This window comes from Phyllobates terribilis, unplaced genomic scaffold (genome assembly GCF_046119375.1).
Source record: "Phyllobates terribilis strain yellow unplaced genomic scaffold, ASM4611937v1 Scaffold_1__5_contigs__length_1240528914, whole genome shotgun sequence".
Lineage (NCBI taxonomy): Eukaryota > Metazoa > Chordata > Amphibia > Anura > Dendrobatidae > Phyllobates > Phyllobates terribilis.
The window spans coordinates 601,074,996-601,146,283 of record NW_027362761.1 but is presented as its reverse complement, the minus strand read 5'-3'; positions in this window follow the sequence as shown (position 1 = coordinate 601,146,283).

The following is a 71,288-nucleotide window of genomic DNA, read 5'->3' as shown; positions in this document are numbered from 1 at the left end:
GGAGGGGTTAATAAGAGGATGCTGGTAATGTCCGGCAGGGGAGGGGTTAATAAGAGGATGCTGGTAATGTACAGCAGAGCAGGGGTTAATAAGAGGATGCTGGTAATGTCCGGCAGGGGAGGGGTTAATAAGAGGATGCTGGTAATGTACAGCATAGCAGGGGTTAATAAGAGGATGCTGGTAATGTACAGCAGTGGAGGGGTTAATAAGAGGATGCTGGTAATGTACAGCAGGAGAGGGGTTAAAGATGAGGATGCTGGGTAATGTACATCAGAGGAGGGGTTAATAAGAGGATGCTGGTAATGTACAGCAGGAGAGGGGTTAAAGATGAGGATGCTGGGTAATGTACAGCAGAGGAGGGGTTAATAAGAGGATGCTGGTCATGTACAGCAGAGGAGGGGTTAATAAGAGGATGCTGGTAATGTACAGCAGGGGAGGGGTTAATAAGAGGATGCTGGTAATGTACAGCAGAGGAGGGGTTAATAAGAGGATGCTGGTAATGTCCGGCAGGGGAGGGGTTAATAAGAGGATGCTGGTAATGTACAGCAGAGCAGGGGTTAATAAGAGGATGCTGGTAATGTGCAGCAGAGGAGGGGTTAATAAGTGGATGCTGGTAATGTACGGCAGGGGAGGGGTTAATAAGAGGATGCTGGTAATGTACAGCAGAGGAGGGGTTAATAAGAGAATGCTGGTAATGTACAGCAGGGGAGGGGTTAATAAGGGGATGCTGGGTAATGTACAGCAGGGGAGGGGTTAATAAGAGGATGCTGGTAATGTACAGCAGGGGGGGTTAATAAGAGGATGCTGGTAATGTACAGCTGGGGAGGGGTTAATAAGAGGATGCTGGTAATGTACAGCAGAGGAGGAGTTAATAAGAGGATGCTGGGTAATGTACAGCAGGAGAGGGGTTAATAGGAGGATGCTGGTAATGTACAGCAGAGGAGGGGTTAATAAGAGGATGCTGGGTAATGTACAGCAGAGGAGGGGTTAATAAGAGGATGCTGGTAATGTACAGCAGGGGAGGGGTTAATAAGGGGATGCTGGTAATGTACAGCAGAGGAGGGGTTAATAAGAGGATGCTGGGTATTGTACAGCAGGAGAGGGGTTAATAGGAGGATGCTGGGTAATGTACAGCAGGGGAGGGGTTAAGAGGATGATGGGTAATGTACAGCAGAGGAGTGGTTAATAAGAGGATGCTGGGTAATGTACAGCAGGAGAGGGGTTAATAGGAGGATGCTGGTAATGTACAGCAGTATAGGGGTTAATAGGAGGATGCTGGTAATCTCCGGCAGAGGAGGGGTTAACAAGAGGATGCTGGGTAATGTACAGCAGGAGAGGGGTTAATAGGAGGATGCTGGTAATGTACAGGAGGGGAGGGGTTAATAAGAGGATGCTGGTAATGTCTGGCAGAGCAGGGGTTAATAAGAGGATGCTGGTAATGTACAGCAGAGGAGGGGTTAATAAGAGGATGCTGGTAATGTCCGGCAGAGCAGGAGTTAATAAGAGGATGCTGGTAATGTGCAGCAGGGGAGGGGTCAATAAGAGGATGCTGGTAATGTGCAGCAGGGGAGGGGTTAATAAGAGGATGCTGGTAATGTGCAGCAGGGGAGGGGTTAATAAGAGGATGCTGGTAATGTCCGGCAGAGCAGGAGTTAATAAGAGGATGCTGGTAATGTGCAGCAGGGGAGGGATTAATAAGAGGATGCTGGTAATGTACAGCAGGGGAGGGGTTAATAAGGATGCTGGTAATGTACAGCAGGAGAGGGGTTAAAGATGAGGATGCTGGGTAATGTACAGCAGAGGAGGGGTTAATAAGAGGATGCTGGTAATGTACAGCAGAGCAGGGGTTAATAAGAGGATGCTGGGTAATGTACAGCAGAGGAGGGGTTAATAAGAGGATGCTGGGTAATGTACAGCAGAGGAGGGGTTAATGAGAGGATGCTGGGTAATGTACAGCAGAGGAGGGGTTAATGAGAGGATGCTGGTAATGTACAGCAGGGGAGGGGTTAATAAGGGGATGCTGGTAATGTACAGCAGAGGAGGGGTTAATAAGAGGATGCTGGGTAATGTACAGCAGGAGAGGGGTTAATAGGAGGATGCTGGGTAATGTACAGCAGCGGAGGGGTTAAGAGGATGATGGGTAATGTACAGCAGAGGAGTGGTTAATAAGAGGATGCTGGGTAATGTACAGCAGCAGAGGGGTTAATAGGAGGATGCTGGTAATGTACAGCAGTATAGGGGTTAATAGGAGGATGCTGGTAATCTCCGGCAGAGGAGGGGTTAACAAGAGGATGCTGGGTAATGTACAGCAGGAGAGGGGTTAATAGGAGGATGCTGGTAATGTACAGGAGGGGAGGGGTTAATAAGAGGATGCTGGTAATGTCTGGCAGAGCAGGGGTTAATAAGAGGATGCTGGTAATGTACAGCAGAGGAGGGGTTAATAAGAGGATGCTGGTAATGTCCGGCAGAGCAGGAGTTAATAAGAGGATGCTGGTAATGTACAGCAGGGGAGGGGTCAATAAGAGGATGCTGGTATTGTGCAGCAGGGGAGGGGTTAATAAGAGGATGCTGGTAATGTCCGGCAGAGCAGGAGTTAATAAGAGGATGCTGGTAATGTGCAGCAGGGGAGGGATTAATAAGAGGATGCTGGTAATGTACAGCAGGGGAGGGGTTAATAAGGATGCTGGTAATGTACAGCAGGAGAGGGGTTAAAGATGAGGATGCTGGGTAATGTACAGCAGAGGAGGGGTTAATAAGTGGATGCTGGTAATGTGCAGCAGGGGAGGGGTTAATAAGAGGATGCTGGTAATGTCCGGCAGAGCAGGGGTTAATAAGAGGATGCTGGTAATGTACAGCAGGGGAGGGGTTAATACGAGGATGCTGGTAATGTACAGCAGGAGAGGGGTTAAAGCTGAGGATGCTGGGTAATGTACAGCAGAGGAGGGGTTAATAAGAGGATGCTGGTCATGTGCAGCAGAGGAGGGGTTAATAAGAGGATGCTGGTAATGTACAGCAGGGGAGGGGTTAATAAGAGGATGCTGGTAATGTATAGCAGAGGAGGGGTTAATAAGAGGATGCTGGTAATGTCCGGCAGGGGAGGGGTTAATAAGAGGATGCTGGTAATGTACAGCAGAGCAGGGGTTAATAAGAGGATGCTGGTAATGTGCAGCAGAGGAGGGGTTAATAAGTGGATGCTGGTAATGTACGGCAGGGGAGGGGTTAATAAGAGGATGCTGAGTAATGTACAGCAGAGGAGGGGTTAATAAGAGGATGCTGGGTAATGTACAGCAGAGGAGGGGTTAATAAGAGGATGCTGGTAATGTACAGCAGGGGAGGGGTTAATAAGGGGATGCTGGGTAATGTACAGCAGGGGAGGGGTTAATAAGAGGATGCTGGTAATGTACAGCAGGGGGGGTTAATAAGAGGATGCTGATAATGTACAGCAGAGGAGGAGTTAATAAGAGGATGCTGGGTAATGTACAGCAGGAGAGGGGTTAATAGGAGGATGCTGGGTAATGTACAGCAGGGGAGGGGTTAAGAGGATGCTGGGTAATGTACAGCAGAGGAGGGGTTAATAAGAGGATGCTGGTAATGTGTAGCAGGGGAGGGGTTAATAAGAGGATGCTGGTAATGTTCGGCAGAGCAGGGGTTAATAGGAGGATGCTGGTAATGTACAGCAGGGGAGGGGTTAATAAGAGGATGCTGGTAATGTACAGCAGGAGAGGGGTTAAAGATGAGGATGCTGGGTAATGTACAGCAGAGGAGGGGTTAATAAGAGGATGCTGGTCATGTACAGCAGAGGAGGGGTTAATAAGAGGATGCTGGTAATGTACAGCAGGGGAGGGGTTAATAAGAGTATGCTGGTAATGTACAGCAGAGGAGGGGTTAATAAGAAGATGCTGGTAATGTCCGGCAGGGGAGGGGTTAATAAGAGGATGCTGGTAATGTACAGCAGAGCAGGGGTTAATAAGAGGATGCTGGTAATGTCCGGCAGGGGAGGGGTTAATAAGAGGATGCTGGTAATGTACAGCATAGCAGGGGTTAATAAGAGGATGCTGGTAATGTACAGCAGTGGAGGGGTTAATAAGAGGATGCTGGTAATGTACAGCAGGAGAGGGGTTAAAGATGAGGATGCTGGGTAATGTACATCAGAGGAGGGGTTAATAAGAGGATGCTGGTAATGTACAGCAGGAGAGGGGTTAAAGATGAGGATGCTGGGTAATGTACAGCAGAGGAGGGGTTAATAAGAGGATGCTGGTCATGTACAGCAGAGGAGGGGTTAATAAGAGGATGCTGGTAATGTACAGCAGGGGAGGGGTTAATAAGAGGATGCTGGTAATGTACAGCAGAGGAGGGGTTAATAAGAGGATGCTGGTAATGTCCGGCAGGGGAGGGGTTAATAAGAGGATGCTGGTAATGTACAGCAGAGCAGGGGTTAATAAGAGGATGCTGGTAATGTGCAGCAGAGGAGGGGTTAATAAGTGGATGCTGGTAATGTACGGCAGGGGAGGGGTTAATAAGAGGATGCTGGTAATGTACAGCAGAGGAGGGGTTAATAAGAGGATGCTGGTAATGTACAGCAGGGGAGGGGTTAATAAGGGGATGCTGGGTAATGTACAGCAGGGGAGGGGTTAATAAGAGGATGCTGGTAATGTACAGCAGGGGGGGTTAATAAGAGGATGCTGGTAATGTACAGCTGGGGAGGGGTTAATAAGAGGATGCTGGTAATGTACAGCAGAGGAGGAGTTAATAAGAGGATGCTGGGTAATGTACAGCAGGAGAGGGGTTAATAGGAGGATGCTGGTAATGTACAGCAGAGGAGGGGTTAATAAGAGGATGCTGGGTAATGTACAGCAGAGGAGGGGTTAATAAGAGGATGCTGGTAATGTACAGCAGGGGAGGGGTTAATAAGGGGATGCTGGTAATGTACAGCAGAGGAGGGGTTAATAAGAGGATGCTGGGTATTGTACAGCAGGAGAGGGGTTAATAGGAGGATGCTGGGTAATGTACAGCAGGGGAGGGGTTAAGAGGATGATGGGTAATGTACAGCAGAGGAGTGGTTAATAAGAGGATGCTGGGTAATGTACAGCAGGAGAGGGGTTAATAGGAGGATGCTGGTAATGTACAGCAGTATAGGGGTTAATAGGAGGATGCTGGTAATCTCCGGCAGAGGAGGGGTTAAAAAGAGGATGCTGGGTAATGTACAGCAGGAGAGGGGTTAATAGGAGGATGCTGGTAATGTACAGGAGGGGAGGGGTTAATAAGAGGATGCTGGTAATGTCCGGCAGAGCAGGGGTTAATAAGAGGATGCTGGTAATGTACAGCAGAGGAGGGGTTAATAAGAGGATGCTGGTAATGTCCGGCAGAGCAGGAGTTAATAAGAGGATGCTGGTAATGTACAGCAGGGGAGGGGTCAATAAGAGGATGCTGGTAATGTGCAGCAGGGGAGGGGTTAATAAGAGGATGATGGTAATGTCCGGCAGAGCAGGAGTTAATAAGAGGATGCTGGTAATGTGCAGCAGGGGAGGGGTTAATAAGAGGATGCTGGTAATGTACAGCAGGGGAGGGGTTAATAAGAGGATGCTGGTAATGTACAGCAGGAGAGGGGTTAAAGATGAGGATGCTGGGTAATGTACAGCAGAGGAGGGGTTAATAAGAGGTTGCTGGTAATGTGCAGCAGGGGAGGGGTTAATAAGAGGATGCTGGCAATGTCCGGCAGAGCAGGGGTTAATAAGAGGATGCTGGCAATGTCCGGCAGAGCAGGGGTTAATAGGAGGATGCTGGGTAATGTACAGCAGGGGAGGGGTTAAGAGGATGCTGGGTAATGTACAGCAGAGGAGGGGTTAATAAGAGGATGCTGGTAATGTGTAGCAGGGGAGGGGTTAATAAGAGGATGCTGGTAATGTTCGGCAGAGCAGGGGTTAATAGGAGGATGCTGGTAATGTACAGCAGGGGAGGGGTTAATAAGAGGATGCTGGTAATGTACAGCAGGAGAGGGGTTAAAGATGAGGATGCTGGGTAATGTACAGCAGAGGAGGGGTTAATAAGAGGATGCTGGTCATGTACAGCAGAGGAGGGGTTAATAAGAGGATGCTGGTAATGTACAGCAGGGGAGGGGTTAATAAGAGTATGCTGGTAATGTACAGCAGAGGAGGGGTTAATAAGAGGATGCTGGTAATGTCCGGCAGGGGAGGGGTTAATAAGAGGATGCTGGTAATGTACAGCAGAGCAGGGGTTAATAAGAGGATGCTGGTAATGTCCGGCAGGGGAGGGGTTAATAAGAGGATGCTGGTAATGTACAGCATAGCAGGGGTTAATAAGAGGATGCTGGTAATGTACAGCAGTGGAGGGGTTAATAAGAGGATGCTGGTAATGTACAGCAGGAGAGGGGTTAAAGATGAGGATGCTGGGTAATGTACATCAGAGGAGGGGTTAATAAGAGGATGCTGGTAATGTACAGCAGGAGAGGGGTTAAAGATGAGGATGCTGGGTAATGTACAGCAGAGGAGGGGTTAATAAGAGGATGCTGGTCATGTACAGCAGAGGAGGGGTTAATAAGAGGATGCTGGTAATGTACAGCAGGGGAGGGGTTAATAAGAGGATGCTGGTAATGTACAGCAGAGGAGGGGTTAATAAGAGGATGCTGGTAATGTCCGGCAGGGGAGGGGTTAATAAGAGGATGCTGGTAATGTACAGCAGAGCAGGGGTTAATAAGAGGATGCTGGTAATGTCCGGCAGGGGAGGGGTTAATAAGAGGATGCTGGTAATGTACAGCATAGCAGGGGTTAATAAGAGGATGCTGGTAATGTACAGCAGGGGAGGGGTTAATAAGAGGATGCTGGTAATGTACAGCAGGAGAGGGGTTAAAGATGAGGATGCTGGGTAATGTACAGCAGAGGAGGGGTTAATAAGTGGATGCTGGTAATGTGCAGCAGGGGAGGGGTTAATAAGAGGATGCTGGTAATGTCCGGCAGAGCAGGGGTTAATAAGAGGATGCTGGTAATGTACAGCAGGGGAGGGGTTAATACGAGGATGCTGGTAATGTACAGCAGGAGAGGGGTTAAAGCTGAGGATGCTGGGTAATGTACAGCAGAGGAGGGGTTAATAAGAGGATGCTGGTCATGTGCAGCAGAGGAGGGGTTAATAAGAGGATGCTGGTAATGTACAGCAGGGGAGGGGTTAATAAGAGGATGCTGGTAATGTATAGCAGAGGAGGGGTTAATAAGAGGATGCTGGTAATGTCCGGCAGGGGAGGGGTTAATAAGAGGATGCTGGTAATGTACAGCAGAGCAGGGGTTAATAAGAGGATGCTGGTAATGTGCAGCAGAGGAGGGGTTAATAAGTGGATGCTGGTAATGTACGGCAGGGGAGGGGTTAATAAGAGGATGCTGAGTAATGTACAGCAGAGGAGGGGTTAATAAGAGGATGCTGGGTAATGTACAGCAGAGGAGGGGTTAATAAGAGGATGCTGGTAATGTACAGCAGGGGAGGGGTTAATAAGGGGATGCTGGGTAATGTACAGCAGGGGAGGGGTTAATAAGAGGATGCTGGTAATGTACAGCAGGGGGGGTTAATAAGAGGATGCTGATAATGTACAGCAGAGGAGGAGTTAATAAGAGGATGCTGGGTAATGTACAGCAGGAGAGGGGTTAATAGGAGGATGCTGGGTAATGTACAGCAGGGGAGGGGTTAAGAGGATGCTGGGTAATGTACAGCAGAGGAGGGGTTAATAAGAGGATGCTGGTAATGTGTAGCAGGGGAGGGGTTAATAAGAGGATGCTGGTAATGTTCGGCAGAGCAGGGGTTAATAGGAGGATGCTGGTAATGTACAGCAGGGGAGGGGTTAATAAGAGGATGCTGGTAATGTACAGCAGGAGAGGGGTTAAAGATGAGGATGCTGGGTAATGTACAGCAGAGGAGGGGTTAATAAGAGGATGCTGGTCATGTACAGCAGAGGAGGGGTTAATAAGAGGATGCTGGTAATGTACAGCAGGGGAGGGGTTAATAAGAGTATGCTGGTAATGTACAGCAGAGGAGGGGTTAATAAGAAGATGCTGGTAATGTCCGGCAGGGGAGGGGTTAATAAGAGGATGCTGGTAATGTACAGCAGAGCAGGGGTTAATAAGAGGATGCTGGTAATGTCCGGCAAGGGAGGGGTTAATAAGAGGATGCTGGTAATGTACAGCATAGCAGGGGTTAATAAGAGGATGCTGGTAATGTACAGCAGTGGAGGGGTTAATAAGAGGATGCTGGTAATGTACAGCAGGAGAGGGGTTAAAGATGAGGATGCTGGGTAATGTACATCAGAGGAGGGGTTAATAAGAGGATGCTGGTAATGTACAGCAGGAGAGGGGTTAAAGATGAGGATGCTGGGTAATGTACAGCAGAGGAGGGGTTAATAAGAGGATGCTGGTCATGTACAGCAGAGGAGGGGTTAATAAGAGGATGCTGGTAATGTACAGCAGGGGAGGGGTTAATAAGAGGATGCTGGTAATGTACAGCAGAGGAGGGGTTAATAAGAGGATGCTGGTAATGTCCGGCAGGGGAGGGGTTAATAAGAGGATGCTGGTAATGTACAGCAGAGCAGGGGTTAATAAGAGGATGCTGGTAATGTGCAGCAGAGGAGGGGTTAATAAGTGGATGCTGGTAATGTACGGCAGGGGAGGGGTTAATAAGAGGATGCTGGTAATGTACAGCAGAGGAGGGGTTAATAAGAGGATGCTGGTAATGTACAGCAGGGGAGGGGTTAATAAGGGGATGCTGGGTAATGTACAGCAGGGGAGGGGTTAATAAGAGGATGCTGGTAATGTACAGCAGGGGGGGTTAATAAGAGGATGCTGGTAATGTACAGCTGGGGAGGGGTTAATAAGAGGATGCTGGTAATGTACAGCAGAGGAGGAGTTAATAAGAGGATGCTGGGTAATGTACAGCAGGAGAGGGGTTAATAGGAGGATGCTGGTAATGTACAGCAGAGGAGGGGTTAATAAGAGGATGCTGGGTAATGTACAGCAGAGGAGGGGTTAATAAGTGGATGCTGGTAATGTGCAGCAGGGGAGGGGTTAATAAGAGGATGGTGGTAATGTACAGCAGGGGAGGGGTTAATAAGAGGATGCTGGTAATGTACAGCAGAGGAGGGGTTAATAAGAGGATGCTGGTAATGTCCGGCAGGGGAGGGGTTAATAAGAGGATGCTGGTAATGTACAGCAGAGCAGGGGTTAATAAGAGGATGCTGGTAATGTGCAGCAGAGGAGGGGTTAATAAGTGGATGCTGGTAATGTACGGCAGGGGAGGGGTTAATAAGAGGATGCTGAGTAATGTACAGCAGAGGAGGGGTTAATAAGAGGATGCTGGGTAATGTACAGCAGAGGAGGGGTTAATAAGAGGATGCTGGTAATGTACAGCAGGGGAGGGGTTAATAAGGGGATGCTGGGAAATGTACAGCAGGGGAGGGGTTAATAAGAGGATGCTGGTAATGTACAGCAGGGGGGGTTAATAAGAGGATGCTGATAATGTACAGCAGAGGAGGAGTTAATAAGAGGATGCTGGGTAATGTACAGCAGGAGAGGGGTTAATAGGAGGATGCTGGGTAATGTACAGCAGGGGAGGGGTTAAGAGGATGCTGGGTAATGTACAGCAGAGGAGGGGTTAATAAGAGGATGCTGGTAATGTGTAGCAGGGGAGGGGTTAATAAGAGGATGCTGGTAATGTTCGGCAGAGCAGGGGTTAATAGGAGGATGCTGGTAATGTACAGCAGGGGAGGGGTTAATAAGAGGATGCTGGTAATGTACAGCAGGAGAGGGGTTAAAGATGAGGATGCTGGGTAATGTACAGCAGAGGAGGGGTTAATAAGAGGATGCTGGTCATGTACAGCAGAGGAGGGGTTAATAAGAGGATGCTGGTAATGTACAGCAGGGGAGGGGTTAATAAGAGGATGCTGGTAATGTACAGCAGAGGAGGGGTTAATAAGAGGATGCTGGTAATGTCCGGCAGGGGAGGGGTTAATAAGAGGATGCTGGTAATGTACAGCAGAGCAGGGGTTAATAAGAGGATGCTGGTAATGTCCGGCAGGGGAGGGGTTAATAAGAGGATGCTGGTAATGTACAGCATAGCAGGGGTTAATAAGAGGATGCTGGTAATGTACAGCAGGGGAGGGGTTAATAAGAGGATGCTGGTAATGTACAGCAGGAGAGGGGTTAAAGATGAGGATGCTGGGTAATGTACAGCAGAGGAGGGGTTAATAAGAGGATGCTGGTAATGTGCAGCAGGGGAGGGGTTAATAAGAGGATGCTGGTAATGTCCGGCAGAGCAGGGGTTAATAAGAGGATGCTGGTAATGTACAGCAGGGGAGGGGTTAATAAGAGGATGCTGGTAATGTCCGGCAGAGCAGGGGTTAATAAGAGGATGCTGGTAATGTACAGCAGGGGAGGGGTTAATAGGAGGATGCTGGTAATGTACAGGAGGGGAGGGGTTAATAAGAGGATGCTGGTAATGTCCGGCAGAGCAGGGGTTAATAAGAGGATGCTGGTAATGTACAGCAGAGGAGGGGTTAATAAGAGGATGCTGGTAATGTCCGGCAGAGCAGGAGTTAATAAGAGGATGCTGGTAATGTACAGCAGGAGAAGGGTTAATAAGAGGATGCTGGAAATGTACAGCAGGGGAGGGGTTAATAAGAGGATGCTGGTAATGTACAGCAGGGGAGGGGTTAATAAGAGGATGCTGGTAATGTACAGCAGTATAGGGGTTAAAAGGAGGATGCTGGTAATCTCCGGCAGAGGAGGGGTTAACAAGAGGATGCTGGGTAATGTACAGCAGGAGAGGGGTTAATAGGAGGATGCTGGTAATGTACAGGAGGGGAGGGGTTAATAAGAGGATGCTGGTAATGTCTGGCAGAGCAGGGGTTAATAAGAGGATGCTGGTAATGTACAGCAGAGGAGGGGTTAATAAGAGGATGCTGGTAATGTCCGGCAGAGCAGGAGTTAATAAGAGGATGCTGGTAATGTGCAGCAGGGGAGGGGTCAATAAGAGGATGCTGGTAATGTGCAGCAGGGGAGGGGTTAATAAGAGGATGCTGGTAATGTGCAGCAGGGGAGGGGTTAATAAGAGGATGCTGGTAATGTCCGGCAGAGCAGGAGTTAATAAGAGGATGCTGGTAATGTGCAGCAGGGGAGGGATTAATAAGAGGATGCTGGTAATGTACAGCAGGGGAGGGGTTAATAAGGATGCTGGTAATGTACAGCAGGAGAGGGGTTAAAGATGAGGATGCTGGGTAATGTACAGCAGAGGAGGGGTTAATAAGAGGATGCTGGTAATGTGCAGCAGGGGAGGGGTTAATAAGAGGATGCTGGTAATGTCCGGCAGAGCAGGGGTTAATAAGAGGATGCTGGTAATGTACAGCAGGGGAGGGGTTAATACGAGGATGCTGGTAATGTACAGCAGGAGAGGGGTTAAAGCTGAGGATGCTGGGTAATGTACAGCAGAGGAGGGGTTAATAAGAGGATGCTGGTCATGTGCAGCAGAGGAGGGGTTAATAAGAGGATGCTGGTAATGTACAGCAGGGGAGGGGTTAATAAGAGGATGCTGGTAATGTACAGCAGAGGAGGGGTTAATAAGAGGATGCTGGTAATGTCCGGCAGGGGAGGGGTTAATAAGAGGATGCTGGTAATGTACAGCAGAGCAGGGGTTAATAAGAGGATGCTGGTAATGTGCAGCAGAGGAGGGGTTAATAAGTGGATGCTGGTAATGTACGGCAGGGGAGGGGTTAATAAGAGGATGCTGAGTAATGTACAGCAGAGGAGGGGTTAATAAGAGGATGCTGGGTAATGTACAGCAGAGGAGGGGTTAATAAGAGGATGCTGCTAATGTACAGCAGGGGAGGGGTTAATAAGGGGATGCTGGGTAATGTACAGCAGGGGAGGGGTTAATAAGAGGATGCTGGTAATGTACAGCAGGGGGGGTTAATAAGAGGATGCTGGTAATGTACAGCTGGGGAGGGGTTAATAAGAGGATGCTGGTAATGTACAGCAGAGGAGGAGTTAATAAGAGGATGCTGGGTAATGTACAGCAGGAGAGGGGTTAATAGGAGGATGCTGGGTAATGTACAGCAGGGGAGGGGTTAAGAGGATGCTGGGTAATGTACAGCAGAGGAGGGGTTAATAAGAGGATGCTGGTAATGTGTAGCAGGGGAGGGGTTAATAAGAGGATGCTGGTAATGTTCGGCAGAGCAGGGGTTAATAGGAGGATGCTGGTAATGTACAGCAGGGGAGGGGTTAATAAGAGGATGCTGGTAATGTACAGCAGGAGAGGGGTTAAAGATGAGGATGCTGGGTAATGTACAGCAGAGGAGGGGTTAATAAGTGGATGCTGGTAATGTGCAGCAGGGGAGGGGTTAATAAGAGGATGCTGGTAAGTCCGGCAGAGCAGGGGTTAATAAGAGGATGCTGGTAATGTACAGCAGGGGAGGGGTTAATACGAGGATGCTGGTAATGTACAGCAGGAGAGGGGTTAAAGCTGAGGATGCTGGGTAATGTACAGCAGAGGAGGGGTTAATAAGAGGATGCTGGTCATGTGCAGCAGAGGAGGGGTTAATAAGAGGATGCTGGTAATGTACAGCAGGGGAGGGGTTAATAAGAGGATGCTGGTAATGTATAGCAGAGGAGGGGTTAATAAGAGGATGCTGGTAATGTCCGGCAGGGGAGGGGTTAATAAGAGGATGCTGGTAATGTACAGCAGAGCAGGGGTTAATAAGAGGATGCTGGTAATGTGCAGCAGAGGAGGGGTTAATAAGTGGATGCTGGTAATGTACGGCAGGGGAGGGGTTAATAAGAGGATGCTGAGTAATGTACAGCAGAGGAGGGGTTAATAAGAGGATGCTGGGTAATGTACAGCAGAGGAGGGGTTAATAAGAGGATGCTGGTAATGTACAGCAGGGGAGGGGTTAATAAGGGGATGCTGGGTAATGTACAGCAGGGGAGGGGTTAATAAGAGGATGCTGGTAATGTACAGCAGGGGGGGTTAATAAGAGGATGCTGATAATGTACAGCAGAGGAGGAGTTAATAAGAGGATGCTGGGTAATGTACAGCAGGAGAGGGGTTAATAGGAGGATGCTGGGTAATGTACAGCAGGAGAGGGGTTAAGAGGATGCTGGGTAATGTACAGCAGAGGAGGGGTTAATAAGGGGATGCTGGTAATGTGTAGCAGGGGAGGGGTTAATAAGAGGATGCTGGTAATGTTCGGCAGAGCAGGGGTTAATAGGAGGATGCTGGTAATGTACAGCAGGGGAGGGGTTAATAAGAGGATGCTGGTAATGTACAGCAGGAGAGGGGTTAAAGATGAGGATGCTGGGTAATGTACAGCAGAGGAGGGGTTAATAAGAGGATGCTGGTCATGTACAGCAGAGGAGGGGTTAATAAGAGGATGCTGGTAATGTACAGCAGGGGAGGGGTTAATAAGAGTATGCTGGTAATGTACAGCAGAGGAGGGGTTAATAAGAAGATGCTGGTAATGTCCGGCAGGGGAGGGGTTAATAAGAGGATGCTGGTAATGTACAGCAGAGCAGGGGTTAATAAGAGGATGCTGGTAATGTCCGGCAAGGGAGGGGTTAATAAGAGGATGCTGGTAATGTACAGCATAGCAGGGGTTAATAAGAGGATGCTGGTAATGTACAGCAGTGGAGGGGTTAATAAGAGGATGCTGGTAATGTACAGCAGGAGAGGGGTTAAAGATGAGGATGCTGGGTAATGTACATCAGAGGAGGGGTTAATAAGAGGATGCTGGTAATGTACAGCAGGAGAGGGGTTAAAGATGAGGATGCTGGGTAATGTACAGCAGAGGAGGGGTTAATAAGAGGATGCTGGTCATGTACAGCAGAGGAGTGGTTAATAAGAGGATGCTGGTAATGTACAGCAGGGGAGGGGTTAATAAGAGGATGCTGGTAATGTACAGCAGAGGAGGGGTTAATAAGAGGATGCTGGTAATGTCCGGCAGGGGAGGGGTTAATAAGAGGATGCTGGTAATGTACAGCAGAGCAGGGGTTAATAAGAGGATGCTGGTAATGTGCAGCAGAGGAGGGGTTAATAAGTGGATGCTGGTAATGTACGGCAGGGGAGGGGTTAATAAGAGGATGCTGGTAATGTACAGCAGAGGAGGGGTTAATAAGAGGATGCTGGTAATGTACAGCAGGGGAGGGGTTAATAAGGGGATGCTGGGTAATGTACAGCAGGGGAGGGGTTAATAAGAGGATGCTGGTAATGTACAGCAGGGGGGGTTAATAAGAGGATGCTGGTAATGTACAGCTGGGGAGGGGTTAATAAGAGGATGCTGGTAATGTACAGCAGAGGAGGAGTTAATAAGAGGATGCTGGGTAATGTACAGCAGGAGAGGGGTTAATAGGAGGATGCTGGTAATGTACAGCAGAGGAGGGGTTAATAAGAGGATGCTGGGTAATGTACAGCAGAGGAGGGGTTAATAAGAGGATGCTGGTAATGTACAGCAGGGGAGGGGTTAATAAGGGGATGCTGGTAATGTACAGCAGAGGAGGGGTTAATAAGAGGATGCTGGGTATTGTACAGCAGGAGAGGGGTTAATAGGAGGATGCTGGGTAATGTACAGCAGGGGAGGGGTTAAGAGGATGATGGGTAATGTACAGCAGAGGAGTGGTTAATAAGAGGATGCTGGGTAATGTACAGCAGGAGAGGGGTTAATAGGAGGATGCTGGTAATGTACAGCAGTATAGGGGTTAATAGGAGGATGCTGGTAATCTCCGACAGAGGAGGGGTTAAAAAGAGGATGCTGGGTAATGTACAGCAGGAGAGGGGTTAATAGGAGGATGCTGGTAATGTACAGGAGGGGAGGGGTTAATAAGAGGATGCTGGTAATGTCTGGCAGAGCAGGGGTTAATAAGAGGATGCTGGTAATGTACAGCAGAGGAGGGGTTAATAAGAGGATGCTGGTAATGTCCGGCAGAGCAGGAGTTAATAAGAGGATGCTGGTAATGTGCAGCAGGGGAGGGGTCAATAAGAGGATGCTGGTAATGTGCAGCAGGGGAGGGATTAATAAGAGGATGCTGGTAATGTACAGCAGGGGAGGGGTTAATAAGGATGCTGGTAATGTACAGCAGGAGAGGGGTTAAAGATGAGGATGCTGGGTAATGTACAGCAGAGGAGGGGTTAATAAGTGGATGCTGGTAATGTGCAGCAGGGGAGGGGTTAATAAGAGGATGGTGGTAATGTACAGCAGGGGAGGGGTTAATAAGAGGATGCTGGTAATGTACAGCAGAGGAGGGGTTAATAAGAGGATGCTGGTAATGTCCGGCAGGGGAGGGGTTAATAAGAGGATGCTGGTAATGTACAGCAGAGCAGGGGTTAATAAGAGGATGCTGGTAATGTGCAGCAGAGGAGGGGTTAATAAGTGGATGCTGGTAATGTACGGCAGGGGAGGGGTTAATAAGAGGATGCTGAGTAATGTACAGCAGAGGAGGGGTTAATAAGAGGATGCTGGGTAATGTACAGCAGAGGAGGGGTTAATAAGAGGATGCTGGTAATGTACAGCAGGGGAGGGGTTAATAAGGGGATGCTGGGAAATGTACAGCAGGGGAGGGGTTAATAAGAGGATGCTGGTAATGTACAGCAGGGGGGGTTAATAAGAGGATGCTGGTAATGTACAGCTGGGGAGGGGTTAATAAGAGGATGCTGGTAATGTACAGCAGAGGAGGAGTTAATAAGAGGATGCTGGGTAATGTACAGCAGGAGAGGGGTTAATAGGAGGATGCTGGGTAATGTACAGCAGGGGAGGGGTTAAGAGGATGCTGGGTAATGTACAGCAGAGGAGGGGTTAATAAGAGGATGCTGGTAATGTGTAGCAGGGGAGGGGTTAATAAGAGGATGCTGGTAATGTTCGGCAGAGCAGGGGTTAATAGGAGGATGCTGGTAATGTACAGCAGGGGAGGGGTTAATAAGAGGATGCTGGTAATGTACAGCAGGAGAGGGGTTAAAGATGAGGATGCTGGGTAATGTACAGCAGAGGAGGGGTTAATAAGAGGATGCTGGTCATGTACAGCAGAGGAGGGGTTAATAAGAGGATGCTGGTAATGTACAGCAGGGGAGGGGTTAATAAGAGTATGCTGGTAATGTACAGCAGAGGAGGGGTTAATAAGAAGATGCTGGTAATGTCCGGCAGGGGAGGGGTTAATAAGAGGATGCTGGTAATGTACAGCAGAGCAGGGGTTAATAAGAGGATGCTGGTAATGTCCGGCAAGGGAGGGGTTAATAAGAGGATGCTGGTAATGTACAGCATAGCAGGGGTTAATAAGAGGATGCTGGTAATGTACAGCAGTGGAGGGGTTAATAAGAGGATGCTGGTAATGTACAGCAGGAGAGGGGTTAAAGATGAGGATGCTGGGTAATGTACATCAGAGGAGGGGTTAATAAGAGGATGCTGGTAATGTACAGCAGGAGAGGGGTTAAAGATGAGGATGCTGGGTAATGTACAGCAGAGGAGGGGTTAATAAGAGGATGCTGGTCATGTACAGCAGAGGAGGGGTTAATAAGAGGATGCTGGTAATGTACAGCAGGGGAGGGGTTAATAAGAGGATGCTGGTAATGTACAGCAGAGGAGGGGTTAATAAGAGGATGCTGGTAATGTCCGGCAGGGGAGGGGTTAATAAGAGGATGCTGGTAATGTACAGCAGAGCAGGGGTTAATAAGAGGATGCTGGTAATGTGCAGCAGAGGAGGGGTTAATAAGTGGATGCTGGTAATGTACGGCAGGGGAGGGGTTAATAAGAGGATGCTGGTAATGTACAGCAGAGGAGGGGTTAATAAGAGGATGCTGGTAATGTACAGCAGGGGAGGGGTTAATAAGGGGATGCTGGGTAATGTACAGCAGGGGAGGGGTTAATAAGAGGATGCTGGTAATGTACAGCAGGGGGGGTTAATAAGAGGATGCTGGTAATGTACAGCTGGGGAGGGGTTAATAAGAGGATGCTGGTAATGTACAGCAGAGGAGGAGTTAATAAGAGGATGCTGGGTAATGTACAGCAGGAGAGGGGTTAATAGGAGGATGCTGGTAATGTACAGCAGAGGAGGGGTTAATAAGAGGATGCTGGGTAATGTACAGCAGAGGAGGGGTTAATAAGAGGATGCTGGTAATGTACAGCAGGGGAGGGGTTAATAAGGGGATGCTGGTAATGTACAGCAGAGGAGGGGTTAATAAGAGGATGCTGGGTATTGTACAGCAGGAGAGGGGTTAATAGGAGGATGCTGGGTAATGTACAGCAGGGGAGGGGTTAAGAGGATGATGGGTAATGTACAGCAGAGGAGTGGTTAATAAGAGGATGCTGGGTAATGTACAGCAGGAGAGGGGTTAATAGGAGGATGCTGGTAATGTACAGCAGTATAGGGGTTAATAGGAGGATGCTGGTAATCTCCGGCAGAGGAGGGGTTAAAAAGAGGATGCTGGGTAATGTACAGCAGGAGAGGGGTTAATAGGAGGATGCTGGTAATGTACAGGAGGGGAGGGGTTAATAAGAGGATGCTGGTAATGTCTGGCAGAGCAGGGGTTAATAAGAGGATGCTGGTAATGTACAGCAGAGGAGGGGTTAATAAGAGGATGCTGGTAATGTCCGGCAGAGCAGGAGTTAATAAGAGGATGCTGGTAATGTGCAGCAGGGGAAGGGTCAATAAGAGGATGCTGGTAATGTGCAGCAGGGGAGGGATTAATAAGAGGATGCTGGTAATGTACAGCAGGGGAGGGGTTAATAAGGATGCTGGTAATGTACAGCAGGAGAGGGGTTAAAGATGAGGATGCTGGGTAATGTACAGCAGAGGAGGGGTTAATAAGTGGATGCTGGTAATGTGCAGCAGGGGAGGGGTTAATAAGAGGATGGTGGTAATGTACAGCAGGGGAGGGGTTAATAAGAGGATGCTGGTAATGTACAGCAGAGGAGGGGTTAATAAGAGGATGCTGGTAATGTCCGGCAGGGGAGGGGTTAATAAGAGGATGCTGGTAATGTACAGCAGAGCAGGGGTTAATAAGAGGATGCTGGTAATGTGCAGCAGAGGAGGGGTTAATAAGTGGATGCTGGTAATGTACGGCAGGGGAGGGGTTAATAAGAGGATGCTGAGTAATGTACAGCAGAGGAGGGGTTAATAAGAGGATGCTGGGTAATGTACAGCAGAGGAGGGGTTAATAAGAGGATGCTGGTAATGTACAGCAGGGGAGGGGTTAATAAGGGGATGCTGGGAAATGTACAGCAGGGGAGGGGTTAATAAGAGGATGCTGGTAATGTACAGCAGGGGGGGTTAATAAGAGGATGCTGATAATGTACAGCAGAGGAGGAGTTAATAAGAGGATGCTGGGTAATGTACAGCAGGAGAGGGGTTAATAGGAGGATGCTGGGTAATGTACAGCAGGGGAGGGGTTAAGAGGATGCTGGGTAATGTACAGCAGAGGAGGGGTTAATAAGAGGATGCTGGTAATGTGTAGCAGGGGAGGGGTTAATAAGAGGATGCTGGTAATGTTCGGCAGAGCAGGGGTTAATAGGAGGATGCTGGTAATGTACAGCAGGGGAGGGGTTAATAAGAGGATGCTGGTAATGTACAGCAGGAGAGGGGTTAAAGATGAGGATGCTGGGTAATGTACAGCAGAGGAGGGGTTAATAAGAGGATGCTGGTCATGTACAGCAGAGGAGGGGTTAATAAGAGGATGCTGGTAATGTACAGCAGGGGAGGGGTTAATAAGAGGATGCTGGTAATGTACAGCAGAGGAGGGGTTAATAAGAGGATGCTGGTAATGTCCGGCAGGGGAGGGGTTAATAAGAGGATGCTGGTAATGTACAGCAGAGCAGGGGTTAATAAGAGGATGCTGGTAATGTCCGGCAGGGGAGGGGTTAATAAGAGGATCCTGGTAATGTACAGCATAGCAGGGGTTAATAAGAGGATGCTGGTAATGTACAGCAGGGGAGGGGTTAATAAGAGGATGCTGGTAATGTACAGCAGGAGAGGGGTTAAAGATGAGGATGCTGGGTAATGTACAGCAGAGGAGGGGTTAATAAGAGGATGCTGGTAATGTGCAGCAGGGGAGGGGTTAATAAGAGGATGCTGGTAATGTCCGGCAGAGCAGGGGTTAATAAGAGGATGCTGGTAATGTACAGCAGGGGAGGGGTTAATAAGAGGATGCTGGTAATGTCCGGCAGAGCAGGGGTTAATAAGAGGATGCTGGTAATGTACAGCAGGGGAGGGGTTAATAGGAGGATGCTGGTAATGTACAGGAGGGGAGGGGTTAATAAGAGGATGCTGGTAATGTCCGGCAGAGCAGGGGTTAATAAGAGGATGCTGGTAATGTACAGCAGAGGAGGGGTTAATAAGTGGATGCTGGTAATGTCCGGCAGAGCAGGAGTTAATAAGAGGATGCTGGTAATGTACAGCAGGAGAAGGGTTAATAAGAGGATGCTGGAAATGTACAGCAGGGGAGGGGTTAATAAGAGGATGCTGGTAATGTACAGCAGGGGAGGGGTTAATAAGAGGATGCTGGTAATGTACAGCAGTATAGGGGTTAAAAGGAGGATGCTGGTAATCTCCGGCAGAGGAGGGGTTAACAAGAGGATGCTGGGTAATGTACAGCAGGAGAGGGGTTAATAGGAGGATGCTGGTAATGTACAGGAGGGGAGGGGTTAATAAGAGGATGCTGGTAATGTCTGGCAGAGCAGGGGTTAATAAGAGGATGCTGGTAATGTACAGCAGAGGAGGGGTTAATAAGAGGATGCTGGTAATGTCCGGCAGAGCAGGAGTTAATAAGAGGATGCTGGTAATGTGCAGCAGGGGAGGGGTCAATAAGAGGATGCTGGTAATGTGCAGCAGGGGAGGGGTTAATAAGAGGATGCTGGTAATGTGCAGCAGGGGAGGGGTTAATAAGAGGATGCTGGTAATGTCCGGCAGAGCAGGAGTTAATAAGAGGATGCTGGTAATGTGCAGCAGGGGAGGGATTAATAAGAGGATGCTGGTAATGTACAGCAGGGGAGGGGTTAATAAGGATGCTGGTAATGTACAGCAGGAGAGGGGTTAAAGATGAGGATGCTGGGTAATGTACAGCAGAGGAGGGGTTAATAAGAGGATGCTGGTAATGTGCAGCAGGGGAGGGGTTAATAAGAGGATGCTGGTAATGTCCGGCAGAGCAGGGGTTAATAAGAGGATGCTGGTAATGTACAGCAGGGGAGGGGTTAATACGAGGATGCTGGTAATGTACAGCAGGAGAGGGGTTAAAGCTGAGGATGCTGGGTAATGTACAGCAGAGGAGGGGTTAATAAGAGGATGCTGGTCATGTGCAGCAGAGGAGGGGTTAATAAGAGGATGCTGGTAATGTACAGCAGGGGAGGGGTTAATAAGAGGATGCTGGTAATGTACAGCAGAGGAGGGGTTAATAAGAGGATGCTGGTAATGTCCGGCAGGGGAGGGGTTAATAAGAGGATGCTGGTAATGTACAGCAGAGCAGGGGTTAATAAGAGGATGCTGGTAATGTGCAGCAGAGGAGGGGTTAATAAGTGGATGCTGGTAATGTACGGCAGGGGAGGGGTTAATAAGAGGATGCTGAGTAATGTACAGCAGAGGAGGGGTTAATAAGAGGATGCTGGGTAATGTACAGCAGAGGAGGGGTTAATAAGAGGATGCTGCTAATGTACAGCAGGGGAGGGGTTAATAAGGGGATGCTGGGTAATGTACAGCAGGGGAGGGGTTAATAAGAGGATGCTGGTAATGTACAGCAGGGGGGGTTAATAAGAGGATGCTGGTAATGTACAGCTGGGGAGGGGTTAATAAGAGGATGCTGGTAATGTACAGCAGAGGAGGAGTTAATAAGAGGATGCTGGGTAATGTACAGCAGGAGAGGGGTTAATAGGAGGATGCTGGGTAATGTACAGCAGGGGAGGGGTTAAGAGGATGCTGGGTAATGTACAGCAGAGGAGGGGTTAATAAGAGGATGCTGGTAATGTGTAGCAGGGGAGGGGTTAATAAGAGGATGCTGGTAATGTTCGGCAGAGCAGGGGTTAATAGGAGGATGCTGGTAATGTACAGCAGGGGAGGGGTTAATAAGAGGATGCTGGTAATGTACAGCAGGAGAGGGGTTAAAGATGAGGATGCTGGGTAATGTACAGCAGAGGAGGGGTTAATAAGTGGATGCTGGTAATGTGCAGCAGGGGAGGGGTTAATAAGAGGATGCTGGTAAGTCCGGCAGAGCAGGGGTTAATAAGAGGATGCTGGTAATGTACAGCAGGGGAGGGGTTAATACGAGGATGCTGGTAATGTACAGCAGGAGAGGGGTTAAAGCTGAGGATGCTGGGTAATGTACAGCAGAGGAGGGGTTAATAAGAGGATGCTGGTCATGTGCAGCAGAGGAGGGGTTAATAAGAGGATGCTGGTAATGTACAGCAGGGGAGGGGTTAATAAGAGGATGCTGGTAATGTATAGCAGAGGAGGGGTTAATAAGAGGATGCTGGTAATGTCCGGCAGGGGAGGGGTTAATAAGAGGATGCTGGTAATGTACAGCAGAGCAGGGGTTAATAAGAGGATGCTGGTAATGTGCAGCAGAGGAGGGGTTAATAAGTGGATGCTGGTAATGTACGGCAGGGGAGGGGTTAATAAGAGGATGCTGAGTAATGTACAGCAGAGGAGGGGTTAATAAGAGGATGCTGGGTAATGTACAGCAGAGGAGGGGTTAATAAGAGGATGCTGGTAATGTACAGCAGGGGAGGGGTTAATAAGGGGATGCTGGGTAATGTACAGCAGGGGAGGGGTTAATAAGAGGATGCTGGTAATGTACAGCAGGGGGGGTTAATAAGAGGATGCTGATAATGTACAGCAGAGGAGGAGTTAATAAGAGGATGCTGGGTAATGTACAGCAGGAGAGGGGTTAATAGGAGGATGCTGGGTAATGTACAGCAGGGGAGGGGTTAAGAGGATGCTGGGTAATGTACAGCAGAGGAGGGGTTAATAAGAGGATGCTGGTAATGTGTAGCAGGGGAGGGGTTAATAAGAGGATGCTGGTAATGTTCGGCAGAGCAGGGGTTAATAGGAGGATGCTGGTAATGTACAGCAGGGGAGGGGTTAATAAGAGGATGCTGGTAATGTACAGCAGGAGAGGGGTTAAAGATGAGGATGCTGGGTAATGTACAGCAGAGGAGGGGTTAATAAGAGGATGCTGGTCATGTACAGCAGAGGAGGGGTTAATAAGAGGATGCTGGTAATGTACAGCAGGGGAGGGGTTAATAAGAGTATGCTGGTAATGTACAGCAGAGGAGGGGTTAATAAGAAGATGCTGGTAATGTCCGGCAGGGGAGGGGTTAATAAGAGGATGCTGGTAATGTACAGCAGAGCAGGGGTTAATAAGAGGATGCTGGTAATGTCCGGCAAGGGAGGGGTTAATAAGAGGATGCTGGTAATGTACAGCATAGCAGGGGTTAATAAGAGGATGCTGGTAATGTACAGCAGTGGAGGGGTTAATAAGAGGATGCTGGTAATGTACAGCAGGAGAGGGGTTAAAGATGAGGATGCTGGGTAATGTACATCAGAGGAGGGGTTAATAAGAGGATGCTGGTAATGTACAGCAGGAGAGGGGTTAAAGATGAGGATGCTGGGTAATGTACAGCAGAGGAGGGGTTAATAAGAGGATGCTGGTCATGTACAGCAGAGGAGTGGTTAATAAGAGGATGCTGGTAATGTACAGCAGGGGAGGGGTTAATAAGAGGATGCTGGTAATGTACAGCAGAGGAGGGGTTAATAAGAGGATGCTGGTAATGTCCGGCAGGGGAGGGGTTAATAAGAGGATGCTGGTAATGTACAGCAGAGCAGGGGTTAATAAGAGGATGCTGGTAATGTGCAGCAGAGGAGGGGTTAATAAGTGGATGCTGGTAATGTACGGCAGGGGAGGGGTTAATAAGAGGATGCTGAGTAATGTACAGCAGAGGAGGGGTTAATAAGAGGATGCTGGGTAATGTACAGCAGAGGAGGGGTTAATAAGAGGATGCTGGTAATGTACAGCAGGGGAGGGGTTAATAAGGGGATGCTGGGAAATGTACAGCAGGGGAGGGGTTAATAAGAGGATGCTGGTAATGTACAGCAGGGGGGGTTAATAAGAGGATGCTGGTAATGTACAGCTGGGGAGGGGTTAATAAGAGGATGCTGGTAATGTACAGCAGAGGAGGAGTTAATAAGAGGATGCTGGGTAATGTACAGCAGGAGAGGGGTTAATAGGAGGATGCTGGGTAATGTACAGCAGGGGAGGGGTTAAGAGGATGCTGGGTAATGTACAGCAGAGGAGGGGTTAATAAGAGGATGCTGGTAATGTGTAGCAGGGGAGGGGTTAATAAGAGGATGCTGGTAATGTTCGGCAGAGCAGGGGTTAATAGGAGGATGCTGGTAATGTACAGCAGGGGAGGGGTTAATAAGAGGATGCTGGTAATGTACAGCAGGAGAGGGGTTAAAGATGAGGATGCTGGGTAATGTACAGCAGAGGAGGGGTTAATAAGAGGATGCTGGTCATGTACAGCAGAGGAGGGGTTAATAAGAGGATGCTGGTAATGTACAGCAGGGGAGGGGTTAATAAGAGTATGCTGGTAATGTACAGCAGAGGAGGGGTTAATAAGAAGATGCTGGTAATGTCCGGCAGGGGAGGGGTTAATAAGAGGATGCTGGTAATGTACAGCAGAGCAGGGGTTAATAAGAGGATGCTGGTAATGTCCGGCAAGGGAGGGGTTAATAAGAGGATGCTGGTAATGTACAGCATAGCAGGGGTTAATAAGAGGATGCTGGTAATGTACAGCAGTGGAGGGGTTAATAAGAGGATGCTGGTAATGTACAGCAGGAGAGGGGTTAAAGATGAGGATGCTGGGTAATGTACATCAGAGGAGGGGTTAATAAGAGGATGCTGGTAATGTACAGCAGGAGAGGGGTTAAAGATGAGGATGCTGGGTAATGTACAGCAGAGGAGGGGTTAATAAGAGGATGCTGGTCATGTACAGCAGAGGAGGGGTTAATAAGAGGATGCTGGTAATGTACAGCAGGGGAGGGGTTAATAAGAGGATGCTGGTAATGTACAGCAGAGGAGGGGTTAATAAGAGGATGCTGGTAATGTCCGGCAGGGGAGGGGTTAATAAGAGGATGCTGGTAATGTACAGCAGAGCAGGGGTTAATAAGAGGATGCTGGTAATGTGCAGCAGAGGAGGGGTTAATAAGTGGATGCTGGTAATGTACGGCAGGGGAGGGGTTAATAAGAGGATGCTGGTAATGTACAGCAGAGGAGGGGTTAATAAGAGGATGCTGGTAATGTACAGCAGGGGAGGGGTTAATAAGGGGATGCTGGGTAATGTACAGCAGGGGAGGGGTTAATAAGAGGATGCTGGTAATGTACAGCAGGGGGGGTTAATAAGAGGATGCTGGTAATGTACAGCTGGGGAGGGGTTAATAAGAGGATGCTGGTAATGTACAGCAGAGGAGGAGTTAATAAGAGGATGCTGGGTAATGTACAGCAGGAGAGGGGTTAATAGGAGGATGCTGGTAATGTACAGCAGAGGAGGGGTTAATAAGAGGATGCTGGGTAATGTACAGCAGAGGAGGGGTTAATAAGAGGATGCTGGTAATGTACAGCAGGGGAGGGGTTAATAAGGGGATGCTGGTAATGTACAGCAGAGGAGGGGTTAATAAGAGGATGCTGGGTATTGTACAGCAGGAGAGGGGTTAATAGGAGGATGCTGGGTAATGTACAGCAGGGGAGGGGTTAAGAGGATGATGGGTAATGTACAGCAGAGGAGTGGTTAATAAGAGGATGCTGGGTAATGTACAGCAGGAGAGGGGTTAATAGGAGGATGCTGGTAATGTACAGCAGTATAGGGGTTAATAGGAGGATGCTGGTAATCTCCGGCAGAGGAGGGGTTAAAAAGAGGATGCTGGGTAATGTACAGCAGGAGAGGGGTTAATAGGAGGATGCTGGTAATGTACAGGAGGGGAGGGGTTAATAAGAGGATGCTGGTAATGTCTGGCAGAGCAGGGGTTAATAAGAGGATGCTGGTAATGTACAGCAGAGGAGGGGTTAATAAGAGGATGCTGGTAATGTCCGGCAGAGCAGGAGTTAATAAGAGGATGCTGGTAATGTGCAGCAGGGGAAGGGTCAATAAGAGGATGCTGGTAATGTGCAGCAGGGGAGGGATTAATAAGAGGATGCTGGTAATGTACAGCAGGGGAGGGGTTAATAAGGATGCTGGTAATGTACAGCAGGAGAGGGGTTAAAGATGAGGATGCTGGGTAATGTACAGCAGAGGAGGGGTTAATAAGTGGATGCTGGTAATGTGCAGCAGGGGAGGGGTTAATAAGAGGATGCTGGTAATGTCCGGCAGAGCAGGGGTTAATAAGAGGATGCTGGTAATGTACAGCAGGGGAGGGGTTAATACGAGGATGCTGGTAATGTACAACAGGAGAGGGGTTAAAGCTGAGGATGCTGGGTAATGTACAGCAGAGGAGGGGTTAATAAGAGGAAGCTGGTCATGTGCAGCAGAGGAGGGGTTAATAAGAGGATGCTGGTAATGTACAGCAGGGGAGGGGTTAATAAGAGGATGCTGGTAATGTACAGCAGAGGAGGGGTTAATAAGAGGATGCTGGTAATGTCCGGCAGGGGAGGGGTTAATAAGAGGATGCTGGTAATGTACAGCAGAGCAGGGGTTAATAAGAGGATGCTGGTAATGTGCAGCAGAGGAGGGGTTAATAAGTGGATGCTGGTAATGTACGGCAGGGGAGGGGTTAATAAGAGGATGCTGAGTAATGTACAGCAGAGGAGGGGTTAATAAGAGGATGCTGGGTAATGTACAGCAGAGGAGGGGTTAATAAGAGGATGCTGCTAATGTACAGCAGGGGAGGGGTTAATAAGGGGATGCTGGGTAATGTACAGCAGGGGAGGGGTTAATAAGAGGATGCTGGTAATGTACAGCAGGGGGGGTTAATAAGAGGATGCTGGTAATGTACAGCTGGGGAGGGGTTAATAAGAGGATGCTGGTAATGTACAGCAGAGGAGGAGTTAATAAGAGGATGCTGGGTAATGTACAGCAGGAGAGGGGTTAATAGGAGGATGCTGGGTAATGTACAGCAGGGGAGGGGTTAAGAGGATGCTGGGTAATGTACAGCAGAGGAGGGGTTAATAAGAGGATGCTGGTAATGTGTAGCAGGGGAGGGGTTAATAAGAGGATGCTGGTAATGTTCGGCAGAGCAGGGGTTAATAGGAGGATGCTGGTAATGTACAGCAGGGGAGGGGTTAATAAGAGGATGCTGGTAATGTACAGCAGGAGAGGGGTTAAAGATGAGGATGCTGGGTAATGTACAGCAGAGGAGGGGTTAATAAGTGGATGCTGGTAATGTGCAGCAGGGGAGGGGTTAATAAGAGGATGCTGGTAAGTCCGGCAGAGCAGGGGTTAATAAGAGGATGCTGGTAATGTACAGCAGGGGAGGGGTTAATACGAGGATGCTGGTAATGTACAGCAGGAGAGGGGTTAAAGCTGAGGATGCTGGGTAATGTACAGCAGAGGAGGGGTTAATAAGAGGATGCTGGTCATGTGCAGCAGAGGAGGGGTTAATAAGAGGATGCTGGTAATGTACAGCAGGGGAGGGGTTAATAAGAGGATGCTGGTAATGTATAGCAGAGGAGGGGTTAATAAGAGGATGCTGGTAATGTCCGGCAGGGGAGGGGTTAATAAGAGGATGCTGGTAATGTACAGCAGAGCAGGGGTTAATAAGAGGATGCTGGTAATGTGCAGCAGAGGAGGGGTTAATAAGTGGATGCTGGTAATGTACGGCAGGGGAGGGGTTAATAAGAGGATGCTGAGTAATGTACAGCAGAGGAGGGGTTAATAAGAGGATGCTGGGTAATGTACAGCAGAGGAGGGGTTAATAAGAGGATGCTGGTAATGTACAGCAGGGGAGGGGTTAATAAGGGGATGCTGGGTAATGTACAGCAGGGGAGGGGTTAATAAGAGGATGCTGGTAATGTACAGCAGGGGGGGTTAATAAGAGGATGCTGATAATGTACAGCAGAGGAGGAGTTAATAAGAGGATGCTGGGTAATGTACAGCAGGAGAGGGGTTAATAGGAGGATGCTGGGTAATGTACAGCAGGGGAGGGGTTAAGAGGATGCTGGGTAATGTACAGCAGAGGAGGGGTTAATAAGAGGATGCTGGTAATGTGTAGCAGGGGAGGGGTTAATAAGAGGATGCTGGTAATGTTCGGCAGAGCAGGGGTTAATAGGAGGATGCTGGTAATGTACAGCAGGGGAGGGGTTAATAAGAGGATGCTGGTAATGTACAGCAGGAGAGGGGTTAAAGATGAGGATGCTGGGTAATGTACAGCAGAGGAGGGGTTAATAAGAGGATGCTGGTCATGTACAGCAGAGGAGGGGTTAATAAGAGGATGCTGGTAATGTACAGCAGGGGAGGGGTTAATAAGAGTATGCTGGTAATGTACAGCAGAGGAGGGGTTAATAAGAAGATGCTGGTAATGTCCGGCAGGGGAGGGGTTAATAAGAGGATGCTGGTAATGTACAGCAGAGCAGGGGTTAATAAGAGGATGCTGGTAATGTCCGGCAAGGGAGGGGTTAATAAGAGGATGCTGGTAATGTACAGCATAGCAGGGGTTAATAAGAGGATGCTGGTAATGTACAGCAGTGGAGGGGTTAATAAGAGGATGCTGGTAATGTACAGCAGGAGAGGGGTTAAAGATGAGGATGCTGGGTAATGTACATCAGAGGAGGGGTTAATAAGAGGATGCTGGTAATGTACAGCAGGAGAGGGGTTAAAGATGAGGATGCTGGGTAATGTACAGCAGAGGAGGGGTTAATAAGAGGATGCTGGTCATGTACAGCAGAGGAGTGGTTAATAAGAGGATGCTGGTAATGTACAGCAGGGGAGGGGTTAATAAGAGGATGCTGGTAATGTACAGCAGAGGAGGGGTTAATAAGAGGATGCTGGTAATGTCCGGCAGGGGAGGGGTTAATAAGAGGATGCTGGTAATGTACAGCAGAGCAGGGGTTAATAAGAGGATGCTGGTAATGTGCAGCAGAGGAGGGGTTAATAAGTGGATGCTGGTAATGTACGGCAGGGGAGGGGTTAATAAGAGGATGCTGAGTAATGTACAGCAGAGGAGGGGTTAATAAGAGGATGCTGGGTAATGTACAGCAGAGGAGGGGTTAATAAGAGGATGCTGGTAATGTACAGCAGGGGAGGGGTTAATAAGGGGATGCTGGGAAATGTACAGCAGGGGAGGGGTTAATAAGAGGATGCTGGTAATGTACAGCAGGGGGGGTTAATAAGAGGATGCTGGTAATGTACAGCTGGGGAGGGGTTAATAAGAGGATGCTGGTAATGTACAGCAGAGGAGGAGTTAATAAGAGGATGCTGGGTAATGTACAGCAGGAGAGGGGTTAATAGGAGGATGCTGGGTAATGTACAGCAGGGGAGGGGTTAAGAGGATGCTGGGTAATGTACAGCAGAGGAGGGGTTAATAAGAGGATGCTGGTAATGTGTAGCAGGGGAGGGGTTAATAAGAGGATGCTGGTAATGTTCGGCAGAGCAGGGGTTAATAGGAGGATGCTGGTAATGTACAGCAGGGGAGGGGTTAATAAGAGGATGCTGGTAATGTACAGCAGGAGAGGGGTTAAAGATGAGGATGCTGGGTAATGTACAGCAGAGGAGGGGTTAATAAGAGGATGCTGGTCATGTACAGCAGAGGAGGGGTTAATAAGAGGATGCTGGTAATGTACAGCAGGGGAGGGGTTAATAAGAGTATGCTGGTAATGTACAGCAGAGGAGGGGTTAATAAGAAGATGCTGGTAATGTCCGGCAGGGGAGGGGTTAATAAGAGGATGCTGGTAATGTACAGCAGAGCAGGGGTTAATAAGAGGATGCTGGTAATGTCCGGCAAGGGAGGGGTTAATAAGAGGATGCTGGTAATGTACAGCATAGCAGGGGTTAATAAGAGGATGCTGGTAATGTACAGCAGTGGAGGGGTTAATAAGAGGATGCTGGTAATGTACAGCAGGAGAGGGGTTAAAGATGAGGATGCTGGGTAATGTACATCAGAGGAGGGGTTAATAAGAGGATGCTGGTAATGTACAGCAGGAGAGGGGTTAAAGATGAGGATGCTGGGTAATGTACAGCAGAGGAGGGGTTAATAAGAGGATGCTGGTCATGTACAGCAGAGGAGGGGTTAATAAGAGGATGCTGGTAATGTACAGCAGGGGAGGGGTTAATAAGAGGATGCTGGTAATGTACAGCAGAGGAGGGGTTAATAAGAGGATGCTGGTAATGTCCGGCAGGGGAGGGGTTAATAAGAGGATGCTGGTAATGTACAGCAGAGCAGGGGTTAATAAGAGGATGCTGGTAATGTGCAGCAGAGGAGGGGTTAATAAGTGGATGCTGGTAATGTACGGCAGGGGAGGGGTTAATAAGAGGATGCTGGTAATGTACAGCAGAGGAGGGGTTAATAAGAGGATGCTGGTAATGTACAGCAGGGGAGGGGTTAATAAGGGGATGCTGGGTAATGTACAGCAGGGGAGGGGTTAATAAGAGGATGCTGGTAATGTACAGCAGGGGGGGTTAATAAGAGGATGCTGGTAATGTACAGCTGGGGAGGGGTTAATAAGAGGATGCTGGTAATGTACAGCAGAGGAGGAGTTAATAAGAGGATGCTGGGTAATGTACAGCAGGAGAGGGGTTAATAGGAGGATGCTGGTAATGTACAGCAGAGGAGGGGTTAATAAGAGGATGCTGGGTAATGTACAGCAGAGGAGGGGTTAATAAGAGGATGCTGGTAATGTACAGCAGGGGAGGGGTTAATAAGGGGATGCTGGTAATGTACAGCAGAGGAGGGGTTAATAAGAGGATGCTGGGTATTGTACAGCAGGAGAGGGGTTAATAGGAGGATGCTGGGTAATGTACAGCAGGGGAGGGGTTAAGAGGATGATGGGTAATGTACAGCAGAGGAGTGGTTAATAAGAGGATGCTGGGTAATGTACAGCAGGAGAGGGGTTAATAGGAGGATGCTGGTAATGTACAGCAGTATAGGGGTTAATAGGAGGATGCTGGTAATCTCCGGCAGAGGAGGGGTTAAAAAGAGGATGCTGGGTAATGTACAGCAGGAGAGGGGTTAATAGGAGGATGCTGGTAATGTACAGGAGGGGAGGGGTTAATAAGAGGATGCTGGTAATGTCTGGCAGAGCAGGGGTTAATAAGAGGATGCTGGTAATGTACAGCAGAGGAGGGGTTAATAAGAGGATGCTGGTAATGTCCGGCAGAGCAGGAGTTAATAAGAGGATGCTGGTAATGTGCAGCAGGGGAAGGGTCAATAAGAGGATGCTGGTAATGTGCAGCAGGGGAGGGATTAATAAGAGGATGCTGGTAATGTACAGCAGGGGAGGGGTTAATAAGGATGCTGGTAATGTACAGCAGGAGAGGGGTTAAAGATGAGGATGCTGGGTAATGTACAGCAGAGGAGGGGTTAATAAGTGGATGCTGGTAATGTGCAGCAGGGGAGGGGTTAATAAGAGGATGGTGGTAATGTACAGCAGGGGAGGGGTTAATAAGAGGATGCTGGTAATGTACAGCAGAGGAGGGGTTAATAAGAGGATGCTGGTAATGTCCGGCAGGGGAGGGGTTAATAAGAGGATGCTGGTAATGTACAGCAGAGCAGGGGTTAATAAGAGGATGCTGGTAATGTGCAGCAGAGGAGGGGTTAATAAGTGGATGCTGGTAATGTACGGCAGGGGAGGGGTTAATAAGAGGATGCTGAGTAATGTACAGCAGAGGAGGGGTTAATAAGAGGATGCTGGGTAATGTACAGCAGAGGAGGGGTTAATAAGAGGATGCTGGTAATGTACAGCAGGGGAGGGGTTAATAAGGGGATGCTGGGAAATGTACAGCAGGGGAGGGGTTAATAAGAGGATGCTGGTAATGTACAGCAGGGGGGGTTAATAAGAGGATGCTGATAATGTACAGCAGAGGAGGAGTTAATAAGAGGATGCTGGGTAATGTACAGCAGGAGAGGGGTTAATAGGAGGATGCTGGGTAATGTACAGCAGGGGAGGGGTTAAGAGGATGCTGGGTAATGTACAGCAGAGGAGGGGTTAATAAGAGGATGCTGGTAATGTGTAGCAGGGGAGGGGTTAATAAGAGGATGCTGGTAATGTTCGGCAGAGCAGGGGTTAATAGGAGGATGCTGGTAATGTACAGCAGGGGAGGGGTTAATAAGAGGATGCTGGTAATGTACAGCAGGAGAGGGGTTAAAGATGAGGATGCTGGGTAATGTACAGCAGAGGAGGGGTTAATAAGAGGATGCTGGTCATGTACAGCAGAGGAGGGGTTAATAAGAGGATGCTGGTAATGTACAGCAGGGGAGGGGTTAATAAGAGGATGCTGGTAATGTACAGCAGAGGAGGGGTTAATAAGAGGATGCTGGTAATGTCCGGCAGGGGAGGGGTTAATAAGAGGATGCTGGTAATGTACAGCAGAGCAGGGGTTAATAAGAGGATGCTGGTAATGTCCGGCAGGGGAGGGGTTAATAAGAGGATCCTGGTAATGTACAGCATAGCAGGGGTTAATAAGAGGATGCTGGTAATGTACAGCAGGGGAGGGGTTAATAAGAGGATGCTGGTAATGTACAGCAGGAGAGGGGTTAAAGATGAGGATGCTGGGTAATGTACAGCAGAGGAGGGGTTAATAAGAGGATGCTGGTAATGTGCAGCAGGGGAGGGGTTAATAAGAGGATGCTGGTAATGTCCGGCAGAGCAGGGGTTAATAAGAGGATGCTGGTAATGTACAGCAGGGGAGGGGTTAATAAGAGGATGCTGGTAATGTCCGGCAGAGCAGGGGTTAATAAGAGGATGCTGGTAATGTACAGCAGGGGAGGGGTTAATAGGAGGATGCTGGTAATGTACAGGAGGGGAGGGGTTAATAAGAGGATGCTGGTAATGTCCGGCAGAGCAGGGGTTAATAAGAGGATGCTGGTAATGTACAGCAGAGGAGGGGTTAATAAGAGGATGCTGGTAATGTCCGGCAGAGCAGGAGTTAATAAGAGGATGCTGGTAATGTACAGCAGGAGAAGGGTTAATAAGAGGATGCTGGAAATGTACAGCAGGGGAGGGGTTAATAAGAGGATGCTGGTAATGTACAGCAGGGGAGGGGTTAATAAGAGGATGCTGGTAATGTACAGCAGTATAGGGGTTAAAAGGAGGATGCTGGTAATCTCCGGCAGAGGAGGGGTTAACAAGAGGATGCTGGGTAATGTACAGCAGGAGAGGGGTTAATAGGAGGATGCTGGTAATGTACAGGAGGGGAGGGGTTAATAAGAGGATGCTGGTAATGTCTGGCAGAGCAGGGGTTAATAAGAGGATGCTGGTAATGTACAGCAGAGGAGGGGTTAATAAGAGGATGCTGGTAATGTCCGGCAGAGCAGGAGTTAATAAGAGGATGCTGGTAATGTGCAGCAGGGGAGGGGTCAATAAGAGGATGCTGGTAATGTGCAGCAGGGGAGGGGTTAATAAGAGGATGCTGGTAATGTGCAGCAGGGGAGGGGTTAATAAGAGGATGCTGGTAATGTCCGGCAGAGCAGGAGTTAATAAGAGGATGCTGGTAATGTGCAGCAGGGGAGGGATTAATAAGAGGATGCTGGTAATGTACAGCAGGGGAGGGGTTAATAAGGATGCTGGTAATGTACAGCAGGAGAGGGGTTAAAGATGAGGATGCTGGGTAATGTACAGCAGAGGAGGGGTTAATAAGAGGATGCTGGTAATGTGCAGCAGGGGAGGGGTTAATAAGAGGATGCTGGTAATGTCCGGCAGAGCAGGGGTTAATAAGAGGATGCTGGTAATGTACAGCAGGGGAGGGGTTAATACGAGGATGCTGGTAATGTACAGCAGGAGAGGGGTTAAAGCTGAGGATGCTGGGTAATGTACAGCAGAGGAGGGGTTAATAAGAGGATGCTGGTCATGTGCAGCAGAGGAGGGGTTAATAAGAGGATGCTGGTAATGTACAGCAGGGGAGGGGTTAATAAGAGGATGCTGGTAATGTACAGCAGAGGAGGGGTTAATAAGAGGATGCTGGTAATGTCCGGCAGGGGAGGGGTTAATAAGAGGATGCTGGTAATGTACAGCAGAGCAGGGGTTAATAAGAGGATGCTGGTAATGTGCAGCAGAGGAGGGGTTAATAAGTGGATGCTGGTAAAGTACGGCAGGGGAGGGGTTAATAAGAGGATGCTGAGTAATGTACAGCAGAGGAGGGGTTAATAAGAGGATGCTGGGTAATGTACAGCAGAGGAGGGGTTAATAAGAGGATGCTGCTAATGTACAGCAGGGGAGGGGTTAATAAGGGGATGCTGGGTAATGTACAGCAGGGGAGGGGTTAATAAGAGGATGCTGGTAATGTACAGCAGGGGGGGTTAATAAGAGGATGCTGGTAATGTACAGCTGGGGAGGGGTTAATAAGAGGATGCTGGTAATGTACAGCAGAGGAGGAGTTAATAAGAGGATGCTGGGTAATGTACAGCAGGAGAGGGGTTAATAGGAGGATGCTGGGTAATGTACAGCAGGGGAGGGGTTAAGAGGATGCTGGGTAATGTACAGCAGAGGAGGGGTTAATAAGAGGATGCTGGTAATGTGTAGCAGGGGAGGGGTTAATAAGAGGATGCTGGTAATGTTCGGCAGAGCAGGGGTTAATAGGAGGATGCTGGTAATGTACAGCAGGGGAGGGGTTAATAAGAGGATGCTGGTAATGTACAGCAGGAGAGGGGTTAAAGATGAGGATGCTGGGTAATGTACAGCAGAGGAGGGGTTAATAAGTGGATGCTGGTAATGTGCAGCAGGGGAGGGGTTAATAAGAGGATGCTGGTAAGTCCGGCAGAGCAGGGGTTAATAAGAGGATGCTGGTAATGTACAGCAGGGGAGGGGTTAATACGAGGATGCTGGTAATGTACAGCAGGAGAGGGGTTAAAGCTGAGGATGCTGGGTAATGTACAGCAGAGGAGGGGTTAATAAGAGGATGCTGGTCATGTGCAGCAGAGGAGGGGTTAATAAGAGGATGCTGGTAATGTACAGCAGGGGAGGGGTTAATAAGAGGATGCTGGTAATGTATAGCAGAGGAGGGGTTAATAAGAGGATGCTGGTAATGTCCGGCAGGGGAGGGGTTAATAAGAGGATGCTGGTAATGTACAGCAGAGCAGGGGTTAATAAGAGGATGCTGGTAATGTGCAGCAGAGGAGGGGTTAATAAGTGGATGCTGGTAATGTACGGCAGGGGAGGGGTTAATAAGAGGATGCTGAGTAATGTACAGCAGAGGAGGGGTTAATAAGAGGATGCTGGGTAATGTACAGCAGAGGAGGGGTTAATAAGAGGATGCTGGTAATGTACAGCAGGGGAGGGGTTAATAAGGGGATGCTGGGTAATGTACAGCAGGGGAGGGGTTAATAAGAGGATGCTGGTAATGTACAGCAGGGGGGGTTAATAAGAGGATGCTGATAATGTACAGCAGAGGAGGAGTTAATAAGAGGATGCTGGGTAATGTACAGCAGGAGAGGGGTTAATAGGAGGATGCTGGGTAATGTACAGCAGGGGAGGGGTTAAGAGGATGCTGGGTAATGTACAGCAGAGGAGGGGTTAATAAGAGGATGCTGGTAATGTGTAGCAGGGGAGGGGTTAATAAGAGGATGCTGGTAATGTTCGGCAGAGCAGGGGTTAATAGGAGGATGCTGGTAATGTACAGCAGGGGAGGGGTTAATAAGAGGATGCTGGTAATGTACAGCAGGAGAGGGGTTAAAGATGAGGATGCTGGGTAATGTACAGCAGAGGAGGGGTTAATAAGAGGATGCTGGTCATGTACAGCAGAGGAGGGGTTAATAAGAGGATGCTGGTAATGTACAGCAGGGGAGGGGTTAATAAGAGTATGCTGGTAATGTACAGCAGAGGAGGGGTTAATAAGAAGATGCTGGTAATGTCCGGCAGGGGAGGGGTTAATAAGAGGATGCTGGTAATGTACAGCAGAGCAGGGGTTAATAAGAGGATGCTGGTAATGTCCGGCAAGGGAGGGGTTAATAAGAGGATGCTGGTAATGTACAGCATAGCAGGGGTTAATAAGAGGATGCTGGTAATGTACAGCAGTGGAGGGGTTAATAAGAGGATGCTGGTAATGTACAGCAGGAGAGGGGTTAAAGATGAGGATGCTGGGTAATGTACATCAGAGGAGGGGTTAATAAGAGGATGCTGGTAATGTACAGCAGGAGAGGGGTTAAAGATGAGGATGCTGGGTAATGTACAGCAGAGGAGGGGTTAATAAGAGGATGCTGGTCATGTACAGCAGAGGAGTGGTTAATAAGAGGATGCTGGTAATGTACAGCAGGGGAGGGGTTAATAAGAGGATGCTGGTAATGTACAGCAGAGGAGGGGTTAATAAGAGGATGCTGGTAATGTCCGGCAGGGGAGGGGTTAATAAGAGGATGCTGGTAATGTACAGCAGAGCAGGGGTTAATAAGAGGATGCTGGTAATGTGCAGCAGAGGAGGGGTTAATAAGTGGATGCTGGTAATGTACGGCAGGGGAGGGGTTAATAAGAGGATGCTGGTAATGTACAGCAGAGGAGGGGTTAATAAGAGGATGCTGGTAATGTACAGCAGGGGAGGGGTTAATAAGGGGATGCTGGGTAATGTACAGCAGGGGAGGGGTTAATAAGAGGATGCTGGTAATGTACAGCAGGGGGGGTTAATAAGAGGATGCTGGTAATGTACAGCTGGGGAGGGGTTAATAAGAGGATGCTGGTAATGTACAGCAGAGGAGGAGTTAATAAGAGGATGCTGGGTAATGTACAGCAGGAGAGGGGTTAATAGGAGGATGCTGGTAATGTACAGCAGAGGAGGGGTTAATAAGAGGATGCTGGGTAATGTACAGCAGAGGAGGGGTTAATAAGAGGATGCTGGTAATGTACAGCAGGGGAGGGGTTAATAAGGGGATGCTGGTAATGTACAGCAGAGGAGGGGTTAATAAGAGGATGCTGGGTATTGTACAGCAGGAGAGGGGTTAATAGGAGGATGCTGGGTAATGTACAGCAGGGGAGGGGTTAAGAGGATGATGGGTAATGTACAGCAGAGGAGTGGTTAATAAGAGGATGCTGGGTAATGTACAGCAGGAGAGGGGTTAATAGGAGGATGCTGGTAATGTACAGCAGTATAGGGGTTAATAGGAGGATGCTGGTAATCTCCGGCAGAGGAGGGGTTAAAAAGAGGATGCTGGGTAATGTACAGCAGGAGAGGGGTTAATAGGAGGATGCTGGTAATGTACAGGAGGGGAGGGGTTAATAAGAGGATGCTGGTAATGTCTGGCAGAGCAGGGGTTAATAAGAGGATGCTGGTAATGTACAGCAGAGGAGGGGTTAATAAGAGGATGCTGGTAATGTCCGGCAGAGCAGGAGTTAATAAGAGGATGCTGGTAATGTGCAGCAGGGGAAGGGTCAATAAGAGGATGCTGGTAATGTGCAGCAGGGGAGGGATTAATAAGAGGATGCTGGTAATGTACAGCAGGGGAGGGGTTAATAAGGATGCTGGTAATGTACAGCAGGAGAGGGGTTAAAGATGAGGATGCTGGGTAATGTACAGCAGAGGAGGGGTTAATAAGTGGATGCTGGTAATGTGCAGCAGGGGAGGGGTTAATAAGAGGATGGTGGTAATGTACAGCAGGGGAGGGGTTAATAAGAGGATGCTGGTAATGTACAGCAGAGGAGGGGTTAATAAGAGGATGCTGGTAATGTCCGGCAGGGGAGGGGTTAATAAGAGGATGCTGGTAATGTACAGCAGAGCAGGGGTTAATAAGAGGATGCTGGTCATGTACAGCAGAGGAGGGGTTAATAAGAGGATGCTGGTAATGTACAGCAGGGGAGGGGTTAATAAGAGGATGCTGGTAATGTACAGCAGAGGAGGGGTTAATAAGAGGATGCTGGTAATGTCCGGCAGGGGAGGGGTTAATAAGAGGATGCTGGTAATGTACAGCAGAGCAGGGGTTAATAAGAGGATGCTGGTAATGTCCGGCAGGGGAGGGGTTAATAAGAGGATCCTGGTAATGTACAGCATAGCAGGGGTTAATAAGAGGATGCTGGTAATGTACAGCAGGGGAGGGGTTAATAAGAGGATGCTGGTAATGTACAGCAGGAGAGGGGTTAAAGATGAGGATGCTGGGTAATGTACAGCAGAGGAGGGGTTAATAAGAGGATGCTGGTAATGTGCAGCAGGGGAGGGGTTAATAAGAGGATGCTGGTAATGTCCGGCAGAGCAGGGGTTAATAAGAGGATGCTGGTAATGTACAGCAGGGGAGGGGTTAATAAGAGGATGCTGGTAATGTCCGGCAGAGCAGGGGTTAATAAGAGGATGCTGGTAATGTACAGCAGGGGAGGGGTTAATAGGAGGATGCTGGTAATGTACAGGAGGGGAGGGGTTAATAAGAGGATGCTGGTAATGTCCGGCAGAGCAGGGGTTAATAAGAGGATGCTGGTAATGTACAGCAGAGGAGGGGTTAATAAGAGGATGCTGGTAATGTCCGGCAGAGCAGGAGTTAATAAGAGGATGCTGGTAATGTACAGCAGGAGAAGGGTTAATAAGAGGATGCTGGAAATGTACAGCAGGGGAGGGGTTAATAAGAGGATGCTGGTAATGTACAGCAGGGGAGGGGTTAATAAGAGGATGCTGGTAATGTACAGCAGTATAGGGGTTAAAAGGAGGATGCTGGTAATCTCCGGCAGAGGAGGGGTTAACAAGAGGATGCTGGGTAATGTACAGCAGGAGAGGGGTTAATAGGAGGATGCTGGTAATGTACAGGAGGGGAGGGGTTAATAAGAGGATGCTGGTAATGTCTGGCAGAGCAGGGGTTAATAAGAGGATGCTGGTAATGTACAGCAGAGGAGGGGTTAATAAGAGGATGCTGGTAATGTCCGGCAGAGCAGGAGTTAATAAGAGGATGCTGGTAATGTGCAGCAGGGGAGGGGTCAATAAGAGGATGCTGGTAATGTGCAGCAGGGGAGGGGTTAATAAGAGGATGCTGGTAATGTGCAGCAGGGGAGGGGTTAATAAGAGGATGCTGGTAATGTCCGGCAGAGCAGGAGTTAATAAGAGGATGCTGGTAATGTGCAGCAGGGGAGGGATTAATAAGAGGATGCTGGTAATGTACAGCAGGGGAGGGGTTAATAAGGATGCTGGTAATGTACAGCAGGAGAGGGGTTAAAGATGAGGATGCTGGGTAATGTACAGCAGAGGAGGGGTTAATAAGAGGATGCTGGTAATGTGCAGCAGGGGAGGGGTTAATAAGAGGATGCTGGTAATGTCCGGCAGAGCAGGGGTTAATAAGAGGATGCTGGTAATGTACAGCAGGGGAGGGGTTAATACGAGGATGCTGGTAATGTACAGCAGGAGAGGGGTTAAAGCTGAGGATGCTGGGTAATGTACAGCAGAGGAGGGGTTAATAAGAGGATGCTGGTCATGTGCAGCAGAGGAGGGGTTAATAAGAGGATGCTGGTAATGTACAGCAGGGGAGGGGTTAATAAGAGGATGCTGGTAATGTACAGCAGAGGAGGGGTTAATAAGAGGATGCTGGTAATGTCCGGCAGGGGAGGGGTTAATAAGAGGATGCTGGTAATGTACAGCAGAGCAGGGGTTAATAAGAGGATGCTGGTAATGTGCAGCAGAGGAGGGGTTAATAAGTGGATGCTGGTAAAGTACGGCAGGGGAGGGGTTAATAAGAGGATGCTGAGTAATGTACAGCAGAGGAGGGGTTAATAAGAGGATGCTGGGTAATGTACAGCAGAGGAGGGGTTAATAAGAGGATGCTGCTAATGTACAGCAGGGGAGGGGTTAATAAGGGGATGCTGGGTAATGTACAGCAGGGGAGGGGTTAATAAGAGGATGCTGGTAATGTACAGCAGGGGGGGTTAATAAGAGGATGCTGGTAATGTACAGCTGGGGAGGGGTTAATAAGAGGATGCTGGTAATGTACAGCAGAGGAGGAGTTAATAAGAGGATGCTGGGTAATGTACAGCAGGAGAGGGGTTAATAGGAGGATGCTGGGTAATGTACAGCAGGGGAGGGGTTAAGAGGATGCTGGGTAATGTACAGCAGAGGAGGGGTTAATAAGAGGATGCTGGTAATGTGTAGCAGGGGAGGGGTTAATAAGAGGATGCTGGTAATGTTCGGCAGAGCAGGGGTTAATAGGAGGATGCTGGTAATGTACAGCAGGGGAGGGGTTAATAAGAGGATGCTGGTAATGTACAGCAGGAGAGGGGTTAAAGATGAGGATGCTGGGTAATGTACAGCAGAGGAGGGGTTAATAAGTGGATGCTGGTAATGTGCAGCAGGGGAGGGGTTAATAAGAGGATGCTGGTAAGTCCGGCAGAGCAGGGGTTAATAAGAGGATGCTGGTAATGTACAGCAGGGGAGGGGTTAATACGAGGATGCTGGTAATGTACAGCAGGAGAGGGGTTAAAGCTGAGGATGCTGGGTAATGTACAGCAGAGGAGGGGTTAATAAGAGGATGCTGGTCATGTGCAGCAGAGGAGGGGTTAATAAGAGGATGCTGGTAATGTACAGCAGGGGAGGGGTTAATAAGAGGATGCTGGTAATGTATAGCAGAGGAGGGGTTAATAAGAGGATGCTGGTAATGTCCGGCAGGGGAGGGGTTAATAAGAGGATGCTGGTAATGTACAGCAGAGCAGGGGTTAATAAGAGGATGCTGGTAATGTGCAGCAGAGGAGGGGTTAATAAGTGGATGCTGGTAATGTACGGCAGGGGAGGGGTTAATAAGAGGATGCTGAGTAATGTACAGCAGAGGAGGGGTTAATAAGAGGATGCTGGGTAATGTACAGCAGAGGAGGGGTTAATAAGAGGATGCTGGTAATGTACAGCAGGGGAGGGGTTAATAAGGGGATGCTGGGTAATGTACAGCAGGGGAGGGGTTAATAAGAGGATGCTGGTAATGTACAGCAGGGGGGGTTAATAAGAGGATGCTGATAATGTACAGCAGAGGAGGAGTTAATAAGAGGATGCTGGGTAATGTACAGCAGGAGAGGGGTTAATAGGAGGATGCTGGGTAATGTACAGCAGGGGAGGGGTTAAGAGGATGCTGGGTAATGTACAGCAGAGGAGGGGTTAATAAGAGGATGCTGGTAATGTGTAGCAGGGGAGGGGTTAATAAGAGGATGCTGGTAATGTTCGGCAGAGCAGGGGTTAATAGGAGGATGCTGGTAATGTACAGCAGGGGAGGGGTTAATAAGAGGATGCTGGTAATGTACAGCAGGAGAGGGGTTAAAGATGAGGATGCTGGGTAATGTACAGCAGAGGAGGGGTTAATAAGAGGATGCTGGTCATGTACAGCAGAGGAGGGGTTAATAAGAGGATGCTGGTAATGTACAGCAGGGGAGGGGTTAATAAGAGTATGCTGGTAATGTACAGCAGAGGAGGGGTTAATAAGAAGATGCTGGTAATGTCCGGCAGGGGAGGGGTTAATAAGAGGATGCTGGTAATGTACAGCAGAGCAGGGGTTAATAAGAGGATGCTGGTAATGTCCGGCAAGGGAGGGGTTAATAAGAGGATGCTGGTAATGTACAGCATAGCAGGGGTTAATAAGAGGATGCTGGTAATGTACAGCAGTGGAGGGGTTAATAAGAGGATGCTGGTAATGTACAGCAGGAGAGGGGTTAAAGATGAGGATGCTGGGTAATGTACATCAGAGGAGGGGTTAATAAGAGGATGCTGGTAATGTACAGCAGGAGAGGGGTTAAAGATGAGGATGCTGGGTAATGTACAGCAGAGGAGGGGTTAATAAGAGGATGCTGGTCATGTACAGCAGAGGAGTGGTTAATAAGAGGATGCTGGTAATGTACAGCAGGGGAGGGGTTAATAAGAGGATGCTGGTAATGTACAGCAGAGGAGGGGTTAATAAGAGGATGCTGGTAATGTCCGGCAGGGGAGGGGTTAATAAGAGGATGCTGGTAATGTACAGCAGAGCAGGGGTTAATAAGAGGATGCTGGTAATGTGCAGCAGAGGAGGGGTTAATAAGTGGATGCTGGTAATGTACGGCAGGGGAGGGGTTAATAAGAGGATGCTGGTAATGTACAGCAGAGGAGGGGTTAATAAGAGGATGCTGGTAATGTACAGCAGGGGAGGGGTTAATAAGGGGATGCTGGGTAATGTACAGCAGGGGAGGGGTTAATAAGAGGATGCTGGTAATGTACAGCAGGGGGGGTTAATAAGAGGATGCTGGTAATGTACAGCTGGGGAGGGGTTAATAAGAGGATGCTGGTAATGTACAGCAGAGGAGGAGTTAATAAGAGGATGCTGGGTAATGTACAGCAGGAGAGGGGTTAATAGGAGGATGCTGGTAATGTACAGCAGAGGAGGGGTTAATAAGAGGATGCTGGGTAATGTACAGCAGAGGAGGGGTTAATAAGAGGATGCTGGTAATGTACAGCAGGGGAGGGGTTAATAAGGGGATGCTGGTAATGTACAGCAGAGGAGGGGTTAATAAGAGGATGCTGGGTATTGTACAGCAGGAGAGGGGTTAATAGGAGGATGCTGGGTAATGTACAGCAGGGGAGGGGTTAAGAGGATGATGGGTAATGTACAGCAGAGGAGTGGTTAATAAGAGGATGCTGGGTAATGTACAGCAGGAGAGGGGTTAATAGGAGGATGCTGGTAATGTACAGCAGTATAGGGGTTAATAGGAGGATGCTGGTAATCTCCGGCAGAGGAGGGGTTAAAAAGAGGATGCTGGGTAATGTACAGCAGGAGAGGGGTTAATAGGAGGATGCTGGTAATGTACAGGAGGGGAGGGGTTAATAAGAGGATGCTGGTAATGTCTGGCAGAGCAGGGGTTAATAAGAGGATGCTGGTAATGTACAGCAGAGGAGGGGTTAATAAGAGGATGCTGGTAATGTCCGGCAGAGCAGGAGTTAATAAGAGGATGCTGGTAATGTGCAGCAGGGGAAGGGTCAATAAGAGGATGCTGGTAATGTGCAGCAGGGGAGGGATTAATAAGAGGATGCTGGTAATGTACAGCAGGGGAGGGGTTAATAAGGATGCTGGTAATGTACAGCAGGAGAGGGGTTAAAGATGAGGATGCTGGGTAATGTACAGCAGAGGAGGGGTTAATAAGTGGATGCTGGTAATGTGCAGCAGGGGAGGGGTTAATAAGAGGATGGTGGTAATGTACAGCAGGGGAGGGGTTAATAAGAGGATGCTGGTAATGTACAGCAGAGGAGGGGTTAATAAGAGGATGCTGGTAATGTCCGGCAGGGGAGGGGTTAATAAGAGGATGCTGGTAATGTACAGCAGAGCAGGGGTTAATAAGAGGATGCTGGTAATGTGCAGCAGAGGAGGGGTTAATAAGTGGATGCTGGTAATGTACGGCAGGGGAGGGGTTAATAAGAGGATGCTGAGTAATGTACAGCAGAGGAGGGGTTAATAAGAGGATGCTGGGTAATGTACAGCAGAGGAGGGGTTAATAAGAGGATGCTGGTAATGTACAGCAGGGGAGGGGTTAATAAGGGGATGCTGGGAAATGTACAGCAGGGGAGGGGTTAATAAGAGGATGCTGGTAATGTACAGCAGGGGGGGTTAATAAGAGGATGCTGATAATGTACAGCAGAGGAGGAGTTAATAAGAGGATGCTGGGTAATGTACAGCAGGAGAGGGGTTAATAGGAGGATGCTGGGTAATGTACAGCAGGGGAGGGGTTAAGAGGATGCTGGGTAATGTACAGCAGAGGAGGGGTTAATAAGAGGATGCTGGTAATGTGTAGCAGGGGAGGGGTTAATAAGAGGATGCTGGTAATGTTCGGCAGAGCAGGGGTTAATAGGAGGATGCTGGTAATGTACAGCAGGGGAGGGGTTAATAAGAGGATGCTGGTAATGTACAGCAGGAGAGGGGTTAAAGATGAGGATGCTGGGTAATGTACAGCAGAGGAGGGGTTAATAAGAGGATGCTGGTCATGTACAGCAGAGGAGGGGTTAATAAGAGGATGCTGGTAATGTACAGCAGGGGAGGGGTTAATAAGAGGATGCTGGTAATGTACAGCAGAGGAGGGGTTAATAAGAGGATGCTGGTAATGTCCGGCAGGGGAGGGGTTAATAAGAGGATGCTGGTAATGTACAGCAGAGCAGGGGTTAATAAGAGGATGCTGGTAATGTCCGGCAGGGGAGGGGTTAATAAGAGGATGCTGGTAATGTACAGCATAGCAGGGGTTAATAAGAGGATGCTGGTAATGTACAGCAGGGGAGGGGTTAATAAGAGGATGCTGGTAATGTACAGCAGGAGAGGGGTTAAAGATGAGGATGCTGGGTAATGTACAGCAGAGGAGGGGTTAATAAGAGGATGCTGGTAATGTGCAGCAGGGGAGGGGTTAATAAGAGGATGCTGGTAATGTCCGGCAGAGCAGGGGTTAATAAGAGGATGCTGGTAATGTACAGCAGGGGAGGGGTTAATAAGAGGATGCTGGTAATGTCCGGCAGAGCAGGGGTTAATAAGAGGATGCTGGTAATGTACAGCAGGGGAGGGGTTAATAGGAGGATGCTGGTAATGTACAGGAGGGGAGGGGTTAATAAGAGGATGCTGGTAATGTCCGGCAGAGCAGGGGTTAATAAGAGGATGCTGGTAATGTACAGCAGAGGAGGGGTTAATAAGAGGATGCTGGTAATGTCCGGCAGAGCAGGAGTTAATAAGAGGATGCTGGTAATGTACAGCAGGAGAAGGGTTAATAAGAGGATGCTGGAAATGTACAGCAGGGGAGGGGTTAATAAGAGGATGCTGGTAATGTACAGCAGGGGAGGGGTTAATAAGAGGATGCTGGTAATGTACAGCAGTATAGGGGTTAAAAGGAGGATGCTGGTAATCTCCGGCAGAGGAGGGGTTAACAAGAGGATGCTGGGTAATGTACAGCAGGAGAGGGGTTAATAGGAGGATGCTGGTAATGTACAGGAGGGGAGGGGTTAATAAGAGGATGCTGGTAATGTCTGGCAGAGCAGGGGTTAATAAGAGGATGCTGGTAATGTACAGCAGAGGAGGGGTTAATAAGAGGATGCTGGTAATGTCCGGCAGAGCAGGAGTTAATAAGAGGATGCTGGTAATGTACAGCAGGGGAGGGGTTAATAAGAGGATGCTGGTAATGTATAGCAGAGGAGGGGTTAATAAGAGGATGCTGGTAATGTCCGGCAGGGGAGGGGTTAATAAGAGGATGCTGGTAATGTACAGCAGAGCAGGGGTTAATAAGAGGATGCTGGTAATGTGCAGCAGAGGAGGGGTTAATAAGTGGATGCTGGTAATGTACGGCAGGGGAGGGGTTAATAAGAGGATGCTGAGTAATGTACAGCAGAGGAGGGGTTAATAAGAGGATGCTGGGTAATGTACAGCAGAGGAGGGGTTAATAAGAGGATGCTGGTAATGTACAGCAGGGGAGGGGTTAATAAGGGGATGCTGGGTAATGTACAGCAGGGGAGGGGTTAATAAGAGGATGCTGGTAATGTACAGCAGGGGGGGTTAATAAGAGGATGCTGATAATGTACAGCAGAGGAGGAGTTAATAAGAGGATGCTGGGTAATGTACAGCAGGAGAGGGGTTAATAGGAGGATGCTGGGTAATGTACAGCAGGGGAGGGGTTAAGAGGATGCTGGGTAATGTACAGCAGAGGAGGGGTTAATAAGAGGATGCTGGTAATGTGTAGCAGGGGAGGGGTTAATAAGAGGATGCTGGTAATGTTCGGCAGAGCAGGGGTTAATAGGAGGATGCTGGTAATGTACAGCAGGGGAGGGGTTAATAAGAGGATGCTGGTAATGTACAGCAGGAGAGGGGTTAAAGATGAGGATGCTGGGTAATGTACAGCAGAGGAGGGGTTAATAAGAGGATGCTGGTCATGTACAGCAGAGGAGGGGTTAATAAGAGGATGCTGGTAATGTACAGCAGGGGAGGGGTTAATAAGAGTATGCTGGTAATGTACAGCAGAGGAGGGGTTAATAAGAAGATGCTGGTAATGTCCGGCAGGGGAGGGGTTAATAAGAGGATGCTGGTAATGTACAGCAGAGCAGGGGTTAATAAGAGGATGCTGGTAATGTCCGGCAAGGGAGGGGTTAATAAGAGGATGCTGGTAATGTACAGCATAGCAGGGGTTAATAAGAGGATGCTGGTAATGTACAGCAGTGGAGGGGTTAATAAGAGGATGCTGGTAATGTACAGCAGGAGAGGGGTTAAAGATGAGGATGCTGGGTAATGTACATCAGAGGAGGGGTTAATAAGAGGATGCTGGTAATGTACAGCAGGAGAGGGGTTAAAGATGAGGATGCTGGGTAATGTACAGCAGAGGAGGGGTTAATAAGAGGATGCTGGTCATGTACAGCAGAGGAGTGGTTAATAAGAGGATGCTGGTAATGTACAGCAGGGGAGGGGTTAATAAGAGGATGCTGGTAATGTACAGCAGAGGAGGGGTTAATAAGAGGATGCTGGTAATGTCCGGCAGGGGAGGGGTTAATAAGAGGATGCTGGTAATGTACAGCAGAGCAGGGGTTAATAAGAGGATGCTGGTAATGTGCAGCAGAGGAGGGGTTAATAAGTGGATGCTGGTAATGTACGGCAGGGGAGGGGTTAATAAGAGGATGCTGGTAATGTACAGCAGAGGAGGGGTTAATAAGAGGATGCTGGTAATGTACAGCAGGGGAGGGGTTAATAAGGGGATGCTGGGTAATGTACAGCAGGGGAGGGGTTAATAAGAGGATGCTGGTAATGTACAGCAGGGGGGGTTAATAAGAGGATGCTGGTAATGTACAGCTGGGGAGGGGTTAATAAGAGGATGCTGGTAATGTACAGCAGAGGAGGAGTTAATAAGAGGATGCTGGGTAATGTACAGCAGGAGAGGGGTTAATAGGAGGATGCTGGTAATGTACAGCAGAGGAGGGGTTAATAAGAGGATGCTGGGTAATGTACAGCAGAGGAGGGGTTAATAAGAGGATGCTGGTAATGTACAGCAGGGGAGGGGTTAATAAGGGGATGCTGGTAATGTACAGCAGAGGAGGGGTTAATAAGAGGATGCTGGGTATTGTACAGCAGGAGAGGGGTTAATAGGAGGATGCTGGGTAATGTACAGCAGGGGAGGGGTTAAGAGGATGATGGGTAATGTACAGCAGAGGAGTGGTTAATAAGAGGATGCTGGGTAATGTACAGCAGGAGAGGGGTTAATAGGAGGATGCTGGTAATGTACAGCAGTATAGGGGTTAATAGGAGGATGCTGGTAATCTCCGGCAGAGGAGGGGTTAAAAAGAGGATGCTGGGTAATGTACAGCAGGAGAGGGGTTAATAGGAGGATGCTGGTAATGTACAGGAGGGGAGGGGTTAATAAGAGGATGCTGGTAATGTCTGGCAGAGCAGGGGTTAATAAGAGGATGCTGGTAATGTACAGCAGAGGAGGGGTTAATAAGAGGATGCTGGTAATGTCCGGCAGAGCAGGAGTTAATAAGAGGATGCTGGTAATGTGCAGCAGGGGAAGGGTCAATAAGAGGATGCTGGTAATGTGCAGCAGGGGAGGGATTAATAAGAGGATGCTGGTAATGTACAGCAGGGGAGGGGTTAATAAGGATGCTGGTAATGTACAGCAGGAGAGGGGTTAAAGATGAGGATGCTGGGTAATGTACAGCAGAGGAGGGGTTAATAAGTGGATGCTGGTAATGTGCAGCAGGGGAGGGGTTAATAAGAGGATGGTGGTAATGTACAGCAGGGGAGGGGTTAATAAGAGGATGCTGGTAATGTACAGCAGAGGAGGGGTTAATAAGAGGATGCTGGTAATGTCCGGCAGGGGAGGGGTTAATAAGAGGATGCTGGTAATGTACAGCAGAGCAGGGGTTAATAAGAGGATGCTGGTAATGTGCAGCAGAGGAGGGGTTAATAAGTGGATGCTGGTAATGTACGGCAGGGGAGGGGTTAATAAGAGGATGCTGAGTAATGTACAGCAGAGGAGGGGTTAATAAGAGGATGCTGGGTAATGTACAGCAGAGGAGGGGTTAATAAGAGGATGCTGGTAATGTACAGCAGGGGAGGGGTTAATAAGGGGATGCTGGGAAATGTACAGCAGGGGAGGGGTTAATAAGAGGATGCTGGTAATGTACAGCAGGGGGGGTTAATAAGAGGATGCTGATAATGTACAGCAGAGGAGGAGTTAATAAGAGGATGCTGGGTAATGTACAGCAGGAGAGGGGTTAATAGGAGGATGCTGGGTAATGTACAGCAGGGGAGGGGTTAAGAGGATGCTGGGTAATGTACAGCAGAGGAGGGGTTAATAAGAGGATGCTGGTAATGTGTAGCAGGGGAGGGGTTAATAAGAGGATGCTGGTAATGTTCGGCAGAGCAGGGGTTAATAGGAGGATGCTGGTAATGTACAGCAGGGGAGGGGTTAATAAGAGGATGCTGGTAATGTACAGCAGGAGAGGGGTTAAAGATGAGGATGCTGGGTAATGTACAGCAGAGGAGGGGTTAATAAGAGGATGCTGGTCATGTACAGCAGAGGAGGGGTTAATAAGAGGATGCTGGTAATGTACAGCAGGGGAGGGGTTAATAAGAGGATGCTGGTAATGTACAGCAGAGGAGGGGTTAATAAGAGGATGCTGGTAATGTCCGGCAGGGGAGGGGTTAATAAGAGGATGCTGGTAATGTACAGCAGAGCAGGGGTTAATAAGAGGATGCTGGTAATGTCCGGCAGGGGAGGGGTTAATAAGAGGATGCTGGTAATGTACAGCATAGCAGGGGTTAATAAGAGGATGCTGGTAATGTACAGCAGGGGAGGGGTTAATAAGAGGATGCTGGTAATGTACAGCAGGAGAGGGGTTAAAGATGAGGATGCTGGGTAATGTACAGCAGAGGAGGGGTTAATAAGAGGATGCTGGTAATGTGCAGCAGGGGAGGGGTTAATAAGAGGATGCTGGTAATGTCCGGCAGAGCAGGGGTTAATAAGAGGATGCTGGTAATGTACAGCAGGGGAGGGGTTAATAAGAGGATGCTGGTAATGTCCGGCAGAGCAGGGGTTAATAAGAGGATGCTGGTAATGTACAGCAGGGGAGGGGTTAATAGGAGGATGCTGGTAATGTACAGGAGGGGAGGGGTTAATAAGAGGATGCTGGTAATGTCCGGCAGAGCAGGGGTTAATAAGAGGATGCTGGTAATGTACAGCAGAGGAGGGGTTAATAAGAGGATGCTGGTAATGTCCGGCAGAGCAGGAGTTAATAAGAGGATGCTGGTAATGTACAGCAGGAGAAGGGTTAATAAGAGGATGCTGGAAATGTACAGCAGGGGAGGGGTTAATAAGAGGATGCTGGTAATGTACAGCAGGGGAGGGGTTAATAAGAGGATGCTGGTAATGTACAGCAGTATAGGGGTTAAAAGGAGGATGCTGGTAATCTCCGGCAGAGGAGGGGTTAACAAGAGGATGCTGGGTAATGTACAGCAGGAGAGGGGTTAATAGGAGGATGCTGGTAATGTACAGGAGGGGAGGGGTTAATAAGAGGATGCTGGTAATGTCTGGCAGAGCAGGGGTTAATAAGAGGATGCTGGTAATGTACAGCAGAGGAGGGGTTAATAAGAGGATGCTGGTAATGTCCGGCAGAGCAGGAGTTAATAAGAGGATGCTGGTAATGTGCAGCAGGGGAGGGGTCAATAAGAGGATGCTGGTAATGTGCAGCAGGGGAGGGGTTAATAAGAGGATGCTGGTAATGTGCAGCAGGGGAGGGGTTAATAAGAGGATGCTGGTAATGTCCGGCAGAGCAGGAGTTAATAAGAGGATGCTGGTAATGTGCAGCAGGGGAGGGATTAATAAGAGGATGCTGGTAATGTACAGCAGGGGAGGGGTTAATAAGGATGCTGGTAATGTACAGCAGGAGAGGGGTTAAAGATGAGGATGCTGGGTAATGTACAGCAGAGGAGGGGTTAATAAGAGGATGCTGGTAATGTGCAGCAGGGGAGGGGTTAATAAGAGGATGCTGGTAATGTCCGGCAGAGCAGGGGTTAATAAGAGGATGCTGGTAATGTACAGCAGGGGAGGGGTTAATACGAGGATGCTGGTAATGTACAGCAGGAGAGGGGTTAAAGCTGAGGATGCTGGGTAATGTACAGCAGAGGAGGGGTTAATAAGAGGATGCTGGTCATGTGCAGCAGAGGAGGGGTTAATAAGAGGATGCTGGTAATGTACAGCAGGGGAGGGGTTAATAAGAGGATGCTGGTAATGTACAGCAGAGGAGGGGTTAATAAGAGGATGCTGGTAATGTCCGGCAGGGGAGGGGTTAATAAGAGGATGCTGGTAATGTACAGCAGAGCAGGGGTTAATAAGAGGATGCTGGTAATGTGCAGCAGAGGAGGGGTTAATAAGTGGATGCTGGTAATGTACGGCAGGGGAGGGGTTAATAAGAGGATGCTGAGTAATGTACAGCAGAGGAGGGGTTAATAAGAGGATGCTGGGTAATGTACAGCAGAGGAGGGGTTAATAAGAGGATGCTGCTAATGTACAGCAGGGGAGGGGTTAATAAGGGGATGCTGGGTAATGTACAGCAGGGGAGGGGTTAATAAGAGGATGCTGGTAATGTACAGCAGGGGGGTTAATAAGAGGATGCTGGTAATGTACAGCTGGGGAGGGGTTAATAAGAGGATGCTGGTAATGTACAGCAGAGGAGGAGTTAATAAGAGGATGCTGGGTAATGTACAGCAGGAGAGGGGTTAATAGGAGGATGCTGGGTAATGTACAGCAGGGGAGGGGTTAAGAGGATGCTGGGTAATGTACAGCAGAGGAGGGGTTAATAAGAGGATGCTGGTAATGTGTAGCAGGGGAGGGGTTAATAAGAGGATGCTGGTAATGTTCGGCAGAGCAGGGGTTAATAGGAGGATGCTGGTAATGTACAGCAGGGGAGGGGTTAATAAGAGGATGCTGGTAATGTACAGCAGGAGAGGGGTTAAAGATGAGGATGCTGGGTAATGTACAGCAGAGGAGGGGTTAATAAGTGGATGCTGGTAATGTGCAGCAGGGGAGGGGTTAATAAGAGGATGCTGGTAAGTCCGGCAGAGCAGGGGTTAATAAGAGGATGCTGGTAATGTACAGCAGGGGAGGGGTTAATACGAGGATGCTGGTAATGTACAGCAGGAGAGGGGTTAAAGCTGAGGATGCTGGGTAATGTACAGCAGAGGAGGGGTTAATAAGAGGATGCTGGTCATGTGCAGCAGAGGAGGGGTTAATAAGAGGATGCTGGTAATGTACAGCAGGGGAGGGGTTAATAAGAGGATGCTGGTAATGTATAGCAGAGGAGGGGTTAATAAGAGGATGCTGGTAATGTCCGGCAGGGGAGGGGTTAATAAGAGGATGCTGGTAATGTACAGCAGAGCAGGGGTTAATAAGAGGATGCTGGTAATGTGCAGCAGAGGAGGGGTTAATAAGTGGATGCTGGTAATGTACGGCAGGGGAGGGGTTAATAAGAGGATGCTGAGTAATGTACAGCAGAGGAGGGGTTAATAAGAGGATGCTGGGTAATGTACAGCAGAGGAGGGGTTAATAAGAGGATGCTGGTAATGTACAGCAGGGGAGGGGTTAATAAGGGGATGCTGGGTAATGTACAGCAGGGGAGGGGTTAATAAGAGGATGCTGGTAATGTACAGCAGGGGGGGTTAATAAGAGGATGCTGATAATGTACAGCAGAGGAGGAGTTAATAAGAGGATGCTGGGTAATGTACAGCAGGAGAGGGGTTAATAGGAGGATGCTGGGTAATGTACAGCAGGGGAGGGGTTAAGAGGATGCTGGGTAATGTACAGCAGAGGAGGGGTTAATAAGAGGATGCTGGTAATGTGTAGCAGGGGAGGGGTTAATAAGAGGATGCTGGTAATGTTCGGCAGAGCAGGGGTTAATAGGAGGATGCTGGTAATGTACAGCAGGGGAGGGGTTAATAAGAGGATGCTGGTAATGTACAGCAGGAGAGGGGTTAAAGATGAGGATGCTGGGTAATGTACAGCAGAGGAGGGGTTAATAAGAGGATGCTGGTCATGTACAGCAGAGGAGGGGTTAATAAGAGGATGCTGGTAATGTACAGCAGGGGAGGGGTTAATAAGAGTATGCTGGTAATGTACAGCAGAGGAGGGGTTAATAAGAAGATGCTGGTAATGTCCGGCAGGGGAGGGGTTAATAAGAGGATGCTGGTAATGTACAGCAGAGCAGGGGTTAATAAGAGGATGCTGGTAATGTCCGGCAAGGGAGGGGTTAATAAGAGGATGCTGGTAATGTACAGCATAGCAGGGGTTAATAAGAGGATGCTGGTAATGTACAGCAGTGGAGGGGTTAATAAGAGGATGCTGGTAATGTACAGCAGGAGAGGGGTTAAAGATGAGGATGCTGGGTAATGTACATCAGAGGAGGGGTTAATAAGAGGATGCTGGTAATGTACAGCAGGAGAGGGGTTAAAGATGAGGATGCTGGGTAATGTACAGCAGAGGAGGGGTTAATAAGAGGATGCTGGTCATGTACAGCAGAGGAGTGGTTAATAAGAGGATGCTGGTAATGTACAGCAGGGGAGGGGTTAATAAGAGGATGCTGGTAATGTACAGCAGAGGAGGGGTTAATAAGAGGATGCTGGTAATGTCCGGCAGGGGAGGGGTTAATAAGAGGATGCTGGTAATGTACAGCAGAGCAGGGGTTAATAAGAGGATGCTGGTAATGTGCAGCAGAGGAGGGGTTAATAAGTGGATGCTGGTAATGTACGGCAGGGGAGGGGTTAATAAGAGGATGCTGGTAATGTACAGCAGAGGAGGGGTTAATAAGAGGATGCTGGTAATGTACAGCAGGGGAGGGGTTAATAAGGGGATGCTGGGTAATGTACAGCAGGGGAGGGGTTAATAAGAGGATGCTGGTAATGTACAGCAGGGGGGGTTAATAAGAGGATGCTGGTAATGTACAGCTGGGGAGGGGTTAATAAGAGGATGCTGGTAATGTACAGCAGAGGAGGAGTTAATAAGAGGATGCTGGGTAATGTACAGCAGGAGAGGGGTTAATAGGAGGATGCTGGTAATGTACAGCAGAGGAGGGGTTAATAAGAGGATGCTGGGTAATGTACAGCAGAGGAGGGGTTAATAAGAGGATGCTGGTAATGTACAGCAGGGGAGGGGTTAATAAGGGGATGCTGGTAATGTACAGCAGAGGAGGGGTTAATAAGAGGATGCTGGGTATTGTACAGCAGGAGAGGGGTTAATAGGAGGATGCTGGGTAATGTACAGCAGGGGAGGGGTTAAGAGGATGATGGGTAATGTACAGCAGAGGAGTGGTTAATAAGAGGATGCTGGGTAATGTACAGCAGGAGAGGGGTTAATAGGAGGATGCTGGTAATGTACAGCAGTATAGGGGTTAATAGGAGGATGCTGGTAATCTCCGACAGAGGAGGGGTTAAAAAGAGGATGCTGGGTAATGTACAGCAGGAGAGGGGTTAATAGGAGGATGCTGGTAATGTACAGGAGGGGAGGGGTTAATAAGAGGATGCTGGTAATGTCTGGCAGAGCAGTGGTTAATAAGAGGATGCTGGTAATGTACAGCAGAGGAGGGGTTAATAAGAGGATGCTGGTAATGTCCGGCAGAGCAGGAGTTAATAAGAGGATGCTGGTAATGTGCAGCAGGGGAGGGGTCAATAAGAGGATGCTGGTAATGTGCAGCAGGGGAGGGATTAATAAGAGGATGCTGGTAATGTACAGCAGGGGAGGGGTTAATAAGGATGCTGGTAATGTACAGCAGGAGAGGGGTTAAAGATGAGGATGCTGGGTAATGTACAGCAGAGGAGGGGTTAATAAGTGGATGCTGGTAATGTGCAGCAGGGGAGGGGTTAATAAGAGGATGGTGGTAATGTACAGCAGGGGAGGGGTTAATAAGAGGATGCTGGTAATGTACAGCAGAGGAGGGGTTAATAAGAGGATGCTGGTAATGTCCGGCAGGGGAGGGGTTAATAAGAGGATGCTGGTAATGTACAGCAGAGCAGGGGTTAATAAGAGGATGCTGGTAATGTGCAGCAGAGGAGGGGTTAATAAGTGGATGCTGGTAATGTACGGCAGGGGAGGGGTTAATAAGAGGATGCTGAGTAATGTACAGCAGAGGAGGGGTTAATAAGAGGATGCTGGGTAATGTACAGCAGAGGAGGGGTTAATAAGAGGATGCTGGTAATGTACAGCAGGGGAGGGGTTAATAAGGGGATGCTGGGAAATGTACAGCAGGGGAGGGGTTAATAAGAGGATGCTGGTAATGTACAGCAGGGGGGGTTAATAAGAGGATGCTGGTAATGTACAGCTGGGGAGGGGTTAATAAGAGGATGCTGGTAATGTACAGCAGAGGAGGAGTTAATAAGAGGATGCTGGGTAATGTACAGCAGGAGAGGGGTTAATAGGAGGATGCTGGGTAATGTACAGCAGGGGAGGGGTTAAGAGGATGCTGGGTAATGTACAGCAGAGGAGGGGTTAATAAGAGGATGCTGGTAATGTGTAGCAGGGGAGGGGTTAATAAGAGGATGCTGGTAATGTTCGGCAGAGCAGGGGTTAATAGGAGGATGCTGGTAATGTACAGCAGGGGAGGGGTTAATAAGAGGATGCTGGTAATGTACAGCAGGAGAGGGGTTAAAGATGAGGATGCTGGGTAATGTACAGCAGAGGAGGGGTTAATAAGTGGATGCTGGTAATGTGCAGCAGGGGAGGGGTTAATAAGAGGATGCTGGTAATGTCCGGCAGAGCAGGGGTTAATAAGAGGATGCTGGTAATGTACAGCAGGGGAGGGGTTAATACGAGGATGCTGGTAATGTACAGCAGGAGAGGGGTTAAAGCTGAGGATGCTGGGTAATGTACAGCAGAGGAGGGGTTAATAAGAGGATGCTGGTCATGTGCAGCAGAGGAGGGGTTAATAAGAGGATGCTGGTAATGTACAGCAGGGGAGGGGTTAATAAGAGGATGCTGGTAATGTATAGCAGAGGAGGGGTTAATAAGAGGATGCTGGTAATGTCCGGCAGGGGAGGGGTTAATAAGAGGATGCTGGTAATGTACAGCAGAGCAGGGGTTAATAAGAGGATGCTGGTAATGTGCAGCAGAGGAGGGGTTAATAAGTGGATGCTGGTAATGTACGGCAGGGGAGGGGTTAATAAGAGGATGCTGAGTAATGTACAGCAGAGGAGGGGTTAATAAGAGGATGCTGGGTAATGTACAGCAGAGGAGGGGTTAATAAGAGGATGCTGGTAATGTACAGCAGGGGAGGGGTTAATAAGGGGATGCTGGGTAATGTACAGCAGGGGAGGGGTTAATAAGAGGATGCTGGTAATGTACAGCAGGGGGGGTTAATAAGAGGATGCTGATAATGTACAGCAGAGGAGGAGTTAATAAGAGGATGCTGGGTAATGTACAGCAGGAGAGGGGTTAATAGGAGGATGCTGGGTAATGTACAGCAGGGGAGGGGTTAAGAGGATGCTGGGTAATGTACAGCAGAGGAGGGGTTAATAAGAGGATGCTGGTAATGTGTAGCAGGGGAGGGGTTAATAAGAGGATGCTGGTAATGTTCGGCAGAGCAGGGGTTAATAGGAGGATGCTGGTAATGTACAGCAGGGGAGGGGTTAATAAGAGGATGCTGGTAATGTACAGCAGGAGAGGGGTTAAAGATGAGGATGCTGGGTAATGTACAGCAGAGGAGGGGTTAATAAGAGGATGCTGGTCATGTACAGCAGAGGAGGGGTTAATAAGAGGATGCTGGTAATGTACAGCAGGGGAGGGGTTAATAAGAGTATGCTGGTAATGTACAGCAGAGGAGGGGTTAATAAGAAGATGCTGGTAATGTCCGGCAGGGGAGGGGTTAATAAGAGGATGCTGGTAATGTACAGCAGAGCAGGGGTTAATAAGAGGATGCTGGTAATGTCCGGCAAGGGAGGGGTTAATAAGAGGATGCTGGTAATGTACAGCATAGCAGGGGTTAATAAGAGGATGCTGGTAATGTACAGCAGTGGAGGGGTTAATAAGAGGATGCTGGTCATGTACAGCAGGAGAGGGGTTAAAGATGAGGATGCTGGGTAATGTACATCAGAGGAGGGGTTAATAAGAGGATGCTGGTAATGTACAGCAGGAGAGGGGTTAAAGATGAGGATGCTGGGTAATGTACAGCAGAGGAGGGGTTAATAAGAGGATGCTGGTCATGTACAGCAGAGGAGGGGTTAATAAGAGGATGCTGGTAATGTACAGCAGGGGAGGGGTTAATAAGAGGATGCTGGTAATGTACAGCAGAGGAGGGGTTAATAAGAGGATGCTGGTAATGTCCGGCAGGGGAGGGGTTAATAAGAGGATGCTGGTAATGTACAGCAGAGCAGGGGTTAATAAGAGGATGCTGGTAATGTGCAGCAGGGGAGGGGTCAATAAGAGGATGCTGGTAATGTGCAGCAGGGGAGGGATTAATAAGAGGATGCTGGTAATGTACAGCAGGGGAGGGGTTAATAAGGATGCTGGTAATGTACAGCAGGAGAGGGGTTAAAGATGAGGATGCTGGGTAATGTACAGCAGAGGAGGGGTTAATAAGTGGATGCTGGTAATGTGCAGCAGGGGAGGGGTTAATAAGAGGATGGTGGTAATGTACAGCAGGGGAGGGGTTAATAAGAGGATGCTGGTAATGTACAGCAGAGGAGGGGTTAATAAGAGGATGCTGGTAATGTCCGGCAGGGGAGGGGTTAATAAGAGGATGCTGGTAATGTACAGCAGAGCAGGGGTTAATAAGAGGATGCTGGTAATGTGCAGCAGAGGAGGGGTTAATAAGTGGATGCTGGTAATGTACGGCAGGGGAGGGGTTAATAAGAGGATGCTGAGTAATGTACAGCAGAGGAGGGGTTAATAAGAGGATGCTGGGTAATGTACAGCAGAGGAGGGGTTAATAAGAGGATGCTGGTAATGTACAGCAGGGGAGGGGTTAATAAGGGGATGCTGGGAAATGTACAGCAGGGGAGGGGTTAATAAGAGGATGCTGGTAATGTACAGCAGGGGGGGTTAATAAGAGGATGCTGGTAATGTACAGCTGGGGAGGGGTTAATAAGAGGATGCTGGTAATGTACAGCAGAGGAGGAGTTAATAAGAGGATGCTGGGTAATGTACAGCAGGAGAGGGGTTAATAGGAGGATGCTGGGTAATGTACAGCAGGGGAGGGGTTAAGAGGATGCTGGGTAATGTACAGCAGAGGAGGGGTTAATAAGAGGATGCTGGTAATGTGTAGCAGGGGAGGGGTTAATAAGAGGATGCTGGTAATGTTCGGCAGAGCAGGGGTTAATAGGAGGATGCTGGTAATGTACAGCAGGGGAGGGGTTAATAAGAGGATGCTGGTAATGTACAGCAGGAGAGGGGTTAAAGATGAGGATGCTGGGTAATGTACAGCAGAGGAGGGGTTAATAAGTGGATGCTGGTAATGTGCAGCAGGGGAGGGGTTAATAAGAGGATGCTGGTAATGTCCGGCAGAGCAGGGGTTAATAAGAGGATGCTGGTAATGTACAGCAGGGGAGGGGTTAATACGAGGATGCTGGTAATGTACAGCAGGAGAGGGGTTAAAGCTGAGGATGCTGGGTAATGTACAGCAGAGGAGGGGTTAATAAGAGGATGCTGGTCATGTGCAGCAGAGGAGGGGTTAATAAGAGGATGCTGGTAATGTACAGCAGGGGAGGGGTTAATAAGAGGATGCTGGTAATGTATAGCAGAGGAGGGGTTAATAAGAGGATGCTGGTAATGTACAGCAGTATAGGGGTTAAAAGGAGGATGCTGGTAATCTCCGGCAGAGGAGGGGTTAACAAGAGGATGCTGGGTAATGTACAGCAGGAGAGGGGTTAATAGGAGGATGCTGGTAATGTACAGGAGGGGAGGGGTTAATAAGAGGATGCTGGTAATGTCTGGCAGAGCAGGGGTTAATAAGAGGATGCTGGTAATGTACAGCAGAGGAGGGGTTAATAAGAGGATGCTGGTAATGTCCGGCAGAGCAGGAGTTAATAAGAGGATGCTGGTAATGTGCAGCAGGGGAGGGGTCAATAAGAGGATGCTGGTAATGTGCAGCAGGGGAGGGGTTAATAAGAGGATGCTGGTAATGTGCAGCAGGGGAGGGGTTAATAAGAGGATGCTGGTAATGTCCGGCAGAGCAGGAGTTAATAAGAGGATGCTGGTAATGTGCAGCAGGGGAGGGATTAATAAGAGGATGCTGGTAATGTACAGCAGGGGAGGGGTTAATAAGGATGCTGGTAATGTACAGCAGGAGAGGGGTTAAAGATGAGGATGCTGGGTAATGTACAGCAGAGGAGGGGTTAATAAGAGGATGCTGGTAATGTGCAGCAGGGGAGGGGTTAATAAGAGGATGCTGGTAATGTCCGGCAGAGCAGGGGTTAATAAGAGGATGCTGGTAATGTACAGCAGGGGAGGGGTTAATACGAGGATGCTGGTAATGTACAGCAGGAGAGGGGTTAAAGCTGAGGATGCTGGGTAATGTACAGCAGAGGAGGGGTTAATAAGAGGATGCTGGTCATGTGCAGCAGAGGAGGGGTTAATAAGAGGATGCTGGTAATGTACAGCAGGGGAGGGGTTAATAAGAGGATGCTGGTAATGTACAGCAGAGGAGGGGTTAATAAGAGGATGCTGGTAATGTCCGGCAGGGGAGGGGTTAATAAGAGGATGCTGGTAATGTACAGCAGAGCAGGGGTTAATAAGAGGATGCTGGTAATGTGCAGCAGAGGAGGGGTTAATAAGTGGATGCTGGTAATGTACGGCAGGGGAGGGGTTAATAAGAGGATGCTGAGTAATGTACAGCAGAGGAGGGGTTAATAAGAGGATGCTGGGTAATGTACAGCAGAGGAGGGGTTAATAAGAGGATGCTGCTAATGTACAGCAGGGGAGGGGTTAATAAGGGGATGCTGGGTAATGTACAGCAGGGGAGGGGTTAATAAGAGGATGCTGGTAATGTACAGCAGGGGGGGTTAATAAGAGGATGCTGGTAATGTACAGCTGGGGAGGGGTTAATAAGAGGATGCTGGTAATGTACAGCAGAGGAGGAGTTAATAAGAGGATGCTGGGTAATGTACAGCAGGAGAGGGGTTAATAGGAGGATGCTGGGTAATGTACAGCAGGGGAGGGGTTAAGAGGATGCTGGGTAATGTACAGCAGAGGAGGGGTTAATAAGAGGATGCTGGTAATGTGTAGCAGGGGAGGGGTTAATAAGAGGATGCTGGTAATGTTCGGCAGAGCAGGGGTTAATAGGAGGATGCTGGTAATGTACAGCAGGGGAGGGGTTAATAAGAGGATGCTGGTAATGTACAGCAGGAGAGGGGTTAAAGATGAGGATGCTGGGTAATGTACAGCAGAGGAGGGGTTAATAAGTGGATGCTGGTAATGTGCAGCAGGGGAGGGGTTAATAAGAGGATGCTGGTAAGTCCGGCAGAGCAGGGGTTAATAAGAGGATGCTGGTAATGTACAGCAGGGGAGGGGTTAATACGAGGATGCTGGTAATGTACAGCAGGAGAGGGGTTAAAGCTGAGGATGCTGGGTAATGTACAGCAGAGGAGGGGTTAATAAGAGGATGCTGGTCATGTGCAGCAGAGGAGGGGTTAATAAGAGGATGCTGGTAATGTACAGCAGGGGAGGGGTTAATAAGAGGATGCTGGTAATGTATAGCAGAGGAGGGGTTAATAAGAGGATGCTGGTAATGTCCGGCAGGGGAGGGGTTAATAAGAGGATGCTGGTAATGTACAGCAGAGCAGGGGTTAATAAGAGGATGCTGGTAATGTGCAGCAGAGGAGGGGTTAATAAGTGGATGCTGGTAATGTACGGCAGGGGAGGGGTTAATAAGAGGATGCTGAGTAATGTACAGCAGAGGAGGGGTTAATAAGAGGATGCTGGGTAATGTACAGCAGAGGAGGGGTTAATAAGAGGATGCTGGTAATGTACAGCAGGGGAGGGGTTAATAAGGGGATGCTGGGTAATGTACAGCAGGGGAGGGGTTAATAAGAGGATGCTGGTAATGTACAGCAGGGGGGGTTAATAAGAGGATGCTGATAATGTACAGCAGAGGAGGAGTTAATAAGAGGATGCTGGGTAATGTACAGCAGGAGAGGGGTTAATAGGAGGATGCTGGGTAATGTACAGCAGGGGAGGGGTTAAGAGGATGCTGGGTAATGTACAGCAGAGGAGGGGTTAATAAGAGGATGCTGGTAATGTGTAGCAGGGGAGGGGTTAATAAGAGGATGCTGGTAATGTTCGGCAGAGCAGGGGTTAATAGGAGGATGCTGGTAATGTACAGCAGGGGAGGGGTTAATAAGAGGATGCTGGTAATGTACAGCAGGAGAGGGGTTAAAGATGAGGATGCTGGGTAATGTACAGCAGAGGAGGGGTTAATAAGAGGATGCTGGTCATGTACAGCAGAGGAGGGGTTAATAAGAGGATGCTGGTAATGTACAGCAGGGGAGGGGTTAATAAGAGTATGCTGGTAATGTACAGCAGAGGAGGGGTTAATAAGAAGATGCTGGTAATGTCCGGCAGGGGAGGGGTTAATAAGAGGATGCTGGTAATGTACAGCAGAGCAGGGGTTAATAAGAGGATGCTGGTAATGTCCGGCAAGGGAGGGGTTAATAAGAGGATGCTGGTAATGTACAGCATAGCAGGGGTTAATAAGAGGATGCTGGTAATGTACAGCAGTGGAGGGGTTAATAAGAGGATGCTGGTAATGTACAGCAGGAGAGGGGTTAAAGATGAGGATGCTGGGTAATGTACATCAGAGGAGGGGTTAATAAGAGGATGCTGGTAATGTACAGCAGGAGAGGGGTTAAAGATGAGGATGCTGGGTAATGTACAGCAGAGGAGGGGTTAATAAGAGGATGCTGGTCATGTACAGCAGAGGAGTGGTTAATAAGAGGATGCTGGTAATGTACAGCAGGGGAGGGGTTAATAAGAGGATGCTGGTAATGTACAGCAGAGGAGGGGTTAATAAGAGGATGCTGGTAATGTCCGGCAGGGGAGGGGTTAATAAGAGGATGCTGGTAATGTACAGCAGAGCAGGGGTTAATAAGAGGATGCTGGTAATGTGCAGCAGAGGAGGGGTTAATAAGTGGATGCTGGTAATGTACGGCAGGGGAGGGGTTAATAAGAGGACGCTGGTAATGTACAGCAGAGGAGGGGTTAATAAGAGGATGCTGGTAATGTACAGCAGGGGAGGGGTTAATAAGGGGATGCTGGGTAATGTACAGCAGGGGAGGGGTTAATAAGAGGATGCTGGTAATGTACAGCAGGGGGGGTTAATAAGAGGATGCTGGTAATGTACAGCTGGGGAGGGGTTAATAAGAGGATGCTGGTAATGTACAGCAGAGGAGGAGTTAATAAGAGGATGCTGGGTAATGTACAGCAGGAGAGGGGTTAATAGGAGGATGCTGGTAATGTACAGCAGAGGAGGGGTTAATAAGAGGATGCTGGGTAATGTACAGCAGAGGAGGGGTTAATAAGAGGATGCTGGTAATGTACAGCAGGGGAGGGGTTAATAAGGGGATGCTGGTAATGTACAGCAGAGGAGGGGTTAATAAGAGGATGCTGGGTATTGTACAGCAGGAGAGGGGTTAATAGGAGGATGCTGGGTAATGTACAGCAGGGGAGGGGTTAAGAGGATGATGGGTAATGTACAGCAGAGGAGTGGTTAATAAGAGGATGCTGGGTAATGTACAGCAGGAGAGGGGTTAATAGGAGGATGCTGGTAATGTACAGCAGTATAGGGGTTAATAGGAGGATGCTGGTAATCTCCGACAGAGGAGGGGTTAAAAAGAGGATGCTGGGTAATGTACAGCAGGAGAGGGGTTAATAGGAGGATGCTGGTAATGTACAGGAGGGGAGGGGTTAATAAGAGGATGCTGGTAATGTCTGGCAGAGCAGTGGTTAATAAGAGGATGCTGGTAATGTACAGCAGAGGAGGGGTTAATAAGAGGATGCTGGTAATGTCCGGCAGAGCAGGAGTTAATAAGAGGATGCTGGTAATGTGCAGCAGGGGAGGGGTCAATAAGAGGATGCTGGTAATGTGCAGCAGGGGAGGGATTAATAAGAGGATGCTGGTAATGTACAGCAGGGGAGGGGTTAATAAGGATGCTGGTAATGTACAGCAGGAGAGGGGTTAAAGATGAGGATGCTGGGTAATGTACAGCAGAGGAGGGGTTAATAAGTGGATGCTGGTAATGTGCAGCAGGGGAGGGGTTAATAAGAGGATGGTGGTAATGTACAGCAGGGGAGGGGTTAATAAGAGGATGCTGGTAATGTACAGCAGAGGAGGGGTTAATAAGAGGATGCTGGTAATGTCCGGCAGGGGAGGGGTTAATAAGAGGATGCTGGTAATGTACAGCAGAGCAGGGGTTAATAAGAGGATGCTGGTAATGTGCAGCAGAGGAGGGGTTAATAAGTGGATGCTGGTAATGTACGGCAGGGGAGGGGTTAATAAGAGGATGCTGAGTAATGTACAGCAGAGGAGGGGTTAATAAGAGGATGCTGGGTAATGTACAGCAGAGGAGGGGTTAATAAGAGGATGCTGGTAATGTACAGCAGGGGAGGGGTTAATAAGGGGATGCTGGGAAATGTACAGCAGGGGAGGGGTTAATAAGAGGATGCTGGTAATGTACAGCAGGGGGGGTTAATAAGAGGATGCTGGTAATGTACAGCTGGGGAGGGGTTAATAAGAGGATGCTGGTAATGTACAGCAGAGGAGGAGTTAATAAGAGGATGCTGGGTAATGTACAGCAGGAGAGGGGTTAATAGGAGGATGCTGGGTAATGTACAGCAGGGGAGGGGTTAAGAGGATGCTGGGTAATGTACAGCAGAGGAGGGGTTAATAAGAGGATGCTGGTAATGTGTAGCAGGGGAGGGGTTAATAAGAGGATGCTGGTAATGTTCGGCAGAGCAGGGGTTAATAGGAGGATGCTGGTAATGTACAGCAGGGGAGGGGTTAATAAGAGGATGCTGGTAATGTACAGCAGGAGAGGGGTTAAAGATGAGGATGCTGGGTAATGTACAGCAGAGGAGGGGTTAATAACTGGATGCTGGTAATGTGCAGCAGGGGAGGGGTTAATAAGAGGATGCTGGTAATGTCCGGCAGAGCAGGGGTTAATAAGAGGATGCTGGTAATGTACAGCAGGGGAGGGGTTAATACGAGGATGCTGGTAATGTACAGCAGGAGAGGGGTTAAAGCTGAGGATGCTGGGTAATGTACAGCAGAGGAGGGGTTAATAAGAGGATGCTGGTCATGTGCAGCAGAGGAGGGGTTAATAAGAGGATGCTGGTAATGTACAGCAGGGGAGGGGTTAATAAGAGGATGCTGGTAATGTATAGCAGAGGAGGGGTTAATAAGAGGATGCTGGTAATGTCCGGCAGGGGAGGGGTTAATAAGAGGATGCTGGTAATGTACAGCAGAGCAGGGGTTAATAAGAGGATGCTGGTAATGTGCAGCAGAGGAGGGGTTAATAAGTGGATGCTGGTAATGTACGGCAGGGGAGGGGTTAATAAGAGGATGCTGAGTAATGTACAGCAGAGGAGGGGTTAATAAGAGGATGCTGGGTAATGTACAGCAGAGGAGGGGTTAATAAGAGGATGCTGGTAATGTACAGCAGGGGAGGGGTTAATAAGGGGATGCTGGGTAATGTACAGCAGGGGAGGGGTTAATAAGAGGATGCTGGTAATGTACAGCAGGGGGGGTTAATAAGAGGATGCTGATAATGTACAGCAGAGGAGGAGTTAATAAGAGGATGCTGGGTAATGTACAGCAGGAGAGGGGTTAATAGGAGGATGCTGGGTAATGTACAGCAGGGGAGGGGTTAAGAGGATGCTGGGTAATGTACAGCAGAGGAGGGGTTAATAAGAGGATGCTGGTAATGTGTAGCAGGGGAGGGGTTAATAAGAGGATGCTGGTAATGTTCGGCAGAGCAGGGGTTAATAGGAGGATGCTGGTAATGTACAGCAGGGGAGGGGTTAATAAGAGGATGCTGGTAATGTACAGCAGGAGAGGGGTTAAAGATGAGGATGCTGGGTAATGTACAGCAGAGGAGGGGTTAATAAGAGGATGCTGGTCATGTACAGCAGAGGAGGGGTTAATAAGAGGATGCTGGTAATGTACAGCAGGGGAGGGGTTAATAAGAGTATGCTGGTAATGTACAGCAGAGGAGGGGTTAATAAGAAGATGCTGGTAATGTCCGGCAGGGGAGGGGTTAATAAGAGGATGCTGGTAATGTACAGCAGAGCAGGGGTTAATAAGAGGATGCTGGTAATGTCCGGCAAGGGAGGGGTTAATAAGAGGATGCTGGTAATGTACAGCATAGCAGGGGTTAATAAGAGGATGCTGGTAATGTACAGCAGTGGAGGGGTTAATAAGAGGATGCTGGTCATGTACAGCAGGAGAGGGGTTAAAGATGAGGATGCTGGGTAATGTACATCAGAGGAGGGGTTAATAAGAGGATGCTGGTAATGTACAGCAGGAGAGGGGTTAAAGATGAGGATGCTGGGTAATGTACAGCAGAGGAGGGGTTAATAAGAGGATGCTGGTCATGTACAGCAGAGGAGGGGTTAATAAGAGGATGCTGGTAATGTACAGCAGGGGAGGGGTTAATAAGAGGATGCTGGTAATGTACAGCAGAGGAGGGGTTAATAAGAGGATGCTGGTAATGTCCGGCAGGGGAGGGGTTAATAAGAGGATGCTGGTAATGTACAGCAGAGCAGGGGTTAATAAGAGGATGCTGGTAATGTGCAGCAGGGGAGGGGTCAATAAGAGGATGCTGGTAATGTGCAGCAGGGGAGGGATTAATAAGAGGATGCTGGTAATGTACAGCAGGGGAGGGGTTAATAAGGATGCTGGTAATGTACAGCAGGAGAGGGGTTAAAGATGAGGATGCTGGGTAATGTACAGCAGAGGAGGGGTTAATAAGTGGATGCTGGTAATGTGCAGCAGGGGAGGGGTTAATAAGAGGATGGTGGTAATGTACAGCAGGGGAGGGGTTAATAAGAGGATGCTGGTAATGTACAGCAGAGGAGGGGTTAATAAGAGGATGCTGGTAATGTCCGGCAGGGGAGGGGTTAATAAGAGGATGCTGGTAATGTACAGCAGAGCAGGGGTTAATAAGAGGATGCTGGTAATGTGCAGCAGAGGAGGGGTTAATAAGTGGATGCTGGTAATGTACGGCAGGGGAGGGGTTAATAAGAGGATGCTGGGTAATGTACAGCAGAGGAGGGGTTAATAAGAGGATGCTGGGTAATGTACAGCAGAGGAGGGGTTAATAAGAGGATGCTGGTAATGTACAGCAGGGGAGGGGTTAATAAGGGGATGCTGGGAAATGTACAGCAGGGGAGGGGTTAATAAGAGGATGCTGGTAATGTACAGCAGGGGGGGTTAATAAGAGGATGCTGGTAATGTACAGCTGGGGAGGGGTTAATAAGAGGATGCTGGTAATGTACATCAGAGGAGGGGTTAATAAGAGGATGCTGGTAATGTACAGCAGGAGAGGGGTTAAAGATGAGGATGCTGGGTAATGTACAGCAGAGGAGGGGTTAATAAGAGGATGCTGGTCATGTACAGCAGAGGAGTGGTTAATAAGAGGATGCTGGTAATGTACAGCAGGGGAGGGGTTAATAAGAGGATGCTGGTAATGTACAGCAGAGGAGGGGTTAATAAGAGGATGCTGGTAATGTCCGGCAGGGGAGGGGTTAATAAGAGGATGCTGGTAATGTACAGCAGAGCAGGGGTTAATAAGAGGATGCTGGTAATGTGCAGCAGAGGAGGGGTTAATAAGTGGATGCTGGTAATGTACGGCAGGGGAGGGGTTAATAAGAGGATGCTGGTAATGTACAGCAGAGGAGGGGTTAATAAGAGGATGCTGGTAATGTACAGCAGGGGAGGGGTTAATAAGGGGATGCTGGGTAATGTACAGCAGGGGAGGGGTTAATAAGAGGATGCTGGTAATGTACAGCAGGGGGGGTTAATAAGAGGATGCTGGTAATGTACAGCTGGGGAGGGGTTAATAAGAGGATGCTGGTAATGTACAGCAGAGGAGGAGTTAATAAGAGGATGCTGGGTAATGTACAGCAGGAGAGGGGTTAATAGGAGGATGCTGGTAATGTACAGCAGAGGAGGGGTTAATAAGAGGATGCTGGGTAATGTACAGCAGAGGAGGGGTTAATAAGAGGATGCTGGTAATGTACAGCAGGGGAGGGGTTAATAAGGGGATGCTGGTAATGTACAGCAGAGGAGGGGTTAATAAGAGGATGCTGGGTATTGTACAGCAGGAGAGGGGTTAATAGGAGGATGCTGGGTAATGTACAGCAGGGGAGGGGTTAAGAGGATGATGGGTAATGTACAGCAGAGGAGTGGTTAATAAGAGGATGCTGGGTAATGTACAGCAGGAGAGGGGTTAATAGGAGGATGCTGGTAATGTACAGCAGTATAGGGGTTAATAGGAGGATGCTGGTAATCTCCGACAGAGGAGGGGTTAAAAAGAGGATGCTGGGTAATGTACAGCAGGAGAGGGGTTAATAGGAGGATGCTGGTAATGTACAGGAGGGGAGGGGTTAATAAGAGGATGCTGGTAATGTCTGGCAGAGCAGTGGTTAATAAGAGGATGCTGGTAATGTACAGCAGAGGAGGGGTTAATAAGAGGATGCTGGTAATGTCCGGCAGAGCAGGAGTTAATAAGAGGATGCTGGTAATGTGCAGCAGGGGAGGGGTCAATAAGAGGATGCTGGTAATGTGCAGCAGGGGAGGGGTTAATAAGAGGATGCTGGTAATGTGCAGCAGGGGAGGGGTTAATAAGAGGATGCTGGTAATGTCCGGCAGAGCAGGAGTTAATAAGAGGATGCTGGTAATGTGCAGCAGGGGAGGGATTAATAAGAGGATGCTGGTAATGTACAGCAGGGGAGGGGTTAATAAGGATGCTGGTAATGTACAGCAGGAGAGGGGTTAAAGATGAGGATGCTGGGTAATGTACAGCAGAGGAGGGGTTAATAAGAGGATGCTGGTAATGTGCAGCAGGGGAGGGGTTAATAAGAGGATGCTGGTAATGTCCGGCAGAGCAGGGGTTAATAAGAGGATGCTGGTAATGTACAGCAGGGGAGGGGTTAATACGAGGATGCTGGTAATGTACAGCAGGAGAGGGGTTAAAGCTGAGGATGCTGGGTAATGTACAGCAGAGGAGGGGTTAATAAGAGGATGCTGGTCATGTGCAGCAGAGGAGGGGTTAATAAGAGGATGCTGGTAATGTACAGCAGGGGAGGGGTTAATAAGAGGATGCTGGTAATGTACAGCAGAGGAGGGGTTAATAAGAGGATGCTGGTAATGTCCGGCAGGGGAGGGGTTAATAAGAGGATGCTGGTAATGTACAGCAGAGCAGGGGTTAATAAGAGGATGCTGGTAATGTGCAGCAGAGGAGGGGTTAATAAGTGGATGCTGGTAATGTACGGCAGGGGAGGGGTTAATAAGAGGATGCTGAGTAATGTACAGCAGAGGAGGGGTTAATAAGAGGATGCTGGGTAATGTACAGCAGAGGAGGGGTTAATAAGAGGATGCTGCTAATGTACAGCAGGGGAGGGGTTAATAAGGGGATGCTGGGTAATGTACAGCAGGGGAGGGGTTAATAAGAGGATGCTGGTAATGTACAGCAGGGGGGGTTAATAAGAGGATGCTGGTAATGTACAGCTGGGGAGGGGTTAATAAGAGGATGCTGGTAATGTACAGCAGAGGAGGAGTTAATAAGAGGATGCTGGGTAATGTACAGCAGGAGAGGGGTTAATAGGAGGATGCTGGGTAATGTACAGCAGGGGAGGGGTTAAGAGGATGCTGGGTAATGTACAGCAGAGGAGGGGTTAATAAGAGGATGCTGGTAATGTGTAGCAGGGGAGGGGTTAATAAGAGGATGCTGGTAATGTTCGGCAGAGCAGGGGTTAATAGGAGGATGCTGGTAATGTACAGCAGGGGAGGGGTTAATAAGAGGATGCTGGTAATGTACAGCAGGAGAGGGGTTAAAGATGAGGATGCTGGGTAATGTACAGCAGAGGAGGGGTTAATAAGTGGATGCTGGTAATGTGCAGCAGGGGAGGGGTTAATAAGAGGATGCTGGTAAGTCCGGCAGAGCAGGGGTTAATAAGAGGATGCTGGTAATGTACAGCAGGGGAGGGGTTAATACGAGGATGCTGGTAATGTACAGCAGGAGAGGGGTTAAAGCTGAGGATGCTGGGTAATGTACAGCAGAGGAGGGGTTAATAAGAGGATGCTGGTCATGTGCAGCAGAGGAGGGGTTAATAAGAGGATGCTGGTAATGTACAGCAGGGGAGGGGTTAATAAGAGGATGCTGGTAATGTATAGCAGAGGAGGGGTTAATAAGAGGATGCTGGTAATGTCCGGCAGGGGAGGGGTTAATAAGAGGATGCTGGTAATGTACAGCAGAGCAGGGGTTAATAAGAGGATGCTGGTAATGTGCAGCAGAGGAGGGGTTAATAAGTGGATGCTGGTAATGTACGGCAGGGGAGGGGTTAATAAGAGGATGCTGAGTAATGTACAGCAGAGGAGGGGTTAATAAGAGGATGCTGGGTAATGTACAGCAGAGGAGGGGTTAATAAGAGGATGCTGGTAATGTACAGCAGGGGAGGGGTTAATAAGGGGATGCTGGGTAATGTACAGCAGGGGAGGGGTTAATAAGAGGATGCTGGTAATGTACAGCAGGGGGGGTTAATAAGAGGATGCTGATAATGTACAGCAGAGGAGGAGTTAATAAGAGGATGCTGGGTAATGTACAGCAGGAGAGGGGTTAATAGGAGGATGCTGGGTAATGTACAGCAGGGGAGGGGTTAAGAGGATGCTGGGTAATGTACAGCAGAGGAGGGGTTAATAAGAGGATGCTGGTAATGTGTAGCAGGGGAGGGGTTAATAAGAGGATGCTGGTAATGTTCGGCAGAGCAGGGGTTAATAGGAGGATGCTGGTAATGTACAGCAGGGGAGGGGTTAATAAGAGGATGCTGGTAATGTACAGCAGGAGAGGGGTTAAAGATGAGGATGCTGGGTAATGTACAGCAGAGGAGGGGTTAATAAGAGGATGCTGGTCATGTACAGCAGAGGAGGGGTTAATAAGAGGATGCTGGTAATGTACAGCAGGGGAGGGGTTAATAAGAGTATGCTGGTAATGTACAGCAGAGGAGGGGTTAATAAGAAGATGCTGGTAATGTCCGGCAGGGGAGGGGTTAATAAGAGGATGCTGGTAATGTACAGCAGAGCAGGGGTTAATAAGAGGATGCTGGTAATGTCCGGCAAGGGAGGGGTTAATAAGAGGATGCTGGTAATGTACAGCATAGCAGGGGTTAATAAGAGGATGCTGGTAATGTACAGCAGTGGAGGGGTTAATAAGAGGATGCTGGTAATGTACAGCAGGAGAGGGGTTAAAGATGAGGATGCTGGGTAATGTACATCAGAGGAGGGGTTAATAAGAGGATGCTGGTAATGTACAGCAGGAGAGGGGTTAAAGATGAGGATGCTGGGTAATGTACAGCAGAGGAGGGGTTAATAAGAGGATGCTGGTCATGTACAGCAGAGGAGTGGTTAATAAGAGGATGCTGGTAATGTACAGCAGGGGAGGGGTTAATAAGAGGATGCTGGTAATGTACAGCAGAGGAGGGGTTAATAAGAGGATGCTGGTAATGTCCGGCAGGGGAGGGGTTAATAAGAGGATGCTGGTAATGTACAGCAGAGCAGGGGTTAATAAGAGGATGCTGGTAATGTGCAGCAGAGGAGGGGTTAATAAGTGGATGCTGGTAATGTACGGCAGGGGAGGGGTTAATAAGAGGATGCTGGTAATGTACAGCAGAGGAGGGGTTAATAAGAGGATGCTGGTAATGTACAGCAGGGGAGGGGTTAATAAGGGGATGCTGGGTAATGTACAGCAGGGGAGGGGTTAATAAGAGGATGCTGGTAATGTACAGCAGGGGGGGTTAATAAGAGGATGCTGGTAATGTACAGCTGGGGAGGGGTTAATAAGAGGATGCTGGTAATGTACAGCAGAGGAGGAGTTAATAAGAGGATGCTGGGTAATGTACAGCAGGAGAGGGGTTAATAGGAGGATGCTGGTAATGTACAGCAGAGGAGGGGTTAATAAGAGGATGCTGGGTAATGTACAGCAGAGGAGGGGTTAATAAGAGGATGCTGGTAATGTACAGCAGGGGAGGGGTTAATAAGGGGATGCTGGTAATGTACAGCAGAGGAGGGGTTAATAAGAGGATGCTGGGTATTGTACAGCAGGAGAGGGGTTAATAGGAGGATGCTGGGTAATGTACAGCAGGGGAGGGGTTAAGAGGATGATGGGTAATGTACAGCAGAGGAGTGGTTAATAAGAGGATGCTGGGTAATGTACAGCAGGAGAGGGGTTAATAGGAGGATGCTGGTAATGTACAGCAGTATAGGGGTTAATAGGAGGATGCTGGTAATCTCCGACAGAGGAGGGGTTAAAAAGAGGATGCTGGGTAATGTACAGCAGGAGAGGGGTTAATAGGAGGATGCTGGTAATGTACAGGAGGGGAGGGGTTAATAAGAGGATGCTGGTAATGTCTGGCAGAGCAGTGGTTAATAAGAGGATGCTGGTAATGTACAGCAGAGGAGGGGTTAATAAGAGGATGCTGGTAATGTCCGGCAGAGCAGGAGTTAATAAGAGGATGCTGGTAATGTGCAGCAGGGGAGGGGTCAATAAGAGGATGCTGGTAATGTGCAGCAGGGGAGGGGTTAATAAGAGGATGCTGGTAATGTGCAGCAGGGGAGGGGTTAATAAGAGGATGCTGGTAATGTCCGGCAGAGCAGGAGTTAATAAGAGGATGCTGGTAATGTGCAGCAGGGGAGGGATTAATAAGAGGATGCTGGTAATGTACAGCAGGGGAGGGGTTAATAAGGATGCTGGTAATGTACAGCAGGAGAGGGGTTAAAGATGAGGATGCTGGGTAATGTACAGCAGAGGAGGGGTTAATAAGAGGATGCTGGTAATGTGCAGCAGGGGAGGGGTTAATAAGAGGATGCTGGTAATGTCCGGCAGAGCAGGGGTTAATAAGAGGATGCTGGTAATGTACAGCAGGGGAGGGGTTAATACGAGGATGCTGGTAATGTACAGCAGGAGAGGGGTTAAAGCTGAGGATGCTGGGTAATGTACAGCAGAGGAGGGGTTAATAAGAGGATGCTGGTCATGTGCAGCAGAGGAGGGGTTAATAAGAGGATGCTGGTAATGTACAGCAGGGGAGGGGTTAATAAGAGGATGCTGGTAATGTACAGCAGAGGAGGGGTTAATAAGAGGATGCTGGTAATGTCCGGCAGGGGAGGGGTTAATAAGAGGATGCTGGTAATGTACAGCAGAGCAGGGGTTAATAAGAGGATGCTGGTAATGTGCAGCAGAGGAGGGGTTAATAAGTGGATGCTGGTAATGTACGGCAGGGGAGGGGTTAATAAGAGGATGCTGAGTAATGTACAGCAGAGGAGGGGTTAATAAGAGGATGCTGGGTAATGTACAGCAGAGGAGGGGTTAATAAGAGGATGCTGCTAATGTACAGCAGGGGAGGGGTTAATAAGGGGATGCTGGGTAATGTACAGCAGGGGAGGGGTTAATAAGAGGATGCTGGTAATGTACAGCAGGGGGGGTTAATAAGAGGATGCTGGTAATGTACAGCTGGGGAGGGGTTAATAAGAGGATGCTGGTAATGTACAGCAGAGGAGGAGTTAATAAGAGGATGCTGGGTAATGTACAGCAGGAGAGGGGTTAATAGGAGGATGCTGGGTAATGTACAGCAGGGGAGGGGTTAAGAGGATGCTGGGTAATGTACAGCAGAGGAGGGGTTAATAAGAGGATGCTGGTAATGTGTAGCAGGGGAGGGGTTAATAAGAGGATGCTGGTAATGTTCGGCAGAGCAGGGGTTAATAGGAGGATGCTGGTAATGTGCAGCAGGGGAGGGATTAATAAGAGGATGCTGGTAATGTACAGCAGGGGAGGGGTTAATAAGGATGCTGGTAATGTACAGCAGGAGAGGGGTTAAAGATGAGGATGCTGGGTAATGTACAGCAGAGGAGGGGTTAATAAGTGGATGCTGGTAATGTGCAGCAGGGGAGGGGTTAATAAGAGGATGGTGGTAATGTACAGCAGGGGAGGGGTTAATAAGAGGATGCTGGTAATGTACAGCAGAGGAGGGGTTAATAAGAGGATGCTGGTAATGTC